This window comes from Amblyomma mixtum, chromosome 2 (assembly GCF_055824585.1).
Source record: "Amblyomma mixtum isolate Tamu chromosome 2, ASM5582458v1, whole genome shotgun sequence".
Classification (NCBI taxonomy): domain Eukaryota; kingdom Metazoa; phylum Arthropoda; class Arachnida; order Ixodida; family Ixodidae; genus Amblyomma; species Amblyomma mixtum.
In genome coordinates, this window is record NC_143013.1 from 234,979,761 (window position 1) to 235,051,849 (window position 72,089).

Consider the following 72,089-nt stretch of genomic DNA (forward strand, 5'->3'; position numbering starts at 1 on the left):
TTGCTTCACTAATTTCCCACCTCAGAGTTGCATATCCGGTGTTTTTTCTTCTGTGATTAGTGAACACTTGCCTTTCTTTTCACTTTTTCCTGATACGACCAAATTGAATAAACCCGTTAACGCTCGTTGAGTTAATGTTGAAAAGAGCATCTCCAGATTTTGTCACTTGTTGTCTACAATTAATTGGGTAGATGTATATGGTGAAAATGACTCGTCCCGTGCTTATGATATATTTATTCAAAAGCTGCTTGAATGCTATTACGCTGCGTTCCCAACTCAAACTATAAAAAAAAACATAGAAAGGCTATAAAAGAATAGATGACAGGAGCACTTTTGAAACAAATTAAAGAAAAGAACAAAATGTTCTCTCGTTTTTCGGAAACGCGATGCCCGGATGATTTAGTTAAGTTTAAGAGGATTCGAAATAAATTAAACTCAGATCTCAAGAAGGCTAAATCTTTTTTCTATATTAATAAGTTTTCGTCAATATTACACAATCCTAAATTACTTTGGCAAGGTATTAACGTTGTTATAGGGGACAGGAAGAATTATCTTCCCTCTGAGCTGAAAGTCAATGGGGTGAATTATGCCGGAGTTTCACTTGCCAATATGCTGAATGAACACTTTTTAGCTGCCGGAGCATACCGACCCTCTGCTAGCTGTCATTCAACTCGCACTGTAGACTCATACTTACCCTCTTGCAGTACTAAATCTATATTTTTGTCCCCTACTTCAGTGCATGAAGTTGTTTCTATCATTAATTCTTTTAGGAACACCTGCTCACCTGGAGATGACGAAGTTGCTGCTTTTCCTATCAAATGTGCTGTAAATATTATTGCTGGCCCTCTTACGCATATTTGTAACAGAATGGTACTTTCTGGTGTATTCCCTACCGAATTAAAAGTCGCCCGCGTTACCGTTTCATTCAAAGGAGGCAACAAAAATGACCCAAATAGTTACCGTCCTATTTCGGTATTGCCTCTGTTTTCGAAGTTAGCTGAGCGTGTACCCTGCAGGCGACTAAACAATTTTTTACAAGCTAAACAACTTATCTGTCCCCAACAGTATGGCTTTCAGGCCGGTAAATCAACAGAATCTGCTCTGTTAGATATTAAGAACTCTATAATTAACAATTTTGAAACTAAGCTTTTTTCTGTTGGAATTTTTCTTGATCCCCGCAAAGCTTTCGATTCTGTGCAACATACAATACTGCTCCATAAATTAAAGACTTACGAGATCCGTGGAGTGGCAAATTCACTTTTGGAAAGTTATCTAACTGCACGGATAAAGTACACTCAGATTCATGATGTAAAATCCAGTTTTGGTATCATAAAATTCGGTGTCCCTCAGGGTTAAATTTTGGGACCACTTTTATTTATTCCCTATAATAATGACATTGTAAACATTCCATTAACTCCTAATATCATGATGTATGCCGACGATACTAATGTCTTTTTTTCCGGCTCCAGTCTCCAAGTACAAACAACAATGTAATGCCTGGCTTGAGGAGTTAGCGGTGTGGCTCAGTGTTAATCAACTTCAATTAAACATAAACAAAACAAAGTTTATGCTCTTCCATCCAAAAAACAAACCATTCGATCATCACATCAAACTATTTTTTTATGACTTTAACATCGAGCAAGTTCATAGTTGCCGGTTCCTTGGTGTGTTTTTTCACAGCGATTTGGGTTGGACTGATCATAGAAACTACATTAGGCTAAAAATGGCCAGATCTATTTATGTTATTTATCGTGTTAGACATCTCCTCCCGCTACAAGTTAAAAAACAGTTATATTTTGCCCTTGTTCATTCTCACCTGGTGTATTGCAACCTAGTGTAGGGTACATGCAACAAAACTGATTCATACAAATTGCTTTCTCTCCAGAAAAGAGCTCTACGTTTATTAAGGCGGATGCCTTTAATGCCTCATCGTTGTAAGCAGCAGTTGTCGACAGAAATGTCACGCTTTTCAATTGGTCGAAACGGTCGTGACGTCGCAGTGCGTGAATTTCAAACGGGGCCAATTGTACTTTGGCTACTAACCATGCAACCAATTAAAGGGATCGTATAGTGATGCTCCAAGTAAGTGGGACTAAGTTTAGTTAATTGCTTAGTTAACCAATTAGCCTAATTAACCTTTCTAGTCACACTAGACAAATAAATAAAATCGAGTAGGAAATTGGCCGAGCTTGGAATTCGAACCCCGCTCTCCGGAGTGCGAGACGGGCACGCTACCACTCCGCCATGCCAGCTCGATGGTTTGGAATGAACAAAGGCACGTCTAGTGAATACGGTGTCTTCGTTCACTCCCATCTTCTTCCCTTCCCGTTACGGCGAGGTGTAGGTGTCCACCGAGATATGAGAGAGAAATACATTTCCTTTCCTCAAAAACCAAGTTACCGACGAGCAAGGCGTAGAACCGAACGGGCGATGGCGTTCTATGGACCCTCTCGCAGCGTTGCAAGACGCTGTCGCGTTCCGCTCTTAGAGGCGAGGCTTAACATCTTAACAACACATCGGTGACACAAGCAGCAACACTGCGCTTAAGGCTTTCGCCTCACCGCACTTTAGGTCAACAAAGTGCCCCCCCTGAATTTTTAAGTTCAAGTTCATCTGTTGAAGCAAATCTTTTCGACACATTTCATGTTCGCAATTTCTTTCATTCATACAATTTTAGTCTGGCTCTTCACATTTTTTATAAAGTCAAGCATAAACTTTAGCTTTTTTTCTAATACATATAATTCAAAAAACGTTGCGTATGGTCTACGTTCCGTTGAGCTATCTACTGCAAGACCCAGAACAAATTATGGCAAACAATCAACCGATTATCAAATTATAACATTGTGTAATGCCTACCAGTCTCTTATTCAGATTGCTTTAGAAAGTTATAGTGTGTCTATCTTTAAGAAAAAAACTGACGATGCTCCCCCCCGCCTCCCCCCCCGGTTATATTTCAGCTAATTCTGTATACTTAGTTTTTTGAGTGTGTGTTTGTCTTCTGCTTTTTTTTAATGTGCATATTATGAAATGTTTTGTTTATTGTTAATTGATATTTATTATTGTATATCATTAACTATTTTCTATTCTTGATGATGTTTGCTCATTGTTTTTTTTCTTTTGTCCATTCGGCCCCCGTCTCCATGATGTATTGTTCTGGGTGTAGGCCTTGTCAGGAGCCATGCTTGGTCTACCTCCTTTAGCCTCACCTCGAGGGCATATTGTATATAATATAGCCATATAAACAAACATACTACTACTACACATTTGCTTCGTGTCTATTTTGCGTAACAAATAAAAAGTGTCGTGCTACGAAAAAGAATGTGGTTATGAAGAATGCTATGCCGATGCCCAGTAAAAGTGCTACGCGCTAAGGGCAAAAGGCAGTTTTTCGTCAGTAAACTAGACCTAAAAAGATGCAATGGCCTTAACAAATAGAAGCAGCATGTATGAATGTTATGTACCAAACCTACGACTGCTCCACAGGACACTACTGGACGCTTGGCGTTAACTAATGTCCGAGGTTGTGCTGTAAAGCCATTTGGAGATGCACAAACACAACGCTGCTCAATCTATATTTCACCTCCTACAGCAAAAACGTTTTTTTTAGCGCCCCGTGGACAGCATTTTATCCAGTCACGGTTACTCATAGAGTCAGAACTGCATATTTGGGGAATTGTTGGGGCGTTTTTTACCTTGTAATGCCTGCATTATGCACATAATACCAAGAAATAGGTCCATGCTCTCTGGGGTGATAAGCAAGTGTGTGATTTCATCAGCGACAGTAGAACTGATGCACGCAGTGGCTTTTCCCCGTCAAAGGGCTCCCATTCAGAAAATAGCGTCACCTGATTCTCTAGAACTTGCAGCTTGAGATTGCAGGGAGTGGCACCACAACAAAGAAAATGGTGTAGCCCTGGAATACAGGGAAGGGGTAACCCTCCTTCATCAACCTCTCCCTGTTTTGTCACACTGCTAGGGTCAAGAGAATCGGGCGACGCTGTTCGGCTGGAAGGGGTCCTTTGATGTAAAAAGCGCCAGGTTCTTGAGTGGTATCCGAATATATTCTTGTCGGGGCTTCCGTGTTTAAGGTAAAAGAGATTTTAACATAGAAAACGATGAGATGTACACGACATCTCTTTTAGCCTTTTGCGTTATTCGAGCATAGGGACATAAGTAGAAAACTGTCACGTGACCCTGCTCACTACATAACAGAAATAAAATTTTCGTTCTGTGGAGTTCACTGGTTTAACGCCATTGAAAAGAGCCGCTACTATATCCATGCTTAGAAAATTCAGGTAATCTTTCTAGCCTATGCTTGTTCTCTGATATCTGCGTCCATAATTTCACATCAATCCGCAAAATGCTCACATCAGCCCATCAGTCCTCGGTTCTGCGGATGAATCCTATGTTCCCAAAGTTTGAACATGCCGGCACTTCAGCGCCAGTCATCAGAGCCCCGCATGAGTACCTACAAGAAATCGATTTCGGAAGCGGATTGAGTTTTGATCTTCATGGCGTCGGAGATTTTCTTTCTAATATATCAGAAAATTGCGCGGGGCGCACGAAAGAGCAATATACGGCAAAACAGCTTACGTCAAAAGAGCGCAAAAAAATAGCCCGCCCCCCCGCCCCCAAAAAGAATTGTACATGTAAAAAGTGAAAACGTGGGACATTGAAACTCTCGTGAATCTGCCTTTTGGGCATGTCGCTGAGTCGAAGTATTCGCGGGTGGCTTTATGAGAAGGAGCGCTCTCGTCCCGCGCAGCTCTCTTCGCTATTGGTCATACCGCACTGCCGTTATCAGAAACAGCCCTAGCATCGGAGCGGGCCTTCTACCCACAAAATACACTGGAAAGGAAAGGCAAGCTGTAAAAGCACCGCATAGTGCCCCAGGGAGGTGCTCTATACGGCGCATACAGCTGCGCTAGCAAAGCGGGTAAACTACGTTTTATATGGTAACAAGACGAGCAGAACAATGTAAAATAAAATGAATAACAATAACTGAACCCGCAAACACGTACAAATGGTTGAGGTCTACAAACTTAGGCCGGAAAGTTCGCTAAACTTTTCAATCCGATAAAATATTCAGCTAACCATGAACAAAAAGCTGTCATTGAAGCACTGCTACTTCATGCAGTCTCTCACGCTTTCTGATTCTGTGTGCATGTGATATATACCACAAATTTTTACGTATATGCGCACTGAGCTGTCTGGCGTGGTCAGTCTGGTACGGAAAACTTCATGACTTGGTGTCCGACAGGACGCGCAGAGTAGGCGTGAAAATGTTAGGTACACTGTTTTTTATTTATGTATGAAAAAGATCCCTGAACTGAGCGTTCTAATTCAATGTACATCTTCGAAGCAAGAGTGACCATCAAGTGTATCTAACGCCATTGCGTGTGGGTGCGATGCCATATAGGCCGCTCCTATTGTGAGAATGTCACCTGAGCCCGAATCTACGGAGAACGAGGCGCTGTTTTTTTTATGTATAGGCCCTCAATTAGCTACATCTCCACTGCGATGGCGTCCATCACATGCCTTTGCAGGCTCAGGGCTGCCACACCCAGTGAAAGGAAGAATAAAAGTGGGAGAGGTGACTGCGGGGCAGCATTCTTCAAAGGTTACCAGTAATGTACGAAGCCTCATGGACTTGTTTCTAGTGGCGAAGCACTGCTAATCCATTTTTCGATTTCCAGCGCACGTACACCCCTGACGCCTTCTTTCTGTGCAGGTTTCCCACCTGCCCACCGTGTTGTGGGTGACCTTCCAGGTGTGTGCACTGGGCAGGCCTTCACTTGGGGGAGGAGTGAGGGAAGGTACACCAAGGTGAAGGCCATAAGGAAAAACGCCTTCAGGTTAAAGGCCTTTAGAGCAAGTGCTTGCGTAGAAAATGCCTTTAGATCTAAGGCCTTAAGGTAAAGTGCTTATGGTGAAAGCCTGCATGGCAAATTAATTCCGGGTAAAGGTCTTTAGCCCAAATACCATTATGTTAAAGGCCTGAAGGTGAAGTATCTCTGGCACTTAAGGAGCCTAAATGCCCCTCGTAACTAGGGCTCCTGTATAATATTGCAAGGGATATTGTGAATGAAGACGAGGTGAAGCATCTCGGTGGTGCGCATGTTCTGGGCTTTGGTGCCCTGTGCTCTGTGCCCGGGACGTTCTAGCGTCGGTCTGGCCTTGGGCCACCTAACAATATACCACGCTTCGACGTTTTAAACCATCTCCTTTCATGTATCCCTTACAAAAATGGATATCAACTTTCTTTAGAATTTGTATTAACATTCTATTGACTCTAGTAACCTTGTAGTAACTTTTACATTCTATCAACAATTGTTCATACAACGTTGATAGAAGTTACTTCTTTGTATGTACTCCTGTCAATAGGAAGTTACTAGAAAATAATTTTTACATTCTATGTACCTTTGTCAATACAAAGTTGGTAGACTGTTACTTCTTTGTATTTACTCCTGTCAATAGAAAGTTACTAGAAAAGCTTGGTGCAGTTTGACACGTTGAGAGAAGTAAATGAACAAACTGCATGGTGTTCGAGGTGATTAACACTATCTTGTTCGCATAATCGTGCCGACATCTTACCTGATTGCATGGTGGAATCTGTTGCAGCTAGTCAACAATTTCACTATGTCGAAAAGCGACCAACATTATTCGCAGCAAATGCGTTTGGAATGTAATCAGGATATGGGAAAACGTTTTAAAACAGAAGATATATTCCATTTTATTACTTTATGTTCTTTACGGACTGCTGTGAGCAGAAATACTCTAGAAAGTGACAAAACATTTTTGGTCATGCGAATAGATGCCTCAAATCATGTACTGTAGGCGAACACTTCAAAGCTATGAAAACAACCTTGAACACGAAACAAACATTACACTCACATTCCCTTAGCCAAGCATATTCTATTAACATTCGTTGATAGGAAGTTCATACAATTTCCTTACTGCTTTCTATGTACTGCTGTCAGTAGAAACATACTATAGACACCGACAGAACGTTTTATAATGAGAATAAATGCCTAAATTAATGCCTAAAGTACTCTAGCCTAACATGTCAATGCAACTAAAGCAACCTTGAACACGAAACAAACATTTGCAGTCACATTTTCTTAGGGCATATTTTATCAACATTTGTTGATAGAAAGTTCATACAATTTCCTTACTGCTTATATACTGCTGTCAATAGAAATATACAACGAACAGAGAAAGCATTTTGGTGATGCGAATAAACAAATAAAAGCCAAAAATAATCAAGTACTGTAGCCGACAACTTCAAACCGGCAACTTAACTAACCTTGAAGACGAAACAAAAATTTGCAATCACATTCCCATAGCCGAGCACGCTGTGGATTTATAAAAATTTCAGTTCAATTTTCTCAATACTAGATTTACTGCTTTCGCATTTTCGAGTGCAGGGAAAAGGGCAAAGTTCATAACAGAACATTTATCCCGAAATTCAGAAACGTGCCTTGAATTGAAGACATTTAGTGAGAATTTTTGATTGTATAAAGTCTACGAAAAAAGTTACCAGCAAACGAAATAATTTTGGTACAAAGTGAATGAATTCATAGAATACTCAAGTATTATTGCCTTGCACTTCAAGGAAATTAAAAGAACTTTAAGAAAAAATAGGAGCTAGTGACATATTGTGTTACATAAGCGCAATGATGACTTCGTTACAGCGAATCAGTTTCGCTGATGGCTCATTCTACACGAAAACAATGCTTTCTGCTGAGTATTCGTCCTTAAATTCTGTACTCAGGCCGTCATTAAACAGATTTAACATTTCAGAACTAGCAAAGAATTTCAGCAGAGCTGTAAAACAACTATGCCAATTCGAAACACGTTGGTGTTGATATTGTTGTAATTCTTGATAGGTCATATTTTAACGTGCAGTTGAACAGTGATGTACCGTACGACGGTGCTAAAACACACTAGCATTAAGAGCGTTTCGCTCTGAGGTTTCAGAGGGATTATTGTTGCGAGCTACAAAAAAATTCAAGTTTAGCATTGCACCGATGTGTTTCCACACTCATTGAATGACACGTTCTCGCTAGCCCAAATGGCGCCCAAATTATATCACCAGCTTCCTGAACCTGCACCGCAAGCACACTTTCCCTGCACACTGCCCGCCATGCAAAAGTGCCCGGTACACTATGCCACTCCACGTGGGAGCGCCCAATTTAAACCCTCGCACTACCCTCCTCCTCGAGCGACCAGCAATGGCTGATCGCACGGGACTGAAAAACCCCGCGCGAGAAGGGCCGCACCGCTTCGCGCTCTGAGTAAATTCTGTGTAACGTGTGCAGGCTTACAGGTTCGAGAACTCAAGTTGCTTCGTTCCTCAGCGACTGTACATGCGAAATTTCAGGCAAGGCAATATTAATTTTTATTCATGTTCGGCGGCCGATACTATAAAGAGAAGTATAGAGAAACAAAACAGGTAACAGCGGCCCGCTGTACTCAACTGCGGTAACAAGGGCTTTGCATGAGGAAGGTGCACGGCAATTAGAGCACTATAAGCCCTCATTCTTGACTTGTTACATTTTTCGGTAGTACTGAGCCACAGAGGAGCTTCCAGTATGGAAAAAGCTAGGGTGAGAGCAGCCGCCACTTTGAGCACCGCTAAAACACAGGCGCAGTGCCTCTTCCGCATCTTCACTTGCATCTCCTTCAACGCAAACACGGTACGAAGCTGTGGCGAGGGAAAACGTGGTGAGAGCTGTATTTTCTATCTTCCCGTAATGCAATGACTAAGGAATCCTGGAATAAAGTGTTGGGTTTTAACGTAGTCATACGGAGTAGACGCGCGAAAGCATGTGTTCAGTCTTCGCCTTTTCTTACTGCCATCAGCGGACGTGAGGCCGAGCCGAAGACCGCATAAGGCAGAGGCAAAAAGCAATCAAGGAAGCACACAAAAAGACTACGGTAGCGCGACTGTCGGCGGGGCTCGCTCGTGCAAAGAGCGTGCAAGGTGTCCAACGACGTGATATAAACACACACAAAACAGAGGCGATGCTGCAGCGCAGCCTTGAAAGTTTCGCGCGTCACGCTAGAGCGGCGTGCGAACGCTCGTGTTCCCTAGGTACACACACGTACACTAAATCGCATGAGCCAAGCTGTGTAGAGTACGCTAAGCCACACAATATGCGAAAATAAGAACCGAAACCAGTAGCGTTTGGCAACATCATCATCATTCCTTATTCTGCGACGCAGTTACGGGGAGCTGAGTTATAGCCGAACAGATACGCGAAAGAGTGCGTGTGGTGTGGGGGCTACGCCACAACGTACCACGCCACCTGGGGCTGCGAAAAAAGCCCTTTACTACCAAAGGTAAATAGCCCTAGTCTAGAGCAGTGGGAGGCCCTCCTGGCTGACTCCGACCCGAGCACACAGCTTATGCTGGTGACGAGGGCCAAGGCAGCGGCGGAGGCCAACGGGATCCTGGACTAGGGAATACCGACCACTGAAGCTCCACATCTATCTATCCCCATCCCCCTACTCCCTAACTCTTCCTTTTGAAAAAAATAAAAGTTTTCACTACTACTACTGAGTTATAGCCTTAGAACTAGGCAGACAGTGCAGCCGTGCAGCGGCTGCGGCTTTCCTGGCCCCAGATGCGTCGCCTGTAGCTGCCCGGCATGCTGCCCGGTTTTCCAAGCTTTCGTTCGCAGCGCCGCCAGAAACAGATGGTTGTCAGTAGTCGCATTTTTTCACCGCAATCATTCCAATTTGCTGACTTTGTAATTGAAACAAAATATTTTGTCGTTTAATGCAACAAGTTTGTGGCAAAATGGGCTTTATCAATTCTTTTTTAACGCGTGTAAAGTTAGGCGACGTTAGCGCCACCTTTCCGTTCGCTGGCGGCGGATTGCGAGTCTCATGTTGGCCGCGTGCTACACTATCTTTTTTAGGACGCTGAAACGACTCTTTGTTGGTGGGGTGCGACGGTTGTGATGTGGGTGCGTTTCTTCAGTTTGTTTGTGTTAAATGTGCGGCCTCGTTAGTGTTGTGGTAGTGTGACTGAACTCGGAAGGTGACAGATGGCTCCAGTGCTGCGGAAGACGTTCTTACGCGCACGCAGTGCTCAAAAACTGCTCTGACGTACTGCACGCAACCACGCCGAGAGCGGCCGGCGCTCGATGTCCGATAGAAGAAACGGCTTGCCGTGAACGTTGACAAATGTAAGTACAGAACTTGAAAATGACTTCTGCGATGTGTCGGGGGTATGATTGAGGGCTGCGAATGCATTTGGGTTGGTCTTCACGTCTTGTTCGCAGTGAGGTGCAAAATGCGGGCACCACGCGATCGTTTGCAGAGAGAAGGTGTTCTGACACGCTCGCTTGCCAACTATGCAACTTTTAACCCGCCGCCTCACGCTGTTTGCGTCAGCTGCTCGGCGCAGGAGTTATGTGATAGAATTTGGTTGCACGCCGAGAACTATGGGGTGCTGCTTGATTTGTTATTCCGACTGAACAGGAGCAGCGCGTGAAAAGACCATAAGAACGAAAAGTGCTTGTAGCGGCGTGCGTCTTTTGATTCTGCTGCCTGAGTGTTTACTGGATAAGGAGCATTGCCCATTCTACGTCGCAGTCACATCAAGTGCTGTGTTTCTTGATAGTTCTGGTCAACGAAACGACGATTAAAAATAGCAGAACCATTCCATTGCAGTGCAGCTGAGGTAATCGCACAATGGAAGGTTTGTTGTCATTTTATTTTTTTACGTTCACTACATTTATGTCATTCCCCCATTTTCAGTCTGAAGCGATAAAAGTATAACGTGATTCGCGAATAATAGCTTTAAGAAAAGTATGACAAGCTTTGTAAACCATTCTTTTGCTAACTATTGGAGGCATAGGTAATTAATAATTAGCCTCCACTCATGAACACATTGGACTGAACAGCTAGAGGTTTTAATGGGATGTGGCTTCTGTGATGTTTATGAAAGCATGGCTCTAATGCAGCCTTTCTTCAAATGCACCCGCAGTCAAGCCCTGTACAGCTGCTCCACCGGTATCATCACGCTACTTTTGCACCAGCTTTCATCTGTCATCGAGCCAATGCTACCTCAACCAGAGGCAAATGACATCAAGACCTGCTGGTTCAGCCTATCAGCCATTGACACTGGATATCAAGCATGTGCCACTTGTAAAAGGATAGGTAGACAAGTGGGTATATTTTCCTTGTCGTTTTTAGCCTGCCAAAAATCTTCTGGTCCAGGCTCCCTCTCTCTTTCGTTTTTTTTTCTTTTAAAAGAGGACCAAGAGAAAGGGAAAAGATATTGCGGGCATTATGAAAGCACTCCCCTAGTCAAGTACATTGTGTTATAGTGTGAAATGCTTTTTATAGTTTTTTCCCTCATGCCTCTCGTGCTTGGAAATCTTGACCACTGTATAGACCAAATTAAAACAATTATCTGCTTCATGACCTTTATACAGCAGTCTAAAATCAGCAAATAAATTTTATAGGTTTACTTCAGCAGTACCTACCTCTTACAAGGTATGGCATGTTTGAAGTGAACCAGTGATGTGATAGGCATGGCCTAACGGGCAATGCATAATTGAATATTGGCGTTCAAGTGGAGCACTCTGCTTTAGAAGCATATTTGTTGCTAGCATCAATAATTGATACCTTACCAGGTTATCCTTGCATTACATGAAACCCTGCAAAGCTTATATTTTAGCTGTACAGAAGAAAGGTGCTTATTCGATGTCATGAGCATTGCTGAGGTTTTCTTTCACACTTCCTTTGTCACAACTGACTGCACTGTACAGTTGAAATGCATTTGGAATTGAGTATTGGTGCATTGTTTTTTTTATTCATGCCGACGTTCAGTTACTGATTGCATTACACTAGCTGAGCCTAAGTCAACAAATATTGCTGTGACCTTAACCTGCAACAGTGACGGGATTTGAAGGCGCAGGCTCCTTTCCCAAGCAATGTAGCCCTAGTAAGCCGAGCACCAGGCCGGGCCATAGCTTGTACCCATTTTGAGAAAGCCGGTGGGTACCCGGCCGGTGGCGGGAGTCGAACCCATCACCTCCCGAAGCCGAGGCGGGAGGTGAAGACCCCTGGCTTTACTTGAACCGATGCATTTGATGTTGCCTTTCTCCCGTGCCATCAAGGTTTGTAATAAGGTGTGTAAATAACTTATTTTCTTTCTCGAGGTATTTATTGCTGCAATTAGTGACAGGTAATTTCCTAAAGAACAACCTAAGTGCACATTTTTATCTTCTTTGGAACACTTGTTTGCTTGTTTCCCTTGTATTCTTAACTTAAACAGATATGAGCAGGCCTCAGCACTAGAGGGATGTGCTGCGGGACAAATAAAAAACTACCAGTCCAGCTGCTCCCTTAGGGGCACGTTTCTGAGGCTTTTATCGCTTGTAGTTCTATGCAGCTTTACTTACAAGTATTGTATCTGACGCAGTGTGTGCCTTAATATTTTGATTCATTTGCTTTAGAGTGCGCCACTCTTGCCCTGACGAACTTGCTCACCTTTGTACTCTTTGTTCATACATTTTCCCCTAACACCTGGTATAGCTCCAAATGATACATTATCTACAGCAACATGTGCATTATATTGCAATGTCTTTGTGCCATCACTTTTGAAAACAAAAGCTACCTGAATTTTTGTGCAGACAAATCAGAAACACAAAATAATTTTTATATTTTATGGCCTGCATGTTATCTTCATATGACTGGAATGGCTAAATATCTCTTCGTGGTAGCCTAATTTGGTCATCATCATCATCAGCCTGACTACACCCACTGCAGGGCAAAGGCCTCTCCCATGTCTCTCCAATTAACCCTGTCCTTTGTCACTTGCCGCCACTGTATCCCCGCAAACTTCTTAATCTCATCCGACCACCTAACTTTCTGCCGTCCCCTGCTGCGTTTGCTTTCTCTTGGAATCCACTCCGTTACCCTTAAGGACCAGCGGTTATCTTGCCTTCGCATTACATGCCCTGCCCAAGCCCATTTCTTCTTCTTGATTTCAACTAAGATGTCATTAACCCGCGTTTGTTCCCTCACCCACTCCGCCCTCTTCCTATCTCTTAACGTTACACCTATCATTTTCCTTTCCATAGCTCGCTGTGTTGTTCTTAACTTAAGCTGAACCCTCTTTGTTAGCCTTCACGTTTCTGCCCCATAGGTGAGTACCGGTAGGATACAGCTGTTGTATACTTTTCTCTTCAGGGATATTGGTAAGCTACCAATCATGATCTGAGAGAATCTGCTATATGCGCTACACCCCATTCTTATTCTTCTAGTTATTTCCCTCTCATGATCCGGATCTGCGGTCACTACCTGCCCTAAGTAGACATATTCTCTTACTACTTCCAGCACCTCGCTACCAATTGCGAACTGCTGTTCCCTTGCTAGGCTGTTGAACATTACTTTGGTTTTCTGCATGTTAATTCTTAGCCCCACCGTTCTGCTCTGCCTGTCTAACTGGTTGATCATGCTTTGCAGTTCTTGTCCTGAGTGGCTTAGCAAGGCAATGTCATCAGCGAATCGCAAATTACTCAGGTATTCTCCATTAACTGTTATCCCTAACTGTTCCCATTCCAGTCCCCGGAATACCTCCTGTAAGCAGGCATTGAAGAGCATTGGCGAGATCATGTCTCCCTGCCTGACACCTTTCCGTATTGGAATTTTATTGCTGTCTTGATGGAGAACTATAATAGCTGTGCAATCGTTATAAATATCTTCCAATATTTTCACATAACACTCTTCCACACCCTGATTCCGCAATGCCTGCATGACAGCTGAGGTTTCCACCGAGTCAAATGCTTTCTCGTAATCAATGAAGGCTATATATAGGGGTTGGTAATATTCCGCGCATTTTTCTATCACCTGACTGGTAGTGTGAATATGGTCTATTGTCGAGTATCCTTTACGAAAGCCTGCCTGATCATTTGGTTGACTAAAGTCCAAGGTTGTCCTGACTCTATTAGCGATTACCTTAGTAAATACCTTGTAGGCAACGGACAATAAGCTGATTGGTCTGTAATTCTTCAAGTCCTTGACGTCTCCTTTCTTATGAATTAAGATAATGTTAGCGTTCTTCCAAGCTTCTGGTACTCTCGAGGTCACAAGGCACTGCGTATACAGGGTGGCTAGTTTTTGTAGCACAATCTCTCCTCCGTACTTCAACAAATCTGCTGTTACCTGATCCTCACCAGCTGCTTTCCCTCTTTGCATTGCTCCTAAGGCTTTCTTTACTTCCTCCTTCGTTACTGGCAGGATGTCCCATTGCTGTGCTCGACTGCCTCCCTCAGTAACTTGATGATTACATTCGCTACTGTATAGATTTGTGTAGAATTCTTCGGCTAATTCAACTATCTTATCCATATTGCTGATGACATTGCCCTGTTTGTCTTTTAGCGCATACATCTGGTTTTTACCTATGCCCAGTTTTCTCCTCACTGATTTTAGGCTACCTCCGTTCCTTAGAGCATGCTCGATTTTCTCCACGTTAAACTTTCTTATGTCGGCTACCTTGCGCTTATTTATTAACTTCGATAGATCTGCTAGTTCTATCCTGTCTGTGGAGTTAGAAGTCCTCATGCTTTGGCGTTTCTTAATCAGATCTTTAGTCTCCTGAGATAGCTTGCTGGTATCCTGTCGAACCATCCTACCACCTACTTCTGCGGCGCACTCTGTAACGATAGCTGTAAGATTATCATTCATTGTTTCAACACTGCGGTCGTCTTCTTCAGTTAAAGCGGAAAATCTGTTTTGCAGCGACAGTCTGAATTCCTCTACCTTCCCTCTTAATGCTAACTCGTTAATAGCCTTTCGCTTCACCAGTTTCCTCCGTTCCCTCTTCAAATCTAAGCTAACACGAGACCTTACCATTCTGTGGTCGCTACAACGGACCTTACCGAGGACCTCCACATCCTCTACGATGCCAGGGTGTGCACACAGTATGAAGTCTATTTCATGTTTAGTCTCACCATTGGGGCTCTTCCACGTCCACTTCCTGTTTGCTCGTTTGCGGAAGAAGGTATTCATAATCCGTAAACTATTTCTATCTGCGAACTCTACTAATAACTCTCCCCTACTGTTCCTAGAACCTATGCCATAGTCACCTACCGCCTTGTCTCGAGCCTGCCTAATTAGGTGTAACACGTTAATGTCAGTTCCTGTGAATATCATTCAGTCTTCGAATGTGGGGGCAGAATTGAACACAACAGCATGTTATAGCTTTTTCTTGTTCAAGGACGCATTACATTTAGTTCTAGTCTTGTGACTGCTGCTTATGCTATTACTCAGCAGCCTTATCAAACTCACTCGGAGTGCTGCATTTTAGTGCACATTTAACTGATTGTTGCTGCTCCGTGTTTGATTCTATTAGAAGTTACTATAACTGTATGCTTTGAATGTTTTCTTGTGCAGTTCTCTTGCTGCTGCATTCTGCCATGGAGAAGGCTACCTGTTCGTGCACACGTCTCATCACTAGGACGCTACCTCTTCCACTGGTGATGCAGACAAGTAACGACAGGGTTAATTGGAGAGGCATGGGAGAGGCCTTTGCCCTGCAGTGGGCATAGTCAGGCTGATGATGATGATGAACAACAAGCAGGCTGCCTGATATTGAGGACAAGTGTCAGGATAGTGCACCAACAAAGTCGCTTAAGCATTTCTGTGCTGATGCATTTTTATTAAAATTAGCTCATAGCTTAATATCTACATCCATGGGGACATTTAGCATATGTTTGGCATTTGTTTGACTTTTAATTCGCTAGTGTTTGCAGCCTTTAATGTTGGTCTTAAGATAGTGTAAGCATTGTTTCACTGTGTGGGATTTTTTAGCTGTTTTGGAGAGATGTGTGTGTATGCATGCAGTTTTTTTCCACGGGTTTGTTATGTGGCTCATGGAACTTTCATGTTACAGAAGAAATTATTTCGTTTCTGTGTTGTACAGGAAAGTGAGCAGTATTTATATGCACCAGGTGTTTCAGGGAAGAATAAGTAGTTTTCAAAAATATGGCTTTTGCTGCATAATATTACCAGTGTTAGCAGACACCAGAAAGCCAGTGAGGTGTATTTAGTAAGCTGGTTAACTAATTTCTGATAATTAACTTTTTAACTAACACAGGTTTGCAACTGGTTGCAGTTAGAGACTTTTAGCCAGTTGTTCGTAGTAGCCATATCAGTTTCTGGAATGTACAAAACATGATTACTTTCGCCGCTGTGGCTCGACAAAATTTGGCTGCATCGTGCGAAAATACATGCGCTTTTGAAAGCACACAGGGAAAGAAACCCCTCCAGTGCATGTAACTGCTACAAATCTCTAATGGCAACTAGACGCCTAACTCTGATAGTGAAGGAATCATATTCTTAGCAGTAAGAAACACACACAACACCAAGACACACACACACACAGGACACCCGCTAGACTTCAGCTATCTTTACTGGACACTTGTACAACATAAATATGTATCACTGAGCACACGCAGGTGCCTCGTCATCCGCAACAGGTCTAACTACGCCCTGCCCTCTCCTGCAAGGCATACGGTTGCGCCGATAAACAATCTCTTTTTCTGCCAACACCAGGGAGGGAGTGCTTACACATGTCACCCGCCTCTTGAATACGAAAGACTTCGATAATTTTTCTTTCTTTTTTCTCGGCTCCCAGGCCTTTCGTATTCAAGAGGCGGGTGACATGTGTGTAAGCACTCCCTCCCTGGCATTGGCAGAAAAAGGGATTGTTTATCGGCGCAACCGTATGCCTTGGAGGAGAGGGGAGGGCGTAGTTAGACCTGATGCCGATGACGAGGCACCTGCGTGTGCTCAGTGATACATATTTATGTCGTACAAGTGTCTAGTAAAGATAGTTGAAGTCTAGCGGGTGTCCTGTGTGTGTGTGTCTTGGTGTTGTGTGTGTTCTTACCGCTAAGAGTATGATTCCTTCAAGCCGTTACCAACTAGCCCAACTTAATGTTTTAACAAAGTTTCTGATAGTGAAAAGGTTCATTAATAAAAATTAGCTAACCAGCTTATTACGTAAGACTCTTCACAAGTTTTCTGGTGCCTGCCAACACTGGTAATACTATGCTGAAAAAGCCATACATTCATCTCAAAATGCCTGTTTTTTGAAAATTACTTAGTCTTCCCTGAAACACCTCGTATATATGTAAGAAAAACCTGACGGGATTTAATTGACGATGTTTTGGTTGGAGGGCCAGTCGTTTTCAAGTGTACTACAGCATTTGAAGCGCACAGCTTTTGTTTCGAATGCTATACTATACTCGAAAAAGGCTGGTCCTCCAGCCGAAACATCGTGAATTAAAACCTGTTATGTTTTTCAATTGCTGTGTGTCAGTCATTGTTACTCAGAGGGAACTGAGGGGAAGCGTGCCGAAGGCAATATTCTGTGCCTCTATTGTTCTCCATAAAATATTTTGATGCATCATGCATGTGTTGTAGCGCGTATGTACACTTGTGCACAATAAATGTAATAATTTGCATTTTGCTTCTATTATTCTTTAAGCACTCCAGGATAGTGTTCACAAAATGATTTTGAAGTGATAAAATTATGTTGGTAAAAGTGTTGTACTGTGTAGTTAACATACACTTTTCCAAAAGTTGATGTAGGAATTATACTTTCTTCGTACTTGAGTCTTTTGAATAACGGTGGCCAATTGTCGGAAGACCGTTAATAAGGTGTTGGTAGACATTGTCGGTATGTGGTTGATAAGAAGTGTAAAGACTTTCTATGTACTTGAGTCTTTTGGATAACGGTGGCCAATTGTCGGAAGACCGTCAATAGGGTGTTGGTAGACATTGTCGGTAAGGGGTCAGTAGGAAGTGTATACAAACTCGATAAGGGGATGATAGGAAGTATAAAGACTTTCTATGTACTTGAGTCTTTTGGATAACGGTGGCCAATTGTCGGAAGACCGTTAATAGGGTGTTGGTAGACATTGTCGGTAAGGGGTCAGTAGGAAGTGTATACAAACTCGATAAGGGGATGATAGGAAGTATAAAGACTTTCTATGTAATTGAGTCTTTTGGATATCGGTGGCCAATTGTCGGAAGACGGTTGATAGGTTGTTACTACAATGTACAAAGGCGTTTAAAAGACTTTCTATTCAATGTTGATAGGTTCTATTAACAATTGTCGAAAGACTTTCTAAAGAATGTTACTAAAAATTTTTGTAAGGGATAGGCCTGCTAAAGAGCACACAGGCTTCCACGCTGCTGTCGAAGGAAGTTTAGAGCATGGGCAACTAGGCAGGAAAGCTCACAATATTTTAGGGTATTACGCCGGCCAAATTGAAGTGTCGGGCTGATTATTTAGTACTAAAGAAAAGGTAGGCAAAATCAAACAGTAACATCTTTCGTTGACTGTCAACGCCTACTCGTAATCTATTTCTATATTTGCATGAAAAGTGGCCTCCATGTTTACCCTGAACTCATTCTAGCTCTTATTTTGTTTCAACATTCTGTGATCTATACGAATCTGCACGAGTAAAAAAAACACATAATATAAACACAAAGGGCGAGGAGATAAATTCCACTCTGCGGGAAAGGCTTTGTCGGGGGCGGTTCGCGGTTCAGTACACTCTTCCGCCTGCTCGAAGGCGTTCTTCACTGGACAACACGGTAAATTCCCATATAGCGCATAACGGTGGCTGATGACCTTCGCCACTAATACTGTCTCCATTGTATGAGTCTAGTTTTCCGGGAAAAAATTATACCAGTAAAGACGAGAAATGAGGCGTCTGTCTTGTGATGGGATGTTTACGAAGCCGCTACATGAAACCGTCTAGGTTCATGTAGCGGCTTCCTAAAAAGCACGCAGGCCCCCACGCAGCTGGCGGAGGGAGTTCAGAGCATCGACAAGGAATTTTAGCAAAGGTTGATGGCGTTCCGCCCCTCGAATATTAGAGCGATCATTTATAACTAAAGAGAAGGCCGGCAAAATCAAACACTACCACCCGTGGCTGACGTACTTTCCATGCTCTCTGGGAAACACGAATTAAAAAAAAACGAATCCAAAATATAAACAGAAAGGGCCGAGGAGATACATGCCACTCTGTGGGTATGAGCTAGAAAACAAACAAACAAATATCTGGACAGTAGATGGGGGACAAATCGAAAGTTGTCGGTTAAGAAAAGAGTAAAAAAAAACACAGACGGGTCTGGTAGATTGGTAGATTGGGGTTTAACGTCCCAAAGCAACTGAGGCTATGAGGGACGCCGTAGTAAAGGGCTCCGGAAATTTCGACCACCTAGGGTTCTTTAACGTGCACTGACATCGCACAGCACACGGGCCTCTAGAATTTCGCCTTCATCGAAATTCAGCCACCGCGGCCGGGATCGAACCCGCGTCTTTCGGGTTAGCAGCCGAGCGCCATAACCACTGAGCCAATGCAGCGGCCACAGATGGGTCTGTGGAAAACAGGGATGCCGACGAAGTCGGTACTGAGAACATACAGAGTGTGTAAGGAGGAAATACCCCAAAAAAATATCTACGATAGTTGCAGGGGAAACTCTTTGTTGTTCGAGGCCAGGGCAGGAATTTTGCGGACTAACACACACCGCGTCAAGTATAACGAGATGGGCACATTATGCGCTGCTTGTGGAGAGCAGAAAACGGCTGACCACTGTTTACTTTCCTATAAAGTGCTTCACCCTACAATTGAAAACATGCGGGCTGATTTATTCAGAGCATTGGGGCTTAAGGAGATTGAAGGAAAAATATATTTTAAGCGGGTGGCGAAAATCAAGGCACTGTAAAATTTCACCACCCACGCCTAGGTGGCTTCAGCCGCCGCCCGATTGAAAAGGTAGAGCCTTATTCTATCAAACAGGGTGCGCCTAGGGGATCAGACATGTTCAGACGAGGGTGCGAAATATTGCACGCGCTTGCAGCTGTCTTAACTACGGTACATTTATGTGAGGGATATTAGGACATTGTCGACTGTGATGATACAGCAACTACTTAATTTCGAATCTTTTGCAAATATTTCAGTAGAAAGTGTCATAAATTGTTTTCAAAGCATTTATTTCACACTGCGAACAATGTATAGGAGAAACACATTGTAAGGGGTGGCCTTCAGCTCTACTCTAAAGGTTTAATTTGAAAAATGTAGCCAGAAAGTAAAAAGAATTGGCTGAATACGAGTAAAATGATAGCGGTATTTGCGATTGGACGTTTCGCAGCAGACACCAAAGCCTGCTATGATGTGTGTACTAGAATTGAGATACAAGTACGGATTTTTCAGCTGTCTTGATGCGCCTTTAGTTCTCCAGAAAGACGAGGTCCGAGTCGGGAATTGGAGTGAGCAGCAGAGCAACGCAGTGTTGGTCGACGATCCAGGCCAGGTTTTTGGGCTCGCCAGTTTCGTCCGGATGAAGCCACTCCTCCTGCCTTGGATTCTTCGTGCCAGCTTCCTTCACCGTCGGATGGTGATCGGTAACACTATTGTAACAGAATGTGTGTGTCTGTGTGTTGGATAAGGAAGCTGCTGGTGTTTGACATTCCACTTCCGGCCGCCTAGTTCTAAATCACCTTGGTTGATATGTCCCATTTTCTTAACGAATTTTACTCATCCACAGCGCAGCTTTAAATCTGATTCTAATTGAATTTTTTTGACAGGTCTTATTCGTCGTAATACATTTGTCTCAACCCTAGTGCGTCCTTAAGCATCTACCCAAGCAGAACAGGCAATCACCCGGATATTGGAAACGTATGGCAAAGGCCTGTCCTGCATAGGACCAGGGTGACATTATCCGTTTATAACATTTGGCTGATTATACTTGCAGCTTGGTTATCGCCTTTGACAGGGAAAATGTATAGTTTAATGCCAGAAATGGGTATACTTCACGCTACCATGAGGTCTCATAGCGCCGCATGCGGTATTTTGTTGGAGCGTCTTTGTCCCGTACGTGTGAGGATAAGAGTATGCACAATTGTGTCAAGGTGCCCTTGTTTGCTGCCGTGCGCGGTGACCAAGTGCGTACTCTGTCACAGAAATTGCAACTGCGACTATTCTGAGAATGGCTCTTTGAAAGTGTGGACCAAGTTTTTTCCGATTCGGAACAACGACCTGTGCACGAGAGATGTTGGAATATGCGGGTTATGAAAGGAAAAAGCTTCCACAGAAAACATGTTTCTGGAAGACATTTCCCCGAAGAAAGGTCACGGAAAAGAGTTATTCTGAGGAATTGCCTTATCTTGGCTTACAACTCAAGAACGCTGCTGCTTTTCCCTTTCAAAACAATTGCATTCGTTGACGTCGGCCGATTATCATGAACCTGCTAGGGTGAAAACGCAGGGAGTGGCGCCACAGCGGAAACATGAGTATGTCCAGGTCCCTGGAGCGAAAGGATTATCACCCTTCTCAACTACTCCCCGCTTTGTCCTCTTTTTTATTATGTTGCGCTGGAACTTTCTGACATCAATGACTAACTATTTGGCTGCAGTGTAGCGTAATTTCAGATATACATTCTGAGGGCTCTGCAATTCTCAAAGCAGAAATTTGTCTCTTTGCGCTCCAGTTATTGGCGCGGACTGTAGAGTATATTAATATATTGCCGGATATGGCATCAAAATTCCATGCGCCTATTTTATTACGAGGCTTTACTTCCGCTCTGCGTGTAGATACATTTTGATGCGCCGGTCGCCCACGTTGTTCCTGTGGGTATATGTACCGGGCGTGGACAAGCTAGTGAGCAAAAATTTTCTCAGAAGAAACTGAGCCATGCTGACAGGTGCGGACTGCATATGGTAAGTCATGGAATTACCCACGTAAGGCACAAATGTACTGTTTTCACCTCGTCCTATACAGAAAAGTCGTGAGCAGGATAACTAAACTCATACACACTAAACGCACACTAAACTCATACAAAAGCTTTACACTGCCGGAATCAATCCTAATATTATTGACCTGATTAGAGCCTACTTAGAAGACAGATTTCAATATGTCCGTGTTAACGATGAGTACTCTGATGAACTTCCGGTTTCATCTGGTGTTCCGCAAGGATCAGTTCTGGGGCCTATCCTATATTTAGTTTACGTAAATGACATAATTATTGTGGTTCATTCCGAAGTTAGAGTTCAACTACTTCCAGATGACTGCGTTTTATATTCCTTAGTTAACTCCACACCGGACCAAATTAATCTTAACAGTAACCTGCAGAAGATCTCAAACTGGTGTAACCAATGGGGTATGTTTCTTAACGTTAATAAATGTTCCGTACTTAGAATTTGTAAAAAGAAAACTGTTCTGATACATCCATATTGTATAGCTGGCGTACCACTTCCAGAAACCTAGTCTGTGAAATACCTTGGAGTTCAGATAACTAATTGCCTAAACTGGGATGCTCACATCGATATTACATGCGGGAAAGCTCTGAAGACTCTGTGGTGTTTGAAGCGTAAACTGTCAAAGGCCCCAAAGCATGCCAAACTGGCAGCGTATAAGTCTTTGGTGCGGCCTCGTCTGGAATATGCTTGTTGTTTATGGGACCCATTTACGGCCAATAATATCTCCAAATTAGAAAGAGTGCAGAGGACAGCGGCCCGTTTCGTTTGCAATCGATACAAACGAACAGATAGTGTATCAGCTATGATCAATTCTATTGGCCTAGAATCTCTTCAGACAAGGCGCACTGAAGCAAGATTGAAACTTTTGTACCTAATGTATAATAATCTGATTAGAATAACCACCCATTATTATATTAGTCCTGTTTCAGGAGCAAGTACACGTTATAACCATGGAAAAATGCTGCAAGAATTTCGTGCATACTCTAACACAGTTAAACACTCATTTTTTTTTTCAAATCAATTGCAGAGTAGAGTGAATTTCCGAAGCGTGTAGTGAACAGCCCAAATGTAGAAACGTTTGTTGATAATTTGAGAGCCTTTTCTATTTGAAACACTTGTCTTTTTGGTTTCTTTTTTCGCATCATCGTTTGCTCTTGCATGAAAATCGTGCATATCTTGTTTTTTTTATTTGTATCTGTGCTCATGCCTGCTTGGAGTCGAGCGACTCTGCAGTATTAAATAAATAAAATAAAAGCTTCAAATACAGAACGTTTCGTAAAATATTGCTGAGCAAAGGGGTCCGGTACATTTAAAATTTTTGTGAGCACCCCAGTCAAAGCATCTTGAACTCTTCACATTCAAACCGGACTTTTAAAACACATATCTGCAACCTCCGTAACCGGCTTGTGCCTTTTTTTTTACTTTCTTGACGCCATGTCGTGAGAGTGTAGGGTAATCTGTAGCGACGACACGGTGCCCGCCTTCAACTTTGGCCTCACAGAAATCAGATCCTCAGTTGACTTCATAAAACTCCGAAGAGAGGAACGCGGTAACCAGTCACGCTTTCGCGTCTAACTCTACCGGGATAACGCATGAAATCTTTAAAGACGTGCCCAGTCTACACGAACACTACATTCTAATCAGTCACTTTATTCCCGATCTTCGGCACCAAGCTCCAAAGTAACCTATATATAGAGGGTGTCTAGCAATGAAGTTTCGGTTATCAGTAAGGTGCTTTGTTTATGATTCGATACAAACAAGATGTATCTAGAAATGTAGCAGCTTTTACAGCTGCTTCCTGAAGTCTACGATTTTCTGCTTGTATTGAACTTAGATCCAATATGTATACCAAGGTTTCCTTCTCGACTTGTGTTCTGTTGCAAATCGTCCGAGCCTTAAGCGATAAACCACTGTCATACTTGCGTTGCGTGGCTCATAGCATTGCGTTTACGGGTCAGTCATTGGTTCCAGCGTCAAGAAACTTAAATCCGCTTCTTGCGCGGCGGCCGAATGCTGAAATCACAGCGGGTTATGAGACAGTTTATGGCACTCATTTCGTGACATTTTTTTTTCATAATTAGCAAATGGGGACTTTTTTTCTGCAATCACAGTTGCGCGACAAGGTTGCACAAGGTAGAAGATGGCTAATTTGTCATCCTCCTGATTGCCTTAAAAACTAAATTCGTTAACCATGCAGCTAGCTTGCATAATTGTGTCGAAAACAATGCCTTGGCTGCGAAATTTCATGGAATGTCCTTGGCCTACGCGTGTTCAGAGATACTTCCTGCGCATATCCGCTTCGAGTCACATCGATTCCATAAGAAGCGTTCTTAGACATCAAGAACTAGAGTGATAGGATCGCAGGCATGCTCTCCATCTTACCGCGATCACTTTCCGTGCGGCCGCAGTACCGAACATTGTGTAACTAGGTAAATGAAGATAATTTAAACTTTAACCACAATAAAAATAAAACGTCTCGACAGATTTTCCGCTCAAATGGTGGTTAACATAGCCAGCTCTCCCTGCTTGCAGCAAAATCGGACCTATTGAATCCCTCGGTGCTCAAAGCACTACTTCCGTCGACCGCAGAATATTATAGAATGTACCAAACACTCGAAATTCTATTGGTAATTTTGTTGAGTTCTGTGCCTGCTTTGAACGTCCTGACAGACGCGCACACTACAAAGGCTTCTCAGCTTTCTCCTGCACTTGGGCATGAAAGATAGTTGCTATCGCCTTTAAGCTCCACCCTAGTGTGTCGAACCTGTTGCGCATGGCATTTCTTCGACTTCGGTATGTGAAAGTGAAGACGCTGTTAGTTTTCCTAATCGCCATCGCTTCGGCAGATAAGCGCAGTATACCAAAGCAGCATCATGGACAGACTTCAGTGCCTGTCAGCTACGCCCTGCGTGTGTACTGACCACTAATGATTTTTAGAAATTAATTGATTTTTGAATTTCTGAGCGAGAGATGTTTAGAAGCTCTCGGATGCTCGTGTCCTTGAAATATTCTCTGACCATAGTAGTCCAGAAATTTGATCACCGGTTGGTCTCTTGCGCCCAGTCAAGGTGCCTCGAGCAGCTTTTGCCCATGAGTTCCTACTATGTATATGGTGAAATAAAAGATATTGAATTGTGTATTACCAGTGTACTCATACATGCCAACGTTAGGGAAAAATTAGTGTTTTGTAAGTGATTAAATTCTATTAGGCTTATAAACACTAATTATTCTCTTCATGGATGTCCGGCTGGTCGCAAAGAATATGTGGGTCAAATGTTTAGGGGAATCCCCCAAGGTGGAGTAATTTTCTAATAAGGGAGTAATTACTCATTGGCATCCACCCAAGCGCAGCCATACGGCTACAAAGGAAAGCTATACAGCTTTCTCAGAAACTTCGTAGTTAAAGAAAAATTCGTCCTGGTCCGGGGACCAGGACCAGGACGAATTTTTCTTTAACTACGAAGTTTCTGAGAAAGCTGTATAGCTTTCCTTTGTAGCCGTATGGCTGCGCTTGGGTGGATGCCAATGAGTAATTACTCCCTTATTAAAGAATATGTGGGATAACGACTGTGTTCTGCACATGTGTTGTATTTAAAAAAATGTCTTGGAGCCATGTTTCGAGCACCAAGCCAGCGCTGCTTTCGAGAAAATCTACAGCACGCTTTTCCTCGTCGGTGTGATTCCACGCACTCACCTGCGACGGCGAGAATGGCACGTTGGCCCGTCTGTACGCCGAGTTAGGCGATATTTTTATTGTTCTTTTGTTTCTTCTTTCACGCACAGGGACGGTAAAAAGAACGAAGAAATATGTGAAGTAAGACACCGTCATCGGGAAGAAACGCATCTACAATCATCGGTTTCGAAGACAGACAGCAGTTGAATGAAACTGTAGGAAAGTTCTGTTTCTTTTCATTTTTTTTTAAGTGAAGTCTCTAAACCGCTAATCTCTAGATTACGTTTTTGTGGCAAGAGTTGTATCGACATCACCACCACGAGAAAGATGCCTTCCTTGTTCAAAGCAGTACAAAGAAAACGGTGGAGTGCGTCTTGCAACCGCGCAAAACGACGAAGGACAAAAACAGGAAAGCAGATAAGACACAGAACTTCAACTAAGGTTTACTACAAGGAAACCACACTTATACAAGATTCGTAATCACACCTGATAGCAGACAACATCACATTATACAGGTACGTGGGCGAGCGTGGCACAAGATAGCATCTAGATAGTTGAATTCTTTCCTGGATAACGATACTCAAGTGCAGCTTATGCAACGGTTATTTTCTTTTTTATGCAGTAGGCTTCAAGAATTTCCCTGCTAAGCTGAGTCGTTAATTTTTGCTAGACAATTGTGTCGCGGAACCTGCGCGTGCAGTTACGACAATGCCGACAATGTTTTGCCAGTTCCCCGCGCAGCCGTTGAATCATTGGTTGGTGGCCGGGGGACTGGCAAAACATTGTCGCCATTGTGGCCAACTCGGAAAATAACGAGAGACAGAGCAAATGCGGAGCAGGTCGGCACACAACACGTGTCTTCTCCGCTCTCATCAAGAACCCTGCCAGCCTGACCACGTCTCGACAGGGCTCGCCCGTCAAAAGGATGCGTTCAATCAAGGAGGGCGTCACCTCATCCTCTTCGTCGCCACGACCGGCTTGCAGTGAAGTTAGGCCACAGGCTTGTACACGCAGAGATCTCAACGAAAAATAGATATTAAGCGAGTAAAATAACCAAGCGAAGGTTATCTGGTTGGTGGCTAAAATATAGACACTAATGAAATTTCACGAGTCATGCCTAGGTGGCTTCAGGCACCTCTCAATTTAAAGGGTTCAGCCTTATCCCTCCATCCAGGGCGCGCCGAGGGGATTGAAGACGTCCAGAAGAGGCTGCTTAATGATCTACATTCTTTCAGCAGACTTATTTACGGCGTATTATCTGAAGTATATTACTGCACTGCCAACTACGTTGATGCAGCAAAAACTTAATATTAATTGTGTTGGAAATATTTCGGAAGAAAGAGCCATAAAACGTTTTCGAAGAATGCATTCACGCTGGGAGCAATATGCAGAAGAAATACATCCTGAGAGGTAGTACTAAGCGTCACACAACAAATTTGAAACATGTAGCCAAAAGGAAAAAGTTGAGTACGAGTAAATTGAGAAAGGCGTATCTCATTGGGTAGTTACCCGAATGAAAAGAACCGGGGCATTAGATTACGAACGAGCATCTTTATTGAGACATAAACAAAAAGCACGCCTACAAATAAAACATTACATTATCCAGGCATCACATCTGTTTGTGAGATTAATGTATTACCCCTAGACAAGCCCGCTTGGAGAAATGTGGGTACGAAGAAATAGCTGAAGAGCGAATAATACACATGAAAGCTTGTCCGTTTTGACATTTGTCATGCAACACTGCTTGAATTAAAAAGGCAGCCATGCTAGGCCTCCGATGACTGGCGCTGAGTTGGAAGACTAATTTTCTTCAGTCCAAGTCGGATTACTGCTTCAGAAACGAAAGATCCAGGTCCGGAACAGGGGCGTCCTCCGGCAAATCGAAGGAGTCTTCGTGCAGCCAGCTCCAATCCATCGGCTCCTCCTCGGCGGGACTGCGCTGCCTCTCTTCCTTTCCAAACTCCGGGTCAGCCTTCGTCAGCGTCAGAAGGAGAGGGTTGGCTCCTACAGCGCTGGTCCACGTTGAAGATGGGCCGGGCTCTGGCTCGTCTCCGCCAGTCGGATTTGGCTTTGGCTTCTTGAAGGCACGGTGTTCATCTACGAATATGAACAGACGAACAGTTAGAAACGAATGCCGGTAAGGTGCAGAATGGAGCTATGAAACAATATATTTTCTTAAAATAAAATTAAGCAGAAAAAATCCCCATATCCAGCGTCTTTTGTCTGCGGCCCTCGTTCGCTTCGTAATGACTCGGCTTTTACCCCCCGTAAGAAAGGGAGTCCAGGTGACGACACCAGTGAATACCAAGGGGATGCAGCGAGGATATAATGCAGATTGAGTTTGAACATGATGCGCTACAAATACGGGATAATCAGAAAGCACCCCAAACACGAATCACTGAGGTTAGCATATGGGCAGTGTTCCACCTTTGCCAACCGTTTCCGCAATGGTGACCGCAATGAGTCACGGAGCAATCGGAGCTGAAGTGTGCTAAATACGTATGCGGTAAGGCAAGATAAAAATAACAGGACTGTGGCCGCCTGAGAGCACGAGGATTTCGATGAGGCCAGGCTACGCTATTAGAGTCAAAACAAAACTTTGTGTGGCACGTGAGATCATAGTTGTTTGAAAATCAGATAATTAGACAGCCCCACTTACAAGTGCCGGAGAGCGGTCTAAGCCGCTGCGCCGAACACAGCTCGAACAAATAAATACCAGGTCAGCAACAAATTTGTGTTAACCATAAGCTCTTAAATTGCATTAATTAGTTTTCTGAAACAAATTTTTCGTTAATTTGCGCTAAAGTTATTACTGTGCAGCGGGAAATGCCACCAAGCAATGTGGGGTTGCGAGAGTCGGATGGCAGCGTAAATACTTTAACATGTAAGACAAGCATAGCGCCAGCTGAGCTGTACTGCAGATAATGTATGCACACGGCGAAGTCAGCTTAATAGACTGAGTACCGAAATACAATATCCGCGAGGAACGCAAGAGGTTCATAAGAGCAATTGTTGAAACAATACGAAAATACCCGTGCAGTGTGGCACCCGTTCCGTCATGCATGGATATACCCTCAAACTACGCGTGAACAGAACATTACTAACACATCGCACTGTAGCAACGTTACAAGACAGATAATAGAGTCGCTACGCTACGCTGTTCTGCCCGAAGTAGTCACTAAAATCAGCCGTTTAGAAGGTTATTACTTACCTTTAGATCCGTGTCGCAGTCCGTTGGGAGCCTTGCTGTTCTGGTTGGACGGTATTACGCGAACAAAGAATAACTGCGCAAAAAAGTACGGGACAAGACAAAGAGAACCACACGGGACAAGAGCAGACTAACAACTGATTTATCCCGCCAACTCCTCTTTGCTTTAACAGCAAAGCGCATGCGCACCAACCACGAAAACAAAAGCCGCACTCATCTCGTGAAATAAAGAAACTCCAACTCCTTGCGGTACAAGTGTACTGAAGCATCGCTAACACATTTGCCAGGCCCTAATGTCGCGATTTCCAAGGCTTCGATAATGTCCCGTTCTTTCTTATCCCTCGAGTGTCCGATAACCTTAGTCCTGTCAAACAACGGATCACAACCTTTGTCATCATGTTTGCAAGTGTCACAATGCTTAGGCAGATGCTACCCCCTTGAATCAGATAAGATATTGGCATGCTGCATTAATCTAATGTTGATGCAGCGGCGAGTTTGCCCGATGTACGTCCTACCACAACTCAGGGGAATCTGATAATTTACATTGCATGTACAATCGCGCTCAATATGAGTTGCAACGCGCGGTCATCGACCGGGGTTCGTTCCGTGGTGTGCCTCCTCCAAACAGTCGCTCGGAATTCTGGGAGAAACTTTTTCCTAAGCGGGGGTGCTGTTGTTTCTTGGAACAGCAGTTTCTCCCAGAATTCCGAGCGACTGTTTGGAGGAGGCACAGCACGGAACGAACCCCGGTCGATGACCGCGCGTTGCAACTCATATTGAGCGCGATAGTACATGTACAAACATATTCCCGTCGTTAAGACCACACACAATCTTCTTTTGCTTATCTTTTCTCGCTAAATTGCACGAGCGTGACAACTTGCAAGGTGCAGAAAAAAAAAATTGGCTGTGGCTTCGTGAGATTAAGCCTGTATATCTCGAAGCGAAAAGCTGCGGAAAGGGGTGGACGAGCCGTGCATTTAGTGAATACGGTGCTGTCTTAGAAGCTGCCTTTAGAGACATGCACTGTGGCGTGCATTCCTCTCAGGTGTACACCAATTTATGAGAGATGTCAACCGAGAAACACGAGTTAACAGCGGAGAGGATATCCCCTAACATTTGCGCCACTCGGTCCGAGCTCCTGACCTTGTACGGATCGTCATGCGCCAGACTTCCCAGATGGCGCTGAAGGTACTGACTGACCACAGCTTCCCAGGATATAGTTTCCCCAACAATGGCTCTAAAAGGGCATTCTATATTGTGGCTCTTGGCGCTAAAGAACACAGTGAGCACTAGGACCTTGTTTTTCACCACTTCACTTTTAGCCGGTAGAGATTCAGATCCCTTAACAGTGCAACCGCCTTTGCCTTCGCTTTCAACGGCTTTAGATCTCTTCTCGTAAAGTTCTTTAAAACAGATCACATGGCCTTATCACTAAAAAGCTTCTGAGGAAGAACCACAGTGCCTCCTTCTTTGTCGGCCATCATCAAAGCGAGGTCAGAGTTCCTAAAATAGCTTGCCACAGATCTCACCGTGGACTGTTCTTTCTTCTTTCCTTTGAGGGTGTTGCGGATCGTGTCAACACATTCTAAATGGCAACATTCTTCGCCTTGAACTTTGCCTGCAATCCTACGCGCCGCCGCCAAAGCCTCGTGCTTGCTCAGCGTTGCGGGTCGGAGATTTCTTGTGGGTGCCAATGTGGTGGCCCCTTTTCTCGCCTTTTCGTATCCGTCGTCTTCTGAGTCGCTACTGCTGACCCAAGACCACTCTTGAAGAACGAGATATAGCATCAGGCGTTTGTGGATTTCGAGGTCTTTGCGGCTATTCCGAATCTCTTACAAAATGCGCTGGGCATTCGTCCCCATATTCGAAAACACAGTATTGCGCTCGCAAACGTTACACAGCCTTGAGCAACAGGTACCAAGATAGAGTGTCTTCAACACTTCAAGTGATACGTTAAGGTTTTGAAGTTCTTTACATGTTTGGGAAAGGGTAGCTGGTGACGAGAGTAAATCGCGGCCCCACCATTCCTACCTTCCCCGCACAAAGGCGGACTTAGTGGTGCTGGCAGAGGGAGATAAGAAAAATGTCTGTAGTTTCCTTGCGACCACTGCAACCAGATACCAGAGGGATTAAGGAGAACGGACCCTGCATTTCTAGGAAATGTAAAAATGCTGACGTCATTTTTGAGACCGTCCTCTTTTTCCGAGCAGGTGTTTTCTAAAGTTCTTTTAAAACAAAACATGCTTGTGGGTGTTGGAACGGGGTAAGGACGGGGAGATATTTCTGCGTCGAAGGTGCCTGAGTCTTTTTGGCACATCAGAGACAACTGCACCATCATTATAATGGTGCCCCTGCGGCAATGGCGAACACTGAACGCAGACACTTGTTCATGGCCGCTTCCCAGAGTTGCGGAAATTTCTTTTTGTCAACTTGGTAGAACATAATAATTGCGTGTTTGGATTTCTGCTTCGTAGCCCTTTGGCGTAACTAATGAAAAGTGTCGCGTAAAGACAAAGCCTTTTTAGTGAATAATGTTCTGCCGATGCCCAGTAAAAGTAGGATGCGCTAAGCGCAAATGCAGTTTTTTTCTCTGTAAACTAGACGTAAACAGATGCGATGGCGTTACCAATCGTAGCTGCATGTATGAATATTACTTAAAAAACCTACGACTGCTCCACAGGCCACTACTGGACACCTGGCATTGACTAACGCTAGTGGTTATGCTGTATACCTCTTTAAAAATGTGTAAAAAATTAATACTCCTCAATTTATATTTCACCTCCTGAAACAAAAACGTTTTTTTTTTTAATGCCACAATGACAGAATTTTAACGTGTCACGGTGCCTCATAATAGCCCACTTAGGGAACTGCACGAGCGTCTTTTGGCCATATAATGCCAACATTACAAACGCTATATCAAGATATAAGTCCTTGTTCCCTGGAGCGATGAGGAAGTGTGTGCTTTCATCAGCAAATGTAGAACTTAAAAAGCAGTGACTTTTTCCCGCCAAAGGACCCTCTTCCAGCAAATGGCGTCTGGCGATTCTCATGAACCTGCAGCGTGAGATTGCTGGGAGCGGCGCCACAACATAGGAAATGGTCTAGCACTGGAATAGAGGGAAGGCGTAACCCTCTTTCATCAACCACTCCCTCTTTTGTCACACTCGTGGGGTCCAGAGAATCGGCCGACGCTGTTTGGCTGGAAGGGGTCCTTTGATGTGAATAGCCACTGGGTTCTCGACTTGTGTCCGACTATAGTAATGTCGGGGGTTCCGTGTTTAAGATAAAAAATTTTTGAAATAGAAAACGATGAGATGTACACATCTCTCCTAGCCTTTGCGTTATTCGAGCATGGGGACATAAGTAAAAAACTGTCACCCCGCTCATTACCTAACAGAAATAAACTTTTCACTCTGTGGACTTCGCATATTTAAAGAGAATTTTAAGCGGATTTACAATTCGATGAGTTTAATGTGGCCGAATGTGCAAAATGTTCGGGTAATTCCTGCGAAATCGTTTTGCTCTAGCATTTTAAATGGTGCCGCAATCGCCGAATAAAGTCGTGGCCAGCGTTCAGCTTCTCTGATGTGCACAGCGACGGGCAGAGGCCCTGATAATGACGTCACGTATGACGACACTATGTTTCCAGCGAAGAAACGGTTATTCTATGGAAGAAAACCGACGCCATCGAAGGTGAAGCTCACGATGCATTATTTGGCGCCATCTGACGACGCACAGCAGCATGCAGGTGTAAGCAGCGGACATCTGAAAGTTCGGCAATAATGACGTCACTGCCGAGTTTCCTCGCACTCCTCCAACGTAGTAAGAAGAAGCCTAAACATCGTCGAGGTTTTAATTGACGATTATGTCAGCATTTTAAATGCTAATAGAAAAATACTTTGCATGCTTTATCTAGAAGCTTGATAGATTCGAACTCTTGAATAACCTCGAATTCTCAAAAAAAGTGTTTCAGCTTCCCTTTAAAGCTACTGAAAAGAGCCGCTAGTATTTCTATGCTTAGAACATTCAGGTATTCTTTCTAGCATATGCTTGTTGTCTGATATCTGCATCCATTATTCCACATCAATAAGCAAAACACTCATGACCAGGTTTCTTTGACAGCAGCAACTAGCACCTCCTGTGCATCGAGTTAATTAGTGGGACATTTAAACTTGCAGACATTCGAAAGCTATATTCCCTAGCACTTTAAGACAAACTGGCTGGTTAGCCTCCACGAATTTTTATCCTTGCTGCAAAATCTCACCTATAAAGTACTTCCTGCTATCACGACAGACATCTCCGACGGCCACAGCAAATCAGTAAAATATACCCAACATTTGAAATTCGAGCTGCAGTTTTGGTTGTTCAGCGCCACTCGCGGTGTGGTGCCAGCCGCGCACACTAGAAGCATTTGCTCCGAATTTGTGGGCGTGAGCATTCAATACAGTGACAATCGCATCGAAATTAAGCACTGGTTTGACGCCCTTTCTTTTAAGTTGAAATTCCTCAGTTTAAGTTGGCGAAAGTGAAATGAAAGCAGTTGTCACTTGAGCCTATTGCTCCTCGGTGCGGAGGATGAAATCCTATGTGCCATAGCTTTAACATGCCAACACTGCAGCGCCAGTCATTAGTACCAGCGCCACATGTGAGTACGTACAAAAATTCGATTTCGGAAGCGAATTGAATTTTCATCTTCATGGCGTCGAAGATTTCCTTCCGAATATATCGGAACATTGTGCAGGGGGCACAAAAGAACAGCATACGGCAAAACAGCTTACATCACAACAGCGCACAAAAACAGCAGAAGAAATAAAACGGCACAAGTAAAAATGTGAAAACTCGCGCTGCGATAGGTGAATCGCGATGCAATTCTATATGCACGCGGGAATGTCCAAATCTAGTAAACCGCACGCTGGTTTCGATGTCATTGAAAGTGTGCCATATGCATTGTGAAAACAGGGAGAGCTCGTCACTAGTCTTTTCCAATGGCGCCAATTATGGCTGGGAGATTCCATTGACTGACCACAATATAGATTGTTTTCAAATAATGTCACTGGCGCCACCTTTGACAGGAGCAGAGTCTGGCAAGCAGCGGTCTTTTTACCCCGTGTCGTGGGGTGCCTAATTACATATAGTGCTCTGACGAACACCGGAGGCGGCCGAGGGCATTGTCTGCGCTGTCACCTGCAACGATGCGCGGTTCGCTTTCGCTCCGTTATCATCGCGTTTTAGGACTGCTTATCGTGCAGAGCTTCCTGCGCTGTCTTGTTTCAACGGTAGCGCACGTGGCAACATGTCGGACTCCACGAGAAGCTTCTAAGCTTTAGTAGAACACCCGGATTACAGAACGCCTGTTACGGCTATGTCCGTTTGCACGAGGGAAATTTATGTTGAATTTCTAAAAAGATAATAAAAGCTGCGAAATGGTGTTCCATATTTTGTAATAGCTTCCTTAAAGCACTCGCCATTGTTACTTAATGTTGGCCTTCATGGCAACTTTTGTGAAACTCGCGAAAAGTATTTCGAAACGTTGTTTTTCGCGGATTGCCCACGAAGGCATCCGATGTCAGAAGCCCCGTGTCTACTGCACTGTTCCGAATGCCTGCAGCGGGCTTGTGTTTACCCTTAGAGGAGGCGGTAAGAGGCTGAGGAGGGCTCTTCTATTTTGCGCAATTAATTTCACTGACTTTATTCGTCGAAAAAGCTGCATTAGAATAGTTTATCTAACAGCGTTTCTTCCAACACCTAACGTCTTCGCAGCTTTCCTTGCGTTCACTGGCCGCCCTCTTCAGCAAGTTGTTTTTTCTTCTTTCTCTGCGCCACAGTGATCTCCACGTAAATCTGGCCAGCTGCCTCCTCAAGTACGATTTTCAGGACGAACCGGTTGCACGCAGACCAATCGTCACGCAGTATAGATAGCAATGGTTTATTCCAGGAACACCGTAAGGAAGGAACAGATGTGGTGGACCTGGTTCCATTCTCGCTCCCTGATGCTTGCTCTTGGCTTGCGTAGGGAGAAAGAGGAGCGGCAAGTGTAATCCGCTTATCCTCTTTACTTAGAGGTTAACTAATTAGGCATTTTGGCTCTCATTTACCATGCATTCTTACTGACATTGTTGGCAAAGATTTCACTAGGCGAATCGGAACTGGGAAGTCTAATCGCGCCTAATACGTGGGACAGGGACCGTCGCGTGAATCGGCTCTTTGGGAATGCCGCTCAGGTGACGTATTCGCGACTGGCTTTGTGGGAAGGAGGGCACTCGTCCCGCATAGCTCTATTCGGTATTGGTCGTCCCCCACTGCCGTTATAAGAAAGAGCACTAGCACCGCAGCGGGCCTTAGACCCACAGAAAGCCAGTGGAAAAGAAAGAGGAACTGTAAATGCACCGCATAACTTCCCAGGCACATGCACTATACGGCGCATAGAGGTGCGCTAGCAATGCGACTGAACAGTGTTTTTTCTTGTATAGAGATGAACAGAACAACGTAAAAGAAAATTACTAACAATAATTTAAGGCGCAAGCACGTACAAATGGTTCTGGTCCACAGACATAAATCCGGAACTTTCGGTAAACTTTTCATTACAAGATAATGTTCAGCATGCCGTCAAAAAAAAAAAAAAACCAGCTGTCATTGAAGCACTGCTACTGTATGCAGTCTGTCACGCTTTCTGATTGCGTGTGCGTGTGAAATGATTCTCAGATATTAACACATACACACACTGAGTTTTCTGGGGTGGACAATCTGGTACGGAACACTTCATGACCTGGTGTCCGACTGGACGCGCAGACTATGCGTGAAAATTTTAGGTGTACTGTTCTTCATTTGTGTACAGAAAAGATCCCTGAACTGAACTTTCTAGGTCAATGTATAATATCTTCGAAGCCAGAGATGGCCATTAAGTGTATATAACACCTTTGAGTGTGGGTCCGATGGCACGTACTTGGCCCCTAATTTGGGAATGTCACCTATGCCCGAAGGTACCCCAACGAGGCGTTGCTTTTTTGTTTAGTGTAAAGACCCTATAGGAGCCACATCTTCCGTTCCCTTCTCTGCTTCCTCCTCTCATTTTTATATAGATACACCTATTCATTCATTCATTCATTCAAAATGGCGTGCATGCATGTCTTTGCAGGAGCAGGGCGGGCACGCCCAGTATGAGAGGGAACAAAAGACGGAGGTGTGACTGCGGGGCAGCATTCTTCAAAGGTTGGCAGTACTTTACGAAGTTTCAGGGATTCGTTTTCCGTTTAAGGCATTTTCCGTTTTCGGGCACACGTGCGCCCCTGAGGCCTTCTTTGTGGCAGGCTGCCCAACAGCCCACAGTGTTGTGGGTGACCTGCCAGATGTGTGCACCAGGCAGGCCTTCAGCTGGGTGAGGAATGAGGGAAGGGTACACCTGGGTGAAGGCCCTAAAGGTGAATACCTTCAGGGTAAAAACATTTAGTGCAAAGGCTTTTGTAGCGCCCTGTTTGACCAATGTAGGTGCGTCCGCATGACAGAGGTATTTCATAAACCGCGCTTTTCACAAAATTCACATGTTTTGTCCGGTTCATTTTAAGGCGAAAGCCTTTTATGCCTCATACTCGCGGTGTCCGTCCGTGCGCTGGAATGGACACTGAATAGCAGGCTCGACGGGTAACCTGCTGCTTTCAGCCGACGGTTCTGGGCGTCAAAACTGCTTTGAACTTCATGATGACAGGATCTCGTCAATGAGGCTCTCATTGCTGCTTTTGCTATTCCCCTCTTGATGACCTTGGAGTGCGCAGATGTGTAGGGGAGCAGTCCCTTCTAGCTTTTTGGTCCGTATGACCAGCATATGCGAGCGCCTAGAAAGGTTAGCGTGAAGTCAAGAAATCGCAGAGCGTTGTTTCCAGGGAGTTCGCTCGTAATTTCTAGTCCTTTTAGTTCTTCTCTGAAAATGTCAATGATTTCGTCAAGGGGCTGTGGCTGTCGATCCCACCTATCCAATTTGTAGAGTATTAGGAAATCGTCCACGTTACGGAACACCTTTACGGTGCTTGTAAAGTGAAGAGCAGTCATTAAGCGTCTGTCAATAGGCGCGAAAAACAAATCACATAAAATGGGGGCGAGCAACGAGCCTAAGAATATATCCTCCCGCTTAATGTACAGACTCCCCCTGTTGCTTATGATAGTAGAATGCAGGTAGCTGGAAAGTAACTTCATAAAATTATCTTTCGACAGCCCACTACAGATTTGAAATTTCACGACGCCGAGTCGGTCTATGCATTCTTCGACTTCTTGGCACAATAAGTACTGCAGAAACGAGCAGTATAAGTCCTTCACATCTATCAAAAACCAACTCACGTTCGGCGGATGGGTTCCTTGAGGAAAGTTGCGCACACTTTACGGTTTTCTTGATAAGAAGAGGTCGCCTATCAAGAGGCCGGATACTGCCCTTTGCAGAAATCCGCCACAGTCAGCTGCCAGGTTCCTCTTTCGGTCACAATGGATGTGAACGGACACTCTTCTTTCTGGGTTTTGGCAGTGGAGAAGATCGACAGGCTTGTCTCTTCGCCCTTGTCTATGGGCGAGGCCATCTTTTCGGTGTACACTGGAAGCGACGCTATGACGAAATCCCCTTCCTTATCCGATTGCAGTATCCGCAAATCGGCTCCACGTAGGGCCGCCGCCGTTGTCTTCAAAAAGTCAGCGCCTGCTCGAGGTGGTCGCCCAGGGAAGCATTCTACAGCGCAGCTATCCGGTGCCACAGAAGGGATTCTGCAAGCCCTCAGAGGCAGAAAGTATATCTCAACCACATCAGGAGAAAGAAGCCGTACGCGGTCATTCCTTGCATTCATGGCATTACCCACATCCTCAAAAAGGTAAGCGCAAGAGCTGGCGAACAAGCGCTCATATCAGCACCCAACAAGTTAAAAAGCCTGTGCGGCACAGTGAAAAAAGAGCAAAGAAAAAATCAATGCAAAAAGCACCGGACAAAACATGTGAGCTGTGTGAACAGCGTGGTTTATGAAATTCCTCTGTCATGCGGACGCACCTCCATTGGTCAAACAGGTTGCAGTTCGAATAAGCAGCTTTGAGAGCACTAAAGGTCCTTAGAGGGCGTCATCAGCAGTGAATTAGCAATACATTGCAGAAAGCATGAATCTGCTCCGCAGCATAGCAACACAAAGTTAATCACGTCATATGTTGATCAACGGACCAGGCAGATTGAAGAAGCCTTCAACATTCGACAATGAGCGACGTATTCGTCATCATACCTTTGATAGCGCTTCGTGACAGACCAATTTATTACCTGTGTGGTTTGTCCTAATATTTTGCCGCGTGTAGACCTCAAGTGTTTTCCATCCTTCCTTTCGTTCTTTTACAACCAAGGCGTATATATTCGACGAACGTGCATTAAAAATCTGGATGTTAGCGTCGTGTCCCGACTGTCTTTTCTTTGTCCCGTCCTTCGCTGCTCCCGCCACAAGATTAATCTACTCGTCCATCACCAAAGCTTCTTTTTTTTTTAATCATGGAATATTAGGACCTCCTTGACCCCCTCGTGTCTTACTTTAGCGGGTCGAATTCAGCGATCTAGGCATGAGCCCTCATGCCACCATCATTCCCTTATTCCGCTCGCGCATCAAAATTCTGTTGGGCGCACACGAAGAAGCAACAACCTCTCTGAAGGTTTAACTTGCGTAGCACATACCTGCTGCGCTAAAATGCACTGTACTCTGAACAATGACATTAATGAACGCGGTGGTTCTGCGTGTTCATCCATCATGCGGCTTTTCCACACGCTAAACAGCCCTGTTGACACAAAAAGTTCACACAAAATTTCAGCGTCTTTCATCACAAGCAGAAACCTTATAGTCTAAGGCGCGATCTGAATGTCCTTTTTTAAAAGTCTGCTGAAGTTCCTCTCAAACGAACATAAATATCTTCTCATTGGTAGCACAGGTAGCAATTCACTGACCGTGGCACAAACGTCCCTTGGCGCCATAGCACTTCCTATACGCGTAAAGGTTTTTGGACTCACGCGTTTGAAGTCCAAAAAAGCTTTTGCGGCACATTGAATCCACATCCGCTGTACCCGCTCTATTACACCGTTGTCAAGAAAGGCTAGGTATATGACTGCACGTTTATGGGAAGAGGAAGTAGTGCCCGAGGAGAACATTTGTTATCTGGATTCTGAGAGGCCGTACAGGTGTTCCAAGGAAAAGCGGAAAGAGGAAACGGATTGTATCAGCCCAGAATTGTCTCGCGGCCTTGTCCAGAAAAGAAAGACGAGCACTTTATCACCTAATAGGCACAGCGGCCAGGAAGGGGTTGTTTGTGGTTTTGAAAACGTGGTAGGGTTTCGAAAAAATGGTTTTGAATAGGCAGAAAGTGCTAACAACCCATCCAAGCCTGCATTTTTTATCAAAAGCTTTCTATCAGAATAAAAGATGGCGACGACATCGGCTGAGGAAAACATTATAATTTTACACCGTCCTTGTGAGAAGTCACGTTTTGCTGTGTTTTTGAAGACATGAAGCTATAGAGGTTCGAGATGTGTAACGCAAGTTATGAAAGAGCGGTGTCGAACAGGTGATTTGAATAAAATTCCTCCATAAGCTCTTGAGATGCACGTTCGAGGTGTGGCGGAGACTGGGAGGGTGGTGGCTGTAAAGTGTATTTTGGGGTGACGCAAATGTGTTTTCTCTGTATATACCTGTCGATACAGGCGAGGTTCCTCTCTCAATAGTATGCGGCAACGTAGAGGGTGCCAGTCTAAGTATTCTGCGTACGAGAAATTCTCGATTCGCACGAGCATCATATTGCACGAGCGACAGGGTCTCAGAAAACTGCTCAAGCTGAAGGGTTTTGTAGATGCAAAATCCACCAGCTTTTATCCTTATATATCTCATCAGATCAAATCTATAGTATGCGTAGCCAATTTACACTTATTTTGAATTCGCTTGAATTCGCGGCTCTTACCGTAAATTCCTATATATTTCCGCGAAGAGCAAGCTGAAGTAGGTGCCGTGTAAACAATTTTCACTAAGTGAATTTTGCACTTTTTATTTAATATATATCAGTGTCACATAGAACAGTAAACAACATAATAAGGTTGATAAATCACATCTGCGTTGAGAATTTTTTTGTCTGTCCCCATTTGAAACGATTCGAACCGGAACGCAATATCGCTGTGGAGCCGAACCCGGAACTGAACAGAACCGAACCGGATCTGGTTCGACCCACTGCTTTAGATACCAAGAAACGTCCAGTACCTAGCCGAGGACAGTGTGCATTGTCGGAATTAAATTAAGGCCAATATTGTGGATTCACTTTTTCCTCGAAATATCGCGAACAGTACTTAGCCATTTTCAGGCCGGCTTGTGGACTGCCATGCGCTGCGAACGGTTATAACGCTGCACTAAAAGTAGCGTTCGAATTTTCAGCGTGCAACTCAAGGGAGCACCACTTGCCGCAGAGACAGACGTGCTCCACATGGCGGCGAAGAAAAGCGAAAACAGAAAAGAAAGGATTCTACCGCGCGCGTTTCCAGGGCGACTGCCGGAGGGCGCTAATCATCGTTCAGAAAAGCGCCGAGCAGTGGCACGGGCGAGGAGGATGTGCGAGGGTTCGCGGCATGGCGACGAAGTTCACAGAAGTGTGCTACTTTCAATATCGAGGGGCTTTAGAGATAGCTTCATCAACACGCCATCTGTCGACGTTGCCGCGAAATGAAATGCTCCGCCGACTGTCCACAAGCCGCGGCGGCTCGGTGGTTAAGGCACTCGTCTATAGACCCTGGTTCGAACCCGACCGCGTTTCGATAGAGGCGGAATGCAAAAGGCGCCCGTGTACTACGCGATGTCAGTGCACATTCAAGATCGCCAGGTGGTCGAAATTATTGCGGAGACCTCCACAATGGCACCTATTTCTCCTTTCACTCCCATCTCACTCTCTTACGGCGCCGCTCACGTGTCCACCGTGATATGTGAGATAGATACTGCGCAATTTCCTTTCGTAAAAAGCCAATTTACCAATTTTACCGGCCAGCTAACGAACAGCAGAAAGAATACGGCCTCTGCGCGACGTCAAATATCTGGGAAACCCAGGAGGCGAATATCGCTGATCTTTGAGTGCACGGAAACCTATTTCGTTTCTTAGAATACACGTTTCTCTTGATGGATCGGACCATGCACCATCAGCCAAAAAAACTAAACTTGAAAAAAAAAATGAAAAACAAAGAAATTGGAAACCTGAAGAGCAAAAATAGATCATTACTAGCGCCCGTTAAGACCACTTCGAAGGCATGATGCCTGCAGTTTGGAAGTGACAAACAACTGTGCCTTCGTATCTCATCCAGGAGCAAATTTTTTTTTGAGTACGCGATTCGTGTGTTACTGATATTGCGTACATTGCAGCCGGCTTCGAAAAAATACACATTCAATGAAGAAAGCATCCCGCTAACTTCGCTCCGTTTCCGTTGTCACTTGTGTGTACTCGTGCATGTCATCTGACAGGGGCCAGTGCCACCTAGCAGATGGCAGCTCACCAACACCAGAACCGCCGCGGAGGCTGGTTCGTGGTGGAAGGGCCAGCGCCAATTTCGACCGCCATCTATCACACGCGCCATAAAGCTATCTGCGGCGGAGCAAAACTGAAAATCTCGATTTAGTGGAGTCGCCGCTTCTGTCTATCTTACTCCGTGGTCTGAAGTCACTCGATGCCCCTTTGCAGTGCGCTCTCGAAGCAAAATATCGTCGCGATGCGGCCCCGCTGCCGCGGGAGCCCTGCATTTTTATAAGCGACTATAAATTACTTCTGTTCCTTTGCCAAAAAATTCATACGAAACAGGCATGACAATTTTTTTCATACATGTATTTCGCATAAACAGCAGAGTACAGAAAGGAAATCACAGCTTGAGGATATTCAGTCTGTCCACAGTTATACAGAGCGCTACAAAAACTTGGACGTGAAGACTTCCGAACTAAGAAAAAGGTGAGCAGCTAGTATTTTGATATATGCATCTCCATTGAGACATTATTCATAATACAATGCATAGTTCAAGAAGATCAAATAAGTTTTCTTTTTTACCTCACACATTTGAGAATGAAATAAAGTTATATGGTTCTCGCGTACAATGTCCAATGATAAATTTTAATATACAGCTGCCCACCCATATTACTTTCCCTGTTGTATTTGAATGCTGTGATACCCAGCCCTCCTATGTCTAAGGAAACAGACGGCAGTATTTGCGAATAAATGAAAGGGAAGTCAGCTGCGGTCTGGCGTTGAAATGCGGGCGTGGCATTTACGAATCTCCAGCTCTACTGTCAATTCTCCAGGAAGGCTTGTTCCCATTCAGGGATCGGTGCCAGCAGCGCTGAAATGTAGGCTTCATCAGGTATACAGCCTACGCCCGCGGCATCTCCTGGACGAAGCTCCGCTAGATCTTGGCTTGTCCGTCCGCCAGCTTTGTTCAGCTTCGGTCGCCGAGGATCGGAGGTATCACCACAGGTCCCCACACATGAGGGTCCGGCCCCCTCGCCGTCGCTCTGGTTGCGCTTGCAAAGCTTGGAGGCCCGGCGATCACCTGTGAAGACGAAGAGGCGAGCAGTAAGCACCAAAGAACTGCTTGCTGCGCAACTGAACAACACAAGATAACTTTTGCTTGGAACGACCGAAAAATGAGACGAGGCCTAGAACCTGTATTGGTTTTCGGCGTCCCTGCTTTGCCTTCTAGCAGCATGAAATGGCACGCAAATGTAGGCTGTGTAGAAGGTGAAGCCAATGGATACCACGTCGTTGCAGGAGTAAGATTAGATCGCACATACGCACTTTACCACGCCCTCGTTGTGAATACAGTAACCGAAAAAGAGTGCCACATACGATTCACTGTTATTAGGTTGCGCACGGGGAAGCTGGCACTTTCATGTGCTAGAGACCTGGACGAAAGAGGGCGTTACTTGCTTTTGGAGCTAAAGTGGATACAAGCCACAGACACGCCGACACGAGATCAGAAGCGCGAATATGTGACCGCCGGACAACATGATAATTGCGATTATGCCACGCCACCGACCACGCACAAAGAAACAACAAGTTAGGTGATTGATTAATTGATCGTATTTAGAGCCACGAAGAGGTTCTAGAGTTGTGCAACGCCCCTTTATACAAAAAAAGCTGGTTTACAAATAGGAACAGGCGAGGAGACCTGGAATGTTACCGCCAGGTTAGGAATATATTGAGAACAAAAAATAGTGCACACGGGCGAATACCTGTATGTATCTATATATGCATTCTTCCTATTACAATACACCTTTGCGAGAAAGCGAATTTTGTCCTTTCTGTTCTCCTTTGTCAGTGTGCGCTGGTTTTTGTTTTCAAGACGGACTACATCCAACTAGCAAAAAGCGCTATTCTTCAGGAAGGTTGAATTAGCGAGTAGAGCTCAGCCTAAGCTAGAAAATATAAGCAACAAATATGCCACTAATGCCCGCTCTCTTTATTACTGCGTCGGCGTAGCTTTATAACTGCGAACCGGGGCAAGCCGATCGACATTTTAGTAAAACTGCATGTATCGCACTCACGCGGAGAAGTAATTTCAAAACAAAGAATGCAAAAAAAAAAAACAATCTACGAGAGACACAAGTAGTTTGTAATGGCTCTATTATAAGGAATTCGACAGTACGAGGTCTGTTAGAAAAGTATCCGACCTTTGGCCGTTTAAAAAAAAAACTTGCATAACGGGAGCGTTGCAAACCTAGTCATCTTTAAAGTAGTCTACTTGGGACTCCACACACTTCTCCCAGCGGCGCTGCCATTGTGGGAAGTATTCCGAAAAGGCCCTTTTCGGAGTGGAGTTTAGCTCAGCTGTCGTTGCAGCCATAATGTTCTTCCTTGTCTTAAATCGCGCTCCTTTCAATGGCCTTTTGATTTTGGGAACTAGCCAGAAATCGCAGGGGCCATATCAGGACAGTAAGGAGTCTGTTGAAATACAGGAGTCTGGTTTTTCACCAAAAAATCTGATTCGAGTGCGAGGAATGTGCAGGAGTATTGGCGTGATGGGTGCGCCAATTTCCTGTTGACCTCAGCTCCGGGTTCTTGCGCCTCACAGCATCACGTAGGCAACGGAGGACATCCCTGTAGTACTCTTTGGTCATTGTCTGACCCTGTAGAGTGCGTACTCGTGGTCTGCCACACAGAGGGTGTCAAAGAAAGCAGTCAGCATCACTTTCACATTGCTGCGCAATTGGCGGGCCTTCTTAAGTCTTGGCGACGTGGAATGCTTCCACTCTGACGACTGGGGTCTGGTTTCCGGGTCGTACCTGTACACCCAAGACTCGTCACTAGTGATTATGATGTTGATGAAGTCGGGGTCACTGTTTGCGGAATCCAGCATGTCCTGTGAGACTTCGACACGAAGCTGCTTTTGCTCCACCGTGAGCAGCTTCGGCACGAATTTCGCCGCAACTCTCTCCATGGACAAATCTTCGGTGATAATGGAATGTGCGGAGAAATTGCTCATGTCCACCTCTTCCTCAATTTTTCGGATAGTAAGGCGACTATTCCGCATCACCATGGCGTTGAGTTCGGCAATGACCTGGTCATTTTGGCATGTTGATGGCCGATTTGAGCGTGGCTCGTTCTCCACCGATCTGCGGCCATCTTTAAAACAATTGTAACACTGCTTAAACTGTCTGCTGCTCATAGCATCTTCACCGAAAGCCGTCTGAATATTTCGAATGGTTTCCACTCGGCTGTCGCCAAGTTTATGGCAAAATTTCTTGCAGTAGCACTGCTCCTTTCACTCCGCCATTTTCCTTGCAATAAAAAACCGACGAGAGCACTGCACACTGCCTCACTCAAACGCTGCTTCCCAGCGACTGACGCTATCGGCAGGCGGGAAAAAATTAATGCATGCGCATGAAGGTTCAAGGTCACCTGATGCAAGCGCGCTTGTCTCATATCCATCAGGTATTCGCAAAAAAAAATAAAGTCGGATACTTTTCTAACAGACCTCGTATATGCACTGTCTGGTGCGCACAGAAATGCGCTTAATATTAATCCGCGCGGGAACAAAACATTATCTGGAACAAATTGATATGGGCTCAAACTAAATTGTGAACCGTTTGAAATTACCGGTACTGCTCGCTGCCGGCTGGAATGCGCTCACTCTTAAACCGCGTGGGACTGGAATATTTATGAAACAGATTGACGTACGAGGCGCAAACGAAATTCTGATTGAAGTTATAAAGCATAATCTGCTATCGCTACACTAAGTTATCTTATCGGAGCTACTAAATTGTAGTCAAGTGCAGAGAAGGCACAAACCTACCTTCATGTTCCTGTCGCAATCGTTTGGAACCCTTTCCGCTTCCACTCGTTGGTTCGCGGCTCGCTAAGTAGCCGGCCTTCCCATTTCCACCAGAGTGCATGTATCTGAGCGACAAACACTTTTCATGATGTAGCCGTACAACCAGGCGCTTGCGAATCTCGTGTTCTAGCTGGCGTTTCTGCATTTCTTCCATTTTCTCCTTGTATAAAGCTAGACGGCCATCCCGGTCAATCTTCATGATGAAAGACAGATGAATACGCTCGGAAATATCGGAATCAAAAACGCAGTGCGGCAACCAAATGCGACAAACGACGCTCAGGTACGACAACCGAAGTCACACATTCCAGTCTTGGATCTGTTCACGTGTGCGAGAAAGGGTCGCTGGTAACGAGAGTGATTCGGGGCGGCACCAATAGGCTTCACCTTCTGTGCGCAAGGGCGAGAGTGTTGGCGCTGGCAAGTCAGAGAGATAAGGGCACAATGGGTGTGGTTCCCTAGGGATACTTGGTACCAGAAACCAGAGAGATTAAGGAGACCGGAACCCTCCTTTCTCTCGCTGCTTCCTTTCCCACGTCCTGCACAATGGAATTGGCTTTTGTTTATTGAAAGAGAGGGAGGTGGAGGAGATACCACCTGCGAAACAAGGTGCGATGAGAACTGAGGCTGGAACTTGGAAGGGAGTAGATGACTCAAACTGGCGCTTCAGGGATCATAGCTTGGTCATTCTTAGCTTTGAAAACTCTGCTTTGTGTCTCTTATTAGCCGGTAACCAAACAAGTGTCGCGCATCACCAATCCGTGTATAAGAGTAGAAAACTGCAGATGCTAGCAAGAAAACGGAGAGCTAAGTACAACTAGGTCTTTTGACGCTGTAAACTACGTCTTGAAAGATGCGGTGGCGTTAACTATTGTAACAGCATGTATGTGTGTTGGATACGGAAACTGCTGGGGTTCGAGAGGCCGCTTACGGCCGCCTGGTTCTAATTCATCTTTGTTCTAACTCATCCATAGTGCAGCTTTACAACTGATTCTAATTGAATTTCTTTGACAGGTCTTATTGGTCTTAACAGATTTGGCTCAACCCTAGTGCGTCCTTAAACATCTACCCAAGCAGAACAGGCAATCACGCCAATATTGGAAACGTACTGGCAATGGCCGGTCCTGCATAGGACCCGGAAGGAAGTTATCCATTTGCTACTGCTTTTCCCTTTCAAAGGAATTCCATCCATTGACACCGGCCGACTCCCATGAACCTGCTAGGGTGACACACACAGGGAGTGGCGCTACGATGGAGGGAGGGGTCTGTCCGGGACAATGGTGTGAAGGGATTTTTTCCTGTTCTCTACTACTCCCTGCTTTCTGCTCTTTTTTGTTACGTTGCTTGGCAACTTTCTGACATGAATGACTAACTATTTGGCTTCCATGTAACGTAATTTCAGATATACATTCCGCGGTGAGTGCAATTCCAAGAGATGAAATTTCTCTCTTTGCACACCAGTGCGGCCTTAAGCATCCACCCAAGCAGAACAGGCAGTCAACTCAATATTGGAGACGTATTGGCAAAAGCCGGTTCAGCATAGGACCAGGGTGAAAATATCCATTTGCAACACTGGGACGATTGCCCGTGCCGCTTGGGTACCGCCTCCGACAAAGAAAACGTATAGTTTAAGGCCAGAAATGGGCATATTTCACGCTACTATGCGGTCTCATAGCGCTGCATGCGTTATTTTGTCATAGCGTCTTTGTCCCGGGTGTAGGAAGAAATGTCCCCGGAAAAAACGTCTCCGGAATATACATCCCCGGAAAAAGGGTCCCCTGAGGAAGCATCGTCTAGGAAAAATTGTCCCCAAGTGAACACAAAATTTCTTCCGGAGAATACATGTAAGCAAGAAATATTTTTTAGTACCTGACCGCGCCATGGTCATGCAGTCCAATTCATGTAACGGAAAAGCACTTCTGCAGGTGACTACGCAGAAGCGCCGAACGATCCATAGGCGCACTTTTTCTGAACCACTTCCCTTTCTCCGCCAGCATTGTTCATCATGGACGCCTCGTATCTGTCCCTTGTTTTCTCGCTTCCGTTCCGAGATCTGTAATCGTTGTAGCTTGCCAAAAAAAACGCAGTTCAAGTCTTGATAACACGGTGGAGAAATGCAGCTGGAAGCTCAGAAATGCACCAAAGAGAAGAATACATTGAAGCTAAATCTACAAAAGATGATGCAACATAAAGTTAGTGAAACGTGACGACAGTAAAAGGAAATGAGTGTGTGGGTGAAAACCAATACAATAAAGCGTGGAGACTAAAACCATAGAAGAGAAAGTAACCTGAAATTACTAAAAATGACCACCGTAAAAAGAAATTAGAGTGTGGTTGATAAAGGCCGATTCACGGAATAAAAATCTGAAAATATGAAAAGAAATGATCATCATTGCGTGAGAGATCTGTGCGTGAGAGATCTTGTAATATGTGCGTGAGAGATCTTGTAATCACAAAATGAACAAGGGAGGGGAAAACCTCAGTTTGCTAGAGCCAACGTTTCGACAAGGGGACTTGTCTTCGTCTGGACAAGTCCCCTTGTCGAAACGTTGGCTCTAGCAAACTGAGGTTTTCCCCTCCCTTGTTCATTTTGTGATCGCCAAGGACCATCTACCGCACCCTCTCTCTACCAAGATCTTGTAATATGTGGGTTATGAAAGGAGAAGGCTTCCACAGAAAACATGTTGCTGGAAAATATTTCCCCGAAGAAATTTCACAGAAAAAGTTCCTCTGAGGAAGGGCCTCTGCCCCTTTCAAAGCAATTCCATCTATTGACGTCGGCCGATTCTTATGAACATGCTAGGGTGACGACAGAGGGAGTGGGGCTACAATGAAGAGAGGGGCTGTCCGGGACAATGGAGTGAAGGGATTTTTTCCCTTTCTCTACTGCTCTCTGCTTTTTCCTCTCTTTTATTGAGTTGCGTGGCAACTTTCTGGCATGCCTGATTTCCGCAGGATGTGCAATTCTTAAAGAGGAAATTTCTCACTTTGCGCACCAGTTATAGGCGCGAACAGTACAGTATCTTAAAATATCGCTGGATATGGCATAAAAATTCCCTACGCCTATTGTATTACGAGGTTATACTTCCGCTGTACGTGCAGATACATTTTTATGCGCCGGTCGCACATGTTGTTCCTAGGGCCTGTATGTACCAGGCGTGGACAAACCATTGAACAAAAATTTTCTCAGAAGGGACTGAGTCCTTCTGACAGGTGCGGACTGCGTTTGGTAAGTTACAGAATTACCCGCGTCCGGCACAAATTTTCTGTTTTCACCTAGTCCTATCCAAAAAACTCGTGATCACGATAGCAAGCTTAAAATACAGAATGTTTCGTAAAAAATTGCTGACCACAGAGATCCGTTACATTTAAATATATTGCCACGCGCCAATATATTGCCAAATATATTGAGAAAACCGCCTTCATTACACCGGACGGGCTGTATGAATTTCGCGTCCTCCCATTCGGGCTCTGCTGTGCTCCTGCCACGTTCCAAAGAATGATGGACACCGTTCTCACCGGTTTGAAGTGGTAGACCTGTTCTTTTATCTTGACGATGTCATCATTTTTTCCGCAACGGTCACAGAACATCTGCACCGCCTCAGGACTGTCCTCAAAGCCGTTCGATCCGCCAACCTCTCCCTCAAACCAGAAAAATGCCACTTTGGGTTCACCGAATTGAAGTTCCTCGGGCACGTCTTTAGTGCTGACGGAATCCGCGCTGACCCAGAGAAGCTTGCTGCCGTTGCTGCCTTTCCGGTCCCCTCCCACAAAAAAGCAGTCCGACGTTTTCTGGGCCTGTGTTCCTATTATCGCCGCTTCATTAGAAACTTCGCCCAGCTCGCCAGCCCTCTGACGCTCCTAACCCGTGATGACACGTCATATTCCTGGGGCAACGAACAACAGACTGCCTTCGACGAGTTACGACGCCTACTCCATTCACCGCCCATTCTGGCACATTTCGACGAAGATGCCGATACGGAGGTGCACACGGATGCGAGCAACGTCGGTCTTGGCGCCGTTCTAGTTCAGCGGCAAAGCGGTGTCGACAAAGTAATTGCCTACGCCAGCCGCGCACTGTCGCGTGCTGAGTTGAACTACTCTACCACGGAAAAAGAATGATTAGCGGTAGTCTGGGCCGCCGCCAAGTTCCGGCCATACCTGTATGGCAGACCGTTTCGTATCGTCACCGACCACCACTCGCTCTGCTTGCTGAAAAATTTAAAGGACCCTTGCGGCCGCCTAGCACGTTGGGCATTACGCCTGCAGGAATTCGATTTCACCGTCACCTACAAGTCTGGCCGGAAACACACCGACGCTGATACCTTGTCACGCGCTCCCGTCGAACCTCCTCCGCAAGACACCACCGACGATGATAGCTTCCTTGGAGCGGTCAGCACATATGAGCTCGTTTCCAGACAGCGTGCTGACGCCGAGCTCCGTCTGCTCATCGAACACCTCGAAGGTGGGTGCCCTGAAATACCACGAAACCTAGCTCGTGGATTATCGTCGTTCTGCCTGCGGAGAGGGGTGCTTTATAAAAAGAACTCTAGTTCAAGTCCGACAACTTACCTGCTCGTCATACCGTCTGATCTGAGGGATGAAGTCCTCCTTGCCTGCCATGATGAACCGACTTCCGGCCACCTTGGAGTTACCCGCACTTAATCCCGAATCCAGCAGAACTATTACTGGCCCAACCTAACTTCAAGTGTCAAGCATTATGTCCGGACATGCCGGAAATGCCAGCGGCGGAAAAAACCCGCGCTCAAGCCTCCTGGACTGCTTCAGTGCATCGAGCCACCACAAATACCATTCGACAAAGTCGGCATGGAGCTTCTGGGGCCATTTCCTCTCTCGTCGTCCGGCCACAAGTGGATCGTAGTCGCCACAGACTACTTGACCCGCTACGCTGAAACGAAGGCCCTTGCGCGAGGTACTGCCGCCGAAGTTGCCCACTTCTTTATGCACGACATCGTGCTTAGACACGGCGCCCCATCGGCCGTCATTACTGACCGAGGCAAGGCGTTTACAGCCCGACTCCTACGTGACATCTTAGCGCTTAGCCATACTGCTCATTGACCAACAACAGCGTATCATCCCCAAACCAATGGTCTAACGGAACGGCTCAACAAAACATTGGCGGACATGATCTCGATGTACGTCGACGTTAAACACAAAGCCTGGGATGAGGTCTTGCCGTACGTCACCTTCGCATATAATACCGCGACGCAGGAAACCACCCAGTTCACCCCGTTCCGTCTCGTGTATGGCAGAGAGGTCCGCATGATGCTAGACGCCATGCTCCCGTACGGCGACGCAGAGCTTCCCCCTGAAGCGGGCCACTTCGTGGAGCAAGCAGAGCAGGCCCGTCAGCTGGCCCGCTTGCACATCAAGGACCAGCAATCCGCCGATGCCCGACACTATAACCTTCGGCACAGGGACGTGCACTACGAGCCGGGCGTCCACGTGTGGGTGTGGGCACCAGTGCGCCGCAAGGAATTGTGAGAAAAGCTTTTAAATAGGTATTTTGGCCCGTACAGAGTCCTGCGCCGCCTGAACAGCGTCAACTACGAAGTTGTCCCCCATGGAACTGTGGTCGCCGGCCCTCAGCGTCAACGGCCTGAAATCGTGCATGTAGTGCGCTTAAAGCCGTACTTTTCTCGTGACTGAGCGCTGTGTTCACGCTGTTTCGTACCTTTTCCCCTTACCCCACGTGTGAACTTGACTGTCCCTGCTTGTCATCTAGCGCGCACTGTATAGTTCATCTCACCCCCAGTCTTTTTTTTTGTTCCTCCTCCCCTCACTGTACATACCCCATTCCACATCGAGACGATGTTTGCTTTCACGGGGGCGAATAATGCCACGCGCCTAACGCGCCGCGCGGCCTCCGCGCTGAGTCGAAGACGACGACGAAGCGGCGGTGGGCTCTCGTGGCGCGCTATTCTGTTCTGTGTCGTGGAAGCTGGTTCCATAATTAAAAGAAGGCTCCCGGTCTTGGGTTCTTCCCGACGTCTACCTTCACGGCTCCTCTGGTCGTGACAATATCATGGGCACCACGATCAAAGCATCCTGAACTATCCACATTCAAACCACGCCGTTAAAACACATATCTACAACCTCTGGAACCGGCTTGTGCCCTGTTTTTATTTTTATTTTGCTTTCTTGCCGCCATGTCGTGAGACAATACGGTAATCTGGGTGTAGGAAGAAACCGCCCCGGAAAAAGCTTCCCCAAGTGAAGAAAAAATTTTTTTCCGGAACCCACTTGACAGAAAATTGCCCTCTTTGTTAGACTCTCCTCTGGATTTGAGAATAGATGTAAACATGAAGTATTTGGTAGTACCAGACCGCGCCATGGTCATGCAGTACAGGTAATGCAAAGGAAAAGCACTTCTGCAGGTGACTTCGCAGAAGCGCCGAACGATCCAGAGACGCACTTGCTCTGGACAACTTCCCTTCAGCCGCCATGATCGGTCTTCATGGACGCCCCGTATCTGTTCTTTGTTCAGTCGCTTCCGTGCCGACATCTGCAATCGTTGAAGCATGCAATGTTATTGCTTGCCAAAAAAGAAGGCCGTCCTATATTTAATATCACTAGCGCTCGTGTGTATCCTTGCTTCTCGTTGTTCTGTTCCTGCGCTATTTTTATTGACTTAATATCAAAGTGGTGAAATGCAGCTGGCGCTGAACTACCACACCTTAAGTATTGCGTTGGCGTCATCTGATAGCTCGATGATAGTGTAGAGGACACGCGCACCCCTAGTGCTTACAAATACGATGCCCAGAAAGAAACGTTCGGTCATGATGTCAAGTGCCTTCGTTATGACCTGAAGATAGATATATATTTTTTACTCTTGATTTCTGCAGTGCACAATATTTCCTTGTTTTTGTTTGTGTATCGAGATGTCCTTCTCATCATGTGTTTCGTTGCAAAGCATACCAGCGTTCAGCGATAAACCATCGGCACACTTGCGTTCCTCTGACTATGCCGTTGCGTTTACGGGTCAGTGACTCGTTCCATCGGCAAGCATATTGTATCCGCCTCATGCAAGCCTTACATTCATGCGTGTCGCATGCATGTACACATGCGAGGCGGCCGGATGCTGAAGTTGAGGAGGCTTACGATACGTTTGGTGTCACCCTCTTGGGGACATTTTTTCCTACTTCACAAATTGGGCCTTTTTTCTGGGAAAGTATTTTTCGGGAACGTTTTTTCTGGGGGCGAATCTTCCGGGGATGTTTTTTGGGTCATTTTGTCCGACTGCCCGGTATTCTATAGCGACGACACGGGTCCGGCCTTAAACCTTGGCTTCAGAGGGGTCAGATCCTCAATTGATTTCGTAAAACTTCGGACCGAGGAGCGCCGTAACCAGTCACACTCTCGCGTCTATACCATACCGGGATAACGCAAGAAGAAATCTTCTTTCAATGCCGTCTCAGTCTATACGACCACAACATTCTAATCAGTCACTTTATTCCCGATCCACAGCACCAAGCTCCAATGTGGTTTCAAATTTTTGTACTTAGGGGAACCGTGCAGGATCAGGCTGAGACTGCACGATTTATGTACAGGGGCATTACACAGACGATTGCTTTCCACTTTTCGCGCCGGCGAATCCATTGTCGAAGGGTAGCTGCTTGTGCTGTGAGTGCCGCGAAATCCGGTCCACCACTTCGAAAAAAAAAACGCGTGGGGGCGCCACTGTTACTAAAAGCGCGAATAGAGAGGCCCAGTAGCCTGCCGCCGCCATCATTTTTCTTTGGACGCCCTGCATCTGTTCGTTCTGTAGTTGCTACCTCTTCTAAAATTCCTCTCATTTCATGTCGAATTTTTTTTTGCTAAGAGTCCCCTTTCCCTTCCCGTTTAGCACCGCGAAGCCTTACGTGCGACTCGAGATGCCGTAGGACACTCACAGCAAGTGCACTTAACTTGTGCGCTTGACAGGGGGTAGTAAGTTTTGTTGTAGTTTTTGTATTCCGAAAACTTTTGTGGGTTCCTGCGCATAAAGCCGTCAAGGCAAAGCTTCATGCCTCCAGTGCTCGCCTTCTTTATATGAATTCTGAAAATAAATACCGCAGCGTTTAAATCAAACTGGGACCTGTATAAAACTTTCAGCTCTTTGCATACCGTTACACCACGTCTGCTAACCCGCACTCTTATTTTGCAAGCGCTGGTGGAGCGCGAAGCTGCTGTCTCCAAGAGCAATGCAAGGGCGCTGAACATACCAACATCTAGGTATTGCACGGACCCATGTGATATCGCAATGATAGTGTACAGGACGTGCGCAGTGTTTGTAGCATGAACCTTTATATAGAGGGCGTCTAGCAATAAAGTTTAGGTTATGAAGTCAGGTGTTTTCTTTATGATGCGAGACATATAAGATATATCTTTTGTACAGCTGCTTTCTGAAGTCTTCGATTTTCTGCTTGTATTTAGCTTGGTTCCAATGTGTACACCAAGGTGTCCATCCAGACTTGTATTGTGTTGAAAATCGTCCGATCCGTTGCGTTGACCATACCGTTGTGTTTACGTTTCAGTGATCCTTTCCACCGTCAAGGAACTTGGATCCGCTTCATACGCGAGGCCGAATCCTGAAAACACTGCGGGTTATGAGAAAGTTTATGGCAATCATTTCGGGAAATTTTTTTTTTGTTAATAGCAAATGGGGAAGTTTTTTACCGGAACCGGGCTGCTTGACAAGGAGGCACAAGGTAGAAAATGGCTACTTTGTCATCCTCCTGAATACCTTAAAAACTAAATGCTTTAACCATGCAGCTAACTTGCATAATTGTATCGAAAACAATTCCTAGGCTGCGAAATTTCATTGAATCTCCTTGGCGCACGCGTGTTTTTAACCACTTTTAACCATAATAGTACTAAAGTAACTAAACATAATAAATAATAAAGCGGTGGTTAACATGGCCAGCTCTTCCTCCTCGCAGCAAAATCTGACCTATTATATCCAGAAGAGTGCGGTGAGGGGCTAGTTGGTACGACATTATGGGAACAAAAAAGCACTGCGCAAAAGGACGGGACAAGAGAAAGAGAACCACATGGGGCAAACGAATAATATCCCCCCGTGCTCAAAGCACTACTTCCTACGACCGCAGAAAATTATAGGACGTACCAGACATTCAAAATTCCCGCAGTAATTTTGTTAAGTTCTGCGCCGATGGGAACGTAATGACAGCTGCGCACACCAGAAACACTTCTCCGCTTTTTCAGGACTTGGGCATGAAAGATGTTTGCTATCGCCTTTAAGCTCCGCCCTAGTGTGTCGAACCTGTGGCGCATGGCATTTCTTCGATTCCGTAAGGTGAAAGTGAAGCCGCTGTTAGTTTTTCTAATGGCCCTCGCTTCTGCAGATAAGCTGTGTATACCAAAGCGGTGGCATGGCCAGACATCAGTGCCTGTCAGCTACGCTCTACGGGCGTACTCGCCACTAATGAGTTCTTGAAGCTAAATGATTTTTGAATTTCGGTTCTTGAGAGGTTTGGAAGCCCTCGGACGCTCGTTTCCTTGAAAGATTCCCTGAAAAACAGTAGTCCAGGAATTTCATCACCGGTTGGTCTCTTGGGCCCAGTCCATCTGCCCCGAGCGGTTTTTTCCCAGGAGGTCCTACCATGTATGTGGTGAAATAAACAATATTGAATTGCGTATTGCCGGTTTAGTCATTCACGCTGACGTTGCAAAATAATCAGTGTTTTGTAACTGATTTAATTATATTATGGTTGTAAAAACTAATTATCCTCTTCTTGGATGTCCGGCTGGCCGCCACGAATACGTTGGATAACGACTCCGCGTTCTGTACATCTGTTGTGTTTAAGAAAATGCCTCAGAGCCATATTTCGAGCACCAAACCAGCACTGCTTTCGAGAAAACCTGCGGCATGTTTTTCCGCCTATGCGTGATTCCACGCACTCGCCTGCAACTGTGAGACTGGCACTTTGGCTCGTCCGTACGCCGAGCTAGGCGATATTTTTCTTGTATTTCTTGTTTCTTCTTACACGTACAGGTATGGTAAAAAGAACAAAGACATCCGTGCCGTTGAACTCTGACGTCGGAAAGAACAGCATGGACGACCATTCGCAGCGCCTTGTACTCCCTGTGTCCTTAATAGGAAACCTACGACGGTAATGCATCGGCCTTCATCTCGTGCGCCAGCAGCTCTGCTGTGTAAGGGAGCTTGAATAACACTTCTGTTGGGCCTGGTTGGAGCCTGATAATAAAAAATCTTGGCCGGAAGAAGAAGCATTTTGTCGATATCTGCAGTTGAATGAAACTGTAGGCAACTTCTGTTGCTTTTGTTTCATAAAAATATGAAGTCCCTAAAGTCAAATCTCTAGATTACGTTTAAATGTCAAGAGGTGTGCCGGCATCACCACGACGATGGACATCCTACATCAAATCAATACAAACAAAACCCCAGCGCTCACATGGCATCGTTTTTTAAGGTATGCACGGGCATATACACGGAAGGTATACACCCTTTTTCAAGGACGAAGGTCTCAGGCGCATATCCTGTCTCATCTGCCTCTCGGTACTCTCTGCCGTCAAGCACACCTGCTGAGTACATTTCGCGCAGTAACCATACAGCAAGATAGAGACATTTATTTTTCGTTGCAGATTCGCACTCAGTTTTTTCCCCTTTATTGCGGCATTTAGTTCGCATGCTTTCCATGGATCTATTACAACTAATATGTTTAACCTCAGGTAGACAGGAACCAATAGAAAATAACGCTATATAGAATCAAACAATATTTAGCAAATTCGACACTGCATAGCATAAAACAATAAGCAAGATATTTGTCAGGAATAAACGCGAATAGCGCTCACGACTCAGCCAGAGAGGTTCCACGATTTCATTTTTAGTTTCCAAATATTTATCCGCGCGCATAAAGACCACGAATCAACATCGTGCGAGCGATGAGCAATTATTTTGCGATGCTTTCCAGTTGCGCACGCCATTATCGCACACTATAATTCGCATCAAACGCTATATAATCTCCAATAATTGGTTAGTTTATTTGTACTTTTTCAGTGAGAAATATCACCGGGAAGAGGAACCTCGAAATTTTTCTGTAGTCTAATTTGCTCCTGAAAATCCGAAAAATTATATACAATACACATAGGAAAATTTCATAATCTACAAATTTAAAACCTTACGACCTGGAAGTGTGAACATATCCACAGGAAGCTTCGAATCACTCTCATTCCGGTACTGGCGTAAGTCTTTAAGGACGTCTTGGACATGGTCAGAGCATTTCTTAGTACTTCATAACATGGCTTATCCTTTCTTTCACCCTACCCATCCACCACGAGTGGTCCTTCCCGGCTGCAACGACGTTTTTTTTCTCTCTCTTTGTTCCTCTAACTTCTTGCCCTCATATCTCACGAATCCTTCGCTTCCACATTCCTTCCCCCCACCTCTTCCTTTGACGCTTGCTCGTAGCTCGTCCCCACTCTTTCTTTCTTTCTAATATTTTTTTTATCTTCTTCGGCATTTCGTTTGGTCATGCTGACTAATTCCTTATCTGAGTTATTGAGGTCAGCCCTGAAAGTCACACAAAGCCGCCTGTCCCAGCTGGACATGCAGCCTTTCAAGCCGCGCCCTGTCTCTCCAGGCTCCCCACCCCCCGATTCCTTTCTGCTGAACTGGCTTCTTTCTCTTCCCAGTTTTTCAGGTCAACTGGTTTTCAACTTTAGCAGCCATCATGCCTGGACGAGATTCACCCTTCCCATCCTAACAATTGTATTCCCACTCCATATCATGCTCCCCTCACTGGGCCTTCTTCCTCGAAGTAAAGACCCTATTTAAAATCCGCCGGTCATGACCGTTTTGCCCAGTAGAATGCAAGTCCGCCTGCCGAAACTTTTACAACCACCCGGAGGTGGTACCCCTTCCATGTAAAGTTTGCGATTTACGCTTGATGGTATTTTGGCTATGGTACCATTCATGGCCCTAGTCTGGGGATATTTTCTAGTAATTCTGAACCATTTTATTTTTTGTGGGTGCGTTTTTTTTTCTGAAACCCTTAAAGCAGAGCGCAGTTTAAACTCGTCAACCGATGACTCCAATATTGCTAGAAAACAACATGTGTGTAAATAGCCCTGCGCGCATACCGTAAATGTGCCGCAGCTCTTAGCGCGCTGTCAGAGGTTGAGCCACTTCCCCGCCGTCGATGTAACCGAGTAGAACCATAAATAAATAAAAACATTGTCGAAACTGTGATTCGAACCCACGGCGCAGCAAACAGACGAGCTCCCTCATTTCCTTTCCCCTTTTTTCAAGTAGAGAAGCATCAGTCGCCTATTTCATCTCTGCTGCCTCTCCGGACTCTATTGCCGTTGTGTTGTGTTTACTAGCGTTATTTTTTGCTTTATTGCGACCTCCTTTCCTTGGATCCGTTGCACTTACTATGCTGCACAGGAACCGATAGAGAGTAAGGCTATACAGAGTAAAATGTTATTTATAAATTTCGGCACTGCCTAGCATGCAGGAACACGGGTGGGGAGTTTCAGGAATAATGATGCAACATCCTTAGGACCGAGTCAGAGCGCTGCCAAGAATTCGCCCAGCGGTGAGGAAATATCTTTATTTCTTCAGAGCTCAGCCGCGGCATTGTCGAGCGGACCATTTTGAACAAATGTCGCTTCACTTATATTAATTGCTCAGTTCGTTTGTATATTTGGCATCTTTGCCGCGAAAAAGTTCACCGTAGTGTAAGAAGGAGCGGAAAAAGTAGTTTGCAGTCTATTTCACTTGTGGTCATGGAGTAAAATTGGCAATTTAATTATTGCTACGCCTCGAATACCTCACTGATGGAATCCATGCATGCTGCCCCCTGTTTCCCTTTCGAAGGAGTCCGTGATCTTGCTCCACCTCTGTGGTAAAATATCTCGCCCGGCGCTTCCCTTGGCAAACGTATTGCTGGGCTTCTTCCCCGGTAGACATACCACTAGTCAATTCCGAAGACGATCGGTTTCTGCGCCGGTGGCTGCAGAAATATGTGAAAGGTTCCGCTGATGTCGATGCCATTAAGTTAGGGCATAGGAACATAGGGTGTGAAATTTTCTGACGCGAGTCAAAATGCTCGTTCCATATTGAGCACTACATTAAAGATAATTTAGCACCGTCATGGCGAACTTGCTCATTGGTCCGAACGCAGCAGGCGTGTGCCAAATTTGCCGACACGTACCGTGATGTCAGCCCTGAAAGCGACTCTTGGGCAGAAGGCAGCGTACGTAGAGCGAGGGTGCAGACCGCCCACGGCCTGTGCCGCGCTGGGGGCTCCAACGGAGTGGCGCTGTACGGCCTTATAATTTTCTTTGGGATGCCGCGATTGCTGCATTTTCGTGGCTAGCTTAGATGATCATTTAAAAGCCCTGTGTAGTCGGCCCATTTGAAATCGGCGATGTTGAAAACAATTCAAGAAAGCGGGAATGAGATTTTTTTAGAGCGCAGCTTTTAAGCGCCCCTTCGCCTGTCGAGCTGCGTTGCTGTCGGCGACACAGAGTGTGAGATGGGACCGCCGCTCACTCATAGATGGCGCCTGAGTGGCAGCGTGAGCACGTGAGGAATGTCGACATAAAATGTTGAAAGCGAAGTGGTAAACTGGCAAGAAAATATCTGGAGAGCGTTTGATGGGCAAATCAGCAATAATCGGTGAAGAAAAAGGCTAGAGAAACAGAGAGGGCTCTGTGCAAAAGACAGATATGGTCGAAATCGGCACTGCGAACATGCAGAATGTTTGAGCAGGAAATTGCCAGATTAAATAACTACGATAATTGTAGGTGAAATTACTTCTTGTTCGCGGCCAGGAGGATAGATTTCCGGACTAAGGCATATCGAGTGAGGTACCGGGATATGAACACGTTATGCAGGATTCGTTAAAGGGCTTCAACCTAGAGTTCAAAGCAGTGGGCATGATTTATTCAAAGCAGTAGGGTGCAAGCCCTTTGCAGGAAAAATGGATTTTAGGAGAGTAAAAGTAACCAAGACAAATTTATCTGGTCGGTGGCAAAAATAAAGACACGAATTAAATTTCACTAGTCATGGCTTGAGCGACCGCCCAATTTAAAGGGTTCAGCCTTATCCCTCCATCCAGGACGCCCTTAGGAGATCAGAGACGTCCAGACGAGGCTACTAAATAATCTACATTCTTTCAGCAGACTTAATTATGACACTAGTTTATAAAGGATATTAGTGCAGTGCCGACTATGTCTATGCAGCAAATATTAATTTCAATTGTTTTGCAAATATTGCCGAAGAAAGAGGCATAAAACGTTATCAAAGCATGCATTTCACGTTATGAGCAATATACAAAAAAAAAACACATCTTGAGAGGTAGTATTAAGCGCCACTCTACAGATTTTATTCGAAAAATGCTCCCAGCAGGAAAAAGTTGAGTACGAGTAAAATGATAAATTCGTGTCCGATTGCATAATTTTCACCGAACACAACATATTTATACTCTTCTGGTGATGAGAGTTCCCCGAATGAAAGAAACCGTGACAATAGATTAGGCACCAGCATCTTTATTGAGAGGCAAACAAAAAGTACGCCTAACGTATTGCCCCTAGTTTACTTCCGTCTAGGCCCGCTTTCACTGTTCGAGAAAGGAAAGATCCGGGTCCGGAACTTGTGCGTCCTCCGGCAAATCGAAGGTGTCTTCGTAGAGCCAGCTCCAGTCCATTGGCTCCTCCTCGGCGGGGCACTGCGCTGCCTCTCTTCCTTTCCAAATTCCGGGTCAGCCTTCGTCAGCTTCAGAACGAGAGAGTTGTCTCCTACAGCGCTGGTACACCTTGAAGAGGGGCCGGGCTCTGGCTCGTCTCCGCCAGTCGGATCTGGCTTCTTGAAGTCCCGGTGTTCGTCTACGAAGATGAATATACGAACAGTTAGAAACAAGTGACGGTTATGTGCAGAACTGAGCGATGAAACAACGCATTTCTTTAAAATAAAAGGAAGAAGAAACATGCCCTCCATCCAGCGCCTCTTGTCTGCTTTTACCCCCCGTAGGGCAGAGAGTTCAGCTGACGACGCCAGTGAATACCAATGTGATACAGATGGGACTATAGAATGCGGATAAAGACGCTTCAACATGCCGCGCTACAAATACGGGATAATCAGAAAGCGCATCATAAATGAATCACTATGGTTAGCATACGCGCAGTGTTCCATCTCTGCCATCCGTTACCGGCATGGACGCAGTATTTAGGCACTGACTACTCAAAGCTCAAGTGTGGTAAATACATATACGTTATGGGAAGCTAAGAATATTAAGAAAGTGGCCGGTTGAGAGCACGAGGATTTCGATGAGGCCAAGCTAGTGTATCAGAGAAAAAATCAAACTTTGTGTGGCACGTGAGACCATAGTTGTTTGAAAATCACATACTGAGGCAGCCCCACGGACAACTGCCCGAGTGCGGTCAAAGCCGTTCCGCTGAACTGAACTCGGACAATTTAATAACAGGTCAGCAGCATGTTTGTGTTATCCATAAACTTTTAGTTTGAATTATTAATTTTTTTGAAATACATTTTCGTTAAATTTAATACTGCGCAGAGGCAAATGCCGCCATGCAACGTGGGGCGGCGAGAGTCGGATTGCAGCGTTAAAACTTTAACCTGTAAGACCTAGAATAGCGACTGCTAAGCTTTACTGCGGATAACGTTTGTACGCGGCGAACTCAGCCTAAAATATTGCGTACCTAAAACAACATCAGCTAAAAACGCAAGAGGTTCGTGAGGGGTATGGTTGAAACAACATAAAGATACACGTGTCGTGCGGCATCCTTTGCGTCATCCATGAACAGACCCCCAAATTACGCGTGAACAGCACATTATAGACACATCGCTCTTTGAATGCACTGTAACGAAATTCTTAGGCAACGTTACCAATACTGGGGTCCCTATGCTATGTTGTTCCCCCCGAAATAGTCACTGGAAATCAGGGGTTTAGAAGGTTAGTACTTACTTTCAGGCTCGTTTTGCAGTCCGTTGACAACCTTGCTGTTCTCGTTGGGCGCTTTGCGAATCGCGGATTCCTTGCCGGTACCATTGAGGCGGCCCCTTTCTTCGGCTTCTCCGTCCCCGTCGTCTTCTGAGTCGCTAGAGTTGATCCATGAACACTGTCGAAGCAGGAGATGAAGCATCAGGCGTTTGCGGATGCCGAGGTCCTTGCGGCTCTTCCGAATCTTTTGTAACTTCTCCGTGGCTCCGGCCAAAATGCGGTGGACGTTCAGCCCCATATTCAAAGACACAAGATTGGGCTCGCAAAAGTTACACAGCCTTGATCAACAGGTACCAAGATGGAGTGCCTTCAACAGTGCAAGTGATACGTTAAAACTTTGTAGTTCTTCACGTGGTTGGGAAAGGGCAGCTTTTGCGAGAGTAAAACGCGGCTCCACCAATCGGCTTTAACTTCAGCGCACAAAGGGGAACTGGGTAGTGTTCGCAGGGGGAGATAAGAAAAAAAAGGGTGTAGTTTCCTAGAAACCACTGTAACCAGATACTAAAGGGACTAAGGAGAGCTGACCCTGCATTTCTAAGAAATATGGCAATGTTGACCTCATTTTTCAGACCGTCCCCTTTTTCCGAGTATTCGTTTTCTGTTGTTATACAGCAAAGCAGACTTTTGGGTGTTGGAAAGGGGTGAGAAGACGGAGGAGATTTTTCTGTGTCGAAAGTGGTGAGTCATTTTGGCGCTTCAGAGACAACCTCATGAGCATTGTAATGGTTAAGCTGCGGCCATGGTGGGAACCAACCCAGACACGTGTTTCATGGTTGTTGCTCAGAGTTTCGGACTTTTCTTTTTGAAGATTTGCGAGAAATCCTAATCCAGTGTTTACATATTTGCTTCGTGTCTATTTTGCGTAACAAAAAAAAAAAAGTGCCGTGCTACGAAAAAGAATGTCGTTATGAAGAATGCTATGCCGATGCCCAGTGCAAAAGGCAGTTTTTTCTCAGAAAACTAGACCGAAAAAGATGAAATGGCCTTAACGATCGAAGCTGAGTGTATAAATGTGACGTACCAAACCTACGACTGCTCCACAGGCCACTACTGGACGCTTGGGGTTAACTAACGTCCGCGGTTGTGCTTTAAAACACTTTGGAGATGTGGCACAAACACAACGCTGCTGAATCTATATTTCACCTCCTACAGCAAAAACGGTTTTTTAAGCGCCCCGTGGACAGCATTTTATCCAGTCACGGTGCCTCATACAGTCATAACTGCATATCTGGGGAATTGTTGTGGCGTTTTTGACCTTGTAATGCCTGCATTATGCACATAATGTACATGCTCTCTGTCGTGGTAAGCAAGTGCGCTTTCATCAGCGACAGTAGAACTTAAGTACCCAGCGGCTTTTCTCCGTCAAAGGACCCCCTTTCAGCAAATGGCGTCATCTGACTCTCAAGAACTTTCAGCGTGAGATTGCAGGGAGCGGCACCACAACAAAGAAAAAGGTGTAGCCCTGGAATACAGGGAAGGGGTAACCCTCTAACATCAACCTCTCCCTGTTTTGTCACACTGCTGGGGTCGAGAGAATCGGGCCACGCTGTTCGGCGGCAAGGGGTCCTTTGATGTGAAAAGCGCTGGGTTCTTGAGTTTTATCCGAATATATTCTTTTCGGGGCTTCCGTGATTAAGGTAAAACAGATTTTGAAATAGAAAACGATGGGATGTACACGACATCTCTTTTAGCCTTTGCGTTGTTCGAAGATAGGGACATTGGTAGAAAACTGTCACGTCATTCTGCTCACTATATAACAGAAATGTACTTTTCGGTCTGTGGAGTTCGCTGGTTCAACACTATTGAAAAGAGCCGCTAGTATATCCATGCTTAGAAAATTCAGCTAATCTTTCTAGCCTATGCTTGTTCTCTGATATCTGCATCCATAATTCCACATCAATCTGCAAAATGCTCACATCAGCCTATCAGTCCTCGGTTCTGCGGATGAAATCCTATGTTCCCAAAGTTTCAACATGCCGCCACTTCAGCGCCAGTCATCAGAGCCCCACGTGAGTACTTAAAAGAAATCGATTTCGGAAGCGAATTGAGTTTTGATCTTCATGGCATCGCAGATTTCCTTGCTAATATATCAGAACATTGTGCAGGGCGCACGAAAGAACAACATACGGCAAAAAAGCTTACGTCAAAAGAGCGCACACAAATAGCCCCCCCCCCCCAAAAAAAAAAAAAAACTGCACATGTAAAAAGTGAACACTTGCGCTGCGATAGGTAAATCGCGATAATCTGGAGTTCTAAATACGTGGGGCCTGATACGTGGGAGAGTGACTCGTGTGAATCCGCTTTTTGGGCATGCAGCTCAGTAGACGCATTCGCGGGTGGCTTTATGAGAAGGAGCGCTCTTGTCCCGCGTAGCTCTATTCGCTATTGGTCATCCCGCACTGCCGTTATAAGAAACAGCCCTAGCATCGGAGCGGGCCTTCTACCCACAAAATACACTGGAAAGGAAAGACAAGCTGTAAAAGCACCGCATAGTGCCCCAGGGAGGTGCGCTATACGGCGCATACAGCAGCGCCAGCAAAGCGGGTAAACTAGGTTTTATATGGCAACAAGACGAGCAGAACAATGTAAAATAAAATTAATAACAATAACAGAAGCCGCAAACACGTGCAAATGGTCGAGGTCTACAAAAATAAGCCCAGAAAGTTCGCCAAACTTTTCAATGCGATAAAATTTTCCGCTCACCATGAACAAAAAGCTGTCATTGAAGCACTGCTACTTCATGCAGTCTCTCACGCTTTCTGATTCTGTGTGGGTGTGATACATACCACAAATGTTTACGTATATGCGCACTGAGCTTTCTGGCGGGGTCAATCTGGTACGGAACACTTCATGACTTGGTGTCCGACTGGACGCGCAGAGTAGGCGTGAAAATTTTAGGTACACTATTTTTTATTTATGTATGGAAAAGATCCCTGAACTGAGCCTTCTAATTCAATGTACAACATCTTTGAAGCAAGAGTGACCATCAAGTGTATCTAACGCCTTTGCGTGTGGGTGCGATGGCATATAGGCCCCTCCTACTGTGAGAATGTCACCTGAGCCCGAATCTACGGAGAACGAGGCGCTGTTTTCTTTTTTATGTATAGGCCCTCAAGTAGCTACATATCCACCGCGATGGCGTCCATCACATGCCTTTGCAGGCTCAGGGCGGCCACACCCAGTGAGAGGAAGAATAAAAGAGGGAGAGGTGACTGCGGGGCAGCATTCTTCAAAGGTTGGCAGTAATGTACGAAGCCTCAGGGACTTGTTTTTAGTGGCGAAGCACTGCTAATCCATTTTCCGATTTCGAGCGCACGTACACCCCTGACGCCTTCTTTCTGTGCAGGTTGCCCACCTGCCCACCGTGTTGTGGGTGACCTGCCAGGTGTGTGCACCAGGCAGGCCTTCACCTGGGTGAGGAGTAAGTAAAGAGTACACCTGGATGAAGGCCCTAAATGTGAATGGCTTGAGGTTAAAGGCCTTTAGAGCAAGGGCTTGCGTAGAAAATGCATTTGGATCAAAGGCTTTAAGGTAAAGAGCTTAAGGTGGAGGCCTGCATGGCAAATTACTTCCGGGTAAAGGTCTTTAGACAAAATACTTTTATGGTAAAGGCCTGATGGTTAAGTATCTCTAGCACTTAAGGAGCTTAATGCGGTTCGTAACTAGGGCTCCTGTACAATATTGCAAGGGATATTGTGAATGAAGACGAGGTGAAGCATCCCGGTGGTGCGCGTGTTCTGGGCTTGGGTGTCCTGTGCTCTCGGCCTGTGCTGTGTGCCCGGGTCGTTCTAGCGTCGGTCTAGCCTTGGGCCACCTAACAATATACCACGCTTCGACGTTTTAAACCATCTCCTTTCATGTATAGGCCTGCTAAAGAGCACACAGGCTTCCACGCTGATGGCGAAGGAAGCTTAGAGCATGGGCAACTAGGCAGGAAAGCTCACAATATTTTGGGGTATTACGCCGGCCAAATTGAAGTGTCGGGCTGATTATTTAGTACTAAAGAAAAGGTAGGCAAAATCAAACAAATCTTTCGTTGACTGTCAACGCCTACTCGTAATTTATTTCCATATTTGCATGAAAAGTGGCCTGCATGTTTACCCTGAACTCATTCTAGCTCTTCTTTTGTTTCAACATTCTGTGATCTATACGAATCTGCACGAGTAAAAACAAACACATAATATAAACACAAAGGGCCAGGAGATAAATTCCACTCAGCGGGAAAGGCTTTGTCGGGGGCGGTTCGAGGTTCAGTACACTCTTCCGCCTGCTCGAAGGCGTTCTGCACTGGACAACACGGTAAATTCCCATATAGCGCATAACGGCGGCTGATGACCGTCGCCCCTAATACTGTCTTCATGGTATGAGCCTAGTTTTCCGGGAAAAAAATTATACCAGTAAAGACGAGAAATGAGGTTCTGTCTTGTGGTGAGATGTTTACGAAGCCGCTACATGAAACCGTCAAGGTTCATGTAGTGGCTTCCTAAAAAGCATACAGGCCCCCACGCAGCTGGCGGAGGGAGTTCAGAGCATCGACAAGGAAACTTAGCAAAGGTTCGTGGCGTTCCGCCCCTCGAATATTGGAGCGATCATTTATAACTAAAGAGAAGGTCTAAAAAATCAAACACTGCCACCCATGGCTGACGTACTTTCCATGCTGTCTGGGAAACACGAATTAAAAGAAACGAATCCAAAATATAATCATCAAGGGCCGAGGAGATACATGCCACTCTCTGGGTATGAGCTAGAAAAAAAAAACAAATGTCTGGACAGTAGATGGGGGACAAATCGAAAGCTGTCGGTTAAGAAAAGAGTAAAAAAAAACACAGATGGGTCTGGTAGATTGGTTTTAACGTCCCAAAGCAACTGAGGCTATGAGGGACGCCGTAGTAAAGGGCTCCAGAAATTTGGACCACCTGGGGTTCTTTAACGTGCACTGACATCGCACAGCGCACGGGCCTCTAGAATTTCGCCTTCATCGAAATTCAGCCACCGCGGCCGGGATCGAACCCGCGTCTTTCGGGTTAGCAGCCGAGCGCCATAACCACTGAGCCATCGCGGCGGCCACAGAGGGGTCTGTGGAAAACAGGGATACCGACGAAGTCGGTACTGAGAACATGCAGAGTGTGTAAGGAGGAAATAGCCAAAGAAAATATCTACGATAGTTGTAGGGGAAACTCTTTGTTGTTCGAGGCCAGGGCAGGAATTTCGCGGACTAACATACACCGCGTCAAGTACAACGATATGGGCACATTAAGCGCTGCGTGTGGAGAGGAGAAAACGGCTGACCAGTGTTTACTTTTATGCGAAGCATACTACTTTAGCTACCACTTCAGCCCTTCACCGTGGTTATGAGCCTCCAAATCACGTGATACATGACGTCACACCACGTGACACGATGACGTCACGACAGTAGAGAAACGGGGGCCCACCTCGCGCCGTCGCTGTGGTTGTGCGCCTCCAAATCACGTGATACATGACGTCACACCACGTGACACGCTGACGTCACGACAGTGGAGAAACGGGGGCCCACCTCGCGCCGTCGCTGTGGTTGTGCGCCTCCAAATCACGTGATACATGACGTCACACCACGTGACACGCTGACGTCACGACAGTGGAGAAACGGGGCCCACCTCGCGCCGTCGCTGTGGTTGTGCGCCTCCAAATCACGTGATACATGAAGTCACACCACGTGACACGATGACGTCACGACAGTGAAGAAACGGGGGCCCACCTCGCGCCGTCGCTGTGGTTGTGCGCCTCCAAATCACGTGACACGATGATGCTTCACATTCTCCAGGCTTAACAAAGTTAAGCCTCAGCCATTTTTTTCTGTAAAGTGCTTCACCCTACAATTGGAAACATGCGGGCTGATTTATTCAGCGCATTGGGGCTTAACGAGATTGAAGAGAAAATATATTTAAGCGGGTGGCGAAAATCAAGGCACTGTAAAATTTCACCAGCCACGCCTAGGCGGCTTGAGCCGCCGCCCGATTGAAAAGGTAGAGCCTTATTCTATCAAACAGGGTGCGCCTAGGGGCTCAGACACGTTCAGACGAGGGTGCTAAATATTGCACGCGCTTGCAGCTGTCTTAACTACGGTACATTTATGTGAGGGATATTAGGACATTGTCCACTGTGATGATACAGCAACTACTTAATTTCGAATCTTTTGCAAATGTTTCAGTAGAAAGTGTCATAAATTGTTTTCAAAGCATTTATTTCACACTGCGAACAATGTATAGGAGAAACACATCGTAAGGGGTGGCCTTGAGCTCTACTCTAAAGGTTTAATTTGAAAATTGTAGCCAGAAATTAAAAAGAATTGGCTGAATACGAGTAAAATGATAGCGGTATTTGCGATTGGACGTTTCGCAGCGGACACCAAAGCCTGCTATGATGTGTGTACTAGAATTGAGATACAAGTACGCATTTTTCAGCTGTGTTGATGCGCCTTGAGTTCTCCAGAAAGACGAGGTCCGAGTGGGGAATTGGAGTGAGCAGCAGAGCAACGCAGACTTAGTCGACGATCCAGGCCAGGTTTTTGGGCTCGCCAGTTTCGTCCGGATGAAGCCACTCCTCCTGCCTTGGATTCTTCGTGCCAGCTTCCTTCACCGTCGAATGGTGATCGGTAACACTATTGTAAGAGGATGTGTGTGTGTGTTTGTTGGATATGGAAGCTGCTGACGTTCGACAGGCCACTTCCGGCCGCCTGGTTCTAAATCGCCTTGGTTGATATGTCCCATTTTCTTAACGAATTTTTGCTCATCCACAGTGCAGCTTTAAATCTGATTCTAATTGAATTTCTTTGAGGGGTCTTATTCGTCGTAATACATTTGTCTCAACCCTAGTATGGACTTAAGCATCTACCCAAGGAGAACAGGCAATCACCCGAATATTGGAAACGTATGACAAAGGCTGGTCCTGCATAGGACCAGGGTGACATTATCCGTTTATAACATTTGGCTGATTACACTTGCAGCTTGGTTATCGCCTTTTACAGGGAAAATGTATAGTTTAATGCCAGAAATGGGTATATTTCACGCTACCATGGGGTCTCATAGCGCCGCAGGCGGTATTTTGTTGGAGCGTCTTTGTCCCGTACGTGTGATGATAAGAGTATGCACAATTGTGTCAAGGTGCCCTTGTTTGCTGCCGTGCGCGGTGACCAAGTGCGTACTCCATCACAGAAATTGCAACTGCGACTATTCTGAGAATGGTTCTTTGAAAGTGAGGACCAAGTTTTTCCGATTCGGAACAACGACCTGTGCACGAGAGATGTTGGAATATGCGGGTTATGAAAGGAAAAAGCTTCCACAGAAAACATGTTTCTGGAAGACATTTCCCCGAAGAAAGGTCACGGAAAAGATTTCTTCTGAGGAAGGGCCTTATCTTGGCTTACAACTCAAGAACGCTGCTGCTTTTCCCTTTCAAAGCAATTGCATTCGTTCACGTTGGCCGATTATCATGAACATGCTAGAGTGAAAACACAGGGAGTGGCGCCACAATGGAAAGATGGGTATGTCCAGGTCCCTGGAGTGAAAGGATTATCACCCTTCTCAACTACTCCCCGCTCTGTCCTCTTTTTTATTACGTTGCGCTGGAACTTTCTGACATCAATGACTAACTATTTGGCTTCAGTGTAGCGTCATTTCAGATATACATTCCGAGGGCTCTGCAATTCTCAAAGCAGAAATTTGTCTCTTTGCGCTCCAGTTATTGGCGCGTACTGTAGAGCATATTAAAATATTGCCGGATATGGCATCAAAATTCCATGCTCCTATTTTATTACGAGGCTTTAATACCGCTCTGCGCGCAGATACATTTTGATGCGCCGGTCGCCCACGTTGTTCCTGTGGGTATATGTACCGGGCGTGGACAAGCTAGTGAGCAAAAATTTTCTCAGAAGAAACTGAGCCATGCTGACAGGTGCGGGCTGCATAAGGGAAGTCACGGAATTACCCACGTAAGGCACAAATGTACTGTTTTCACCTAGTCCTATACAAAAACGTCGTGATCACGATAACTAAACTCATACACACTAAACGCACACTAAACTCATACAAAAGCTTTACACTGCCGGAATCAATCCTAATATTATTGACCTGAGTAGAGCCTACTTAGAAGACAGATTTCAATATGTCCGTGTTAACGATGAGTACTCTGATGAACTTCCGGTTTCATCTGGTGTTCCGCAAGGATCAGTTCTGGGGCCTATCCTATATTTAGTTTACGTAAATGACATAATTAATGTGGTTCATTCCGAAGTTAGAGTTAAACTACTTGCAGATGACTGCGTTTTATATTCCTTAGTTAACTCCACACCGGACCAAATTAAGCTTAACAGTAACGTGCAGAAGATCTCAAACTGGTGTAACCAATGGGGTATGTTTCTTAACGTTAATAAATGTTCCGTACTTAGAATTTGTAAAAAGAAAACTGTTCTGATACATCCATATTGTATAGCTGGCTTACCACTTCCAGAAATCTAGTCTGTGAAATACCTTGGAGTTCAGATAACTAATTGCCTAAACTGGGATGCTCACATCGATATTACATGCGGGAAAGCTCTGAAGACTCTGTGGTGTTTGAAGCGTAAACTGTCAAAGGCCCCAAAACATGCCAAACTGGCAGCGTATAAGTCTTTGGTGCGGCCTCGTCTGGAATATGCTTGTTGTTTATGGGACCCATTTACGGCCAATAATATCTCCAAATTAGAAAGAGTGCAGAGGACAGCGCCCCGTTTCGTTTGCAATCGATACAAACGAACAGATAGTGTATCAGCTATGATCAATTTTATTGGCCTTGAATCTCTTCAGACAAGGCGCACTGAAGCAAGATTGAAATTTTTGTACCTAATATATAATAATCGGATTAGAATAACCACCCATTATTATATTATTGCTGTTTCACGAGCAAGTACGCGTTATAACCATGGAAAAATGCTGCAAGAATTTCGTGCATACTCTAACACAGTTAAACACTCATTTTTTTCAAATCAATTGCAGAGTAGAATGAATTGCCGAAGTGTGTAGTGAACAGCCCAAATGTAGAAACGTTTGTTGATAATTTGAGAGCCTTTTCTATGTGAAACCCTTGTCTTTTTGGTTTCTTTTTTCGCATCATCGTTTGCTCTTGCATGAAGTTCGTGTATATCTTGTTTTTTTATTTGTATCTGTGCTCATGCCCGTGCTCATGCCTGCTTGGAGTCGAGCGACTCTGCATTATTAAATAAATAAAATAAAAAACAAGCTTCAAATACAGAACGTTTCGTAAAATATTGCTGAGCAAAGGGGCCCGGTACATTTAAATATTTCGTGAGCACTCCGATCAAAGCATCTTGAACTCTTCACATTCAAACCGGACCTTTAAAACACATATCTACAACATCCGTAACCGGCTTCTACCACATCTTTTTTTGCTTTCTTGACACCATGTCGTGAGAGTGTACGGTAATCTGTAGCGGCGACACGGTGCCCGCCTTCAATCTTGGCCTCACAGAATTCTGATCCTCAGTTGATTTCATAAAACTCCGGAGCGAGGAACGCGGTCACCAGACACGCACTCGCGTCTAACTCTACCGGGACAACGCAAAAAGAAATCTTCTATACACACGTGCCCAGTCTACACGAACACTACATTCTAATCAGTCACTTTATTCCCGGTCTTCGGCACCAAGCTCCAAAGTAACCTATATATAGAGGGTTGGTTTGGTTTGGTTTATGGGGTTTAACGTCCCAAAGCGACTAAGGCTATGAGAGACGCCGTAGTGAAGGGCTCCGGAATTTTCGACCACCTGGGGTTCTTTAACGTGCACTGACATCGCACAGTACACGGGCCTCTAGAATTTCTCCTCCAAAGAAATTCTAGCCGCCGCGGCCGGGATCGAACCCGCGTCTTTTGGGTCAGCAGCCGAGCACCATAGCCGCTGAGCCACCGCGGCGGCTATATATAGAGGGTGTTTAGCAATAAAGTTTCGGTTATCAAGTCAGGTGCTTTGCTTATGATTCGATACATACAAGATATATCTCTTGTACAGCAGCTTCCTGAAGTCTACGATTTTCTGCTTGTATTGAGCTTAGATCCAATATGTATACCAATGTTTCCTTCTCGACTTGTGTTCTGTTGCAAATCGTCCGAGCCTTAAGCGATAAACCACTGTCATACTTGCGTTGCGTGGCTCATAGCATTGCGTTTACGGGTCAGTCATTGGTTCCAGCGTCAAGACACTTAAATCCGCTTCTTGCGCGGCGGCCGAATGCTGAAATCACAGCGGGTTATGAGACAGTTTATGGCACTCATTTCGTGACGTTTTTTTTTATAATTAGCAAATGGGGACTTTTTTTCTGCAACTACAGCTGCGCGACAAGGTTGCACAAGGTAGAAGATGGCTAATTTGTCATCCTCCTGATTGCCTTAAAAACTAAATTCGTTAACCATGCAGCTAGCTTCCATAATTGTGTCGAAAACAATCCCTTGGTTGAAATTTCATTGAATGTCCTTGCCCTACGCGTGTTCTGAGATACTTGCCTGCGCATATCCGCTTCGAGTCACATCGATTGCATACGAAGCGTTCTTAGACATCAAGAACTAGAGTGATAGGATCGCAGGGATGCTCTCCATCTTACCGCGATCACTTTCCGTGCGGCCGCAGTACCGAACATTGTGTAACTATGTAAATGAAGATAATTTAAACTTTAACCACAATAAAAATAAAACGTCTCGACAGATTTTCCGCTCAAATGGTGGTTAACATGGCCAGCTCTCCCAGCTTGCATCAAAATCGGACCTATTGAATCCCTCGGTGCTCAAAGCACTACTTCCGTCGACCGCAGAATATTATAGCATGTACCAAACACTCGAAATTCTAGTGGTAATTTTGTTGAGTTGTGTGCCTGCTTTGAACGTCCTGACAGACGCGCACACTACAAAGGCTTCTCAGCTTTCTCCTGCACTTGGGCATGAAAGATAGTTGCTATCGCCTTTAAGCTCCACCCTAGTGTGTCGAACCTGTTGCGCATGGCATTTCTTCGACTTCGGTATGTGAAAGTGAAGACGCTGTT

The 72,089-nt window shown here is 45.3% G+C and overlaps 1 long non-coding RNA gene across 2 annotated transcripts; it reads left to right on the forward strand.

Annotated features, from left to right (window-relative positions):
• The first annotated feature begins 9,692 nt into the window (after nt 1–9,692).
• Nucleotides 9,693–15,774, forward strand: LOC149362996 (uncharacterized). 2 transcript variants are annotated; one of them, XR_016289066.1, is made up of 3 exons: nt 9,693–9,707; nt 11,000–11,180; nt 15,418–15,774. It is a non-coding gene; the product is annotated as an uncharacterized LOC149362996 (long non-coding RNA). The 2 variants fall into 2 exon arrangements; XR_016289065.1 differs by lacking the exon at nt 9,693–9,707 and adding an exon at nt 9,938–10,196 and having other exon boundaries at nt 15,418–15,771.
• The last annotated feature ends 56,315 nt before the right edge of the window (nt 15,775–72,089 follow it).